The sequence below is a fragment of the Hibiscus syriacus genome, unplaced genomic scaffold, assembly GCF_006381635.1.
Source record: "Hibiscus syriacus cultivar Baekdansim isolate YM2019G1 unplaced genomic scaffold, ASM638163v2 tig00110831_pilon, whole genome shotgun sequence".
In the NCBI taxonomy this organism is placed as follows: Eukaryota; Viridiplantae; Streptophyta; class Magnoliopsida; order Malvales; family Malvaceae; genus Hibiscus; species Hibiscus syriacus.
This window is the reverse complement of record NW_024062882.1, coordinates 443371-515459: the sequence shown is the minus strand read 5'-3', so window position 1 is coordinate 515459 and position 72089 is coordinate 443371. Positions and strand designations below refer to the sequence as shown.

At 32.8% G+C, this 72089-nt stretch overlaps 2 protein-coding genes and 1 pseudogene across 2 annotated transcripts; 2 read left to right on the top strand and 1 right to left on the bottom strand.

Annotated features, from left to right (window-relative positions):
• Positions 1–35184: 35184 nt before the first annotated feature.
• Positions 35185–36345, bottom strand: LOC120142822 (annotated as a pseudogene).
• A 6396-nt stretch (positions 36346–42741) lies between these two features.
• Positions 42742–43056, top strand: LOC120142774. The gene has a single exon (XM_039157282.1). It carries the CDS (start codon positions 42742–42744, stop codon positions 43054–43056), a length of 315 nt encoding a protein of 104 aa, XP_039013213.1.
• Positions 43057–61979: 18923 nt separating this feature from the next.
• On the top strand, positions 61980–63748 carry LOC120142744 (non-specific lipid transfer protein GPI-anchored 1-like). The gene is made up of 2 exons (XM_039157254.1): positions 61980–62382; positions 63394–63748. The coding sequence occupies exons 1-2, from the start codon at positions 61995–61997 to the stop codon at positions 63624–63626; spliced, it is 621 nt and encodes a 206-aa protein (XP_039013185.1). The 5' UTR covers positions 61980–61994; the 3' UTR covers positions 63627–63748.
• The last annotated feature ends 8341 nt before the right edge of the window (positions 63749–72089 follow it).

Here is a 72089-nt window from a genome sequence, read left to right as displayed (position 1 = left end):
CAAATCCATCCTCACTATCATCATCTTTATCGTTCATCTTCATAAGGGAGATCTTTTAATTTCTTGGTTATCATAATTTATTTTCAATTTCTTTATCTTTTCTTTATCTTGTTCTAATCTTATTTCTTACCTTGTTTCCATCACCTAAAAGAAACCCTAAGAACCTTACTTGCTATTGCCACCTTCCCCTAATCAGTCCCCATTATTCTTCATCGAGTATAGAGCTTTCTAGGTTTGATTCTTCAACAACAGCAACGTTCATTAACCCAACACTGCATCCCTATCAAGTACAAATTAAATTTGCACACACATGGAGTCCTTAGCTTGCAAACTTCCCTTAGGATTTCACATTCCATCCTTAATCTTTTTTTTGCTTTGATATTGCTTGATCTTGATTTCAAGCACTCAATCTAAATGGACATCATTACCAAACATACACAATTTCAAACCAAATGTTAGAATCTTACTAACATATGCATACTTTGGAAAATAAATTCCTACCAAATTTTTCGATGATTATTCGATACAATTTTCATCATATAACATAAATTTTGACCTTAATACTTCTAATTGACCACTCAAGTTCCATTTTATCCCAACTTCATAAAATATTTTCACTTAAGCTCCCAACCTTTCCATATTTATGATTTAAAATTCAACTTTTACAAGCTTTCCAAAATAATCCAATTTTACATCCTAACTTCAATTTCAACACTCAAACATTATTGTCCAGCATAGTACATCAATTATAGAACAATTACACAACAACCCATCATTTTTCCACTATTGTCGATTTGATCCTTCAACTTTTCAAAATTACCAAACGGTCCCTAATTCATTTCCAGCCTTTGCATAATTTTTTCCATAATTTTCCTCATCCTTTAAGACCAAGGTCGAATGGTTCAAAGTTCCAAAACTAGTTTTTTCATGATTTTGCTCGATTTTGATTCGATTCAAGCATGAAATCAACTTCCATCCAACCTTTCTCTCAACTCAAATACCTAATCAAATTTCATCAAAACACTAAGTTTCATAACTCAATAATTTAGTTGAATTTTAAAGAACAATTTATAGGAATATTGAACATGTTTTAATCATCAAACATGCTTGAAAATGAATCTACAACCTCAAAAACTTCAAGATTCATCATCAATTTCATGAACCCTAATGTGAGAAAAAGCCCTAAATTTTGGTATCTTTCAAATCAAGCAAGATTATGAATCATAAATGGCACTAAAAGATAGTATTTCCTACATAGAACAATTTTCTAGTTCACGACATAACTCGAAATCCAAAGGAATTTGCTCAAAAATGGAAAATAATTTTTCTTACCTTTAGAATGGTTCACGGTAATGCTGGTGAAGATGAAGAAATTCCCTTGAAAATTCTTCATCTTTTTTATAAAATAATGAATTAAAAAAATCATTAAATGCTAAATTACAAATTTACCCTTAAAATTAAAATATCTTTACTAGTTTACCCTTAATGAAACTTCATATTTACCTTAATACAAAGCATCATAAACCTTATCATCTTCCAAATTCAAAGATGAACAAAATATTTCCCATTTTACCATTTTACCCTTGTAATTTCCCAAAAAATACAATATGCCACTTTAATCCAACGATCCAAATTTAACATGGAATTAAATCATCAAATCAAATGGTTTATATTATTTTCCATCATTTTAAAATGTGGAAATAATATTTTTAAGCCCTAAACTTTTTAAAGTTTATTCTTTTACCCCTTAACTTTAAAAATTTATAATTTGGTCACTAACTAAATCTATTTATGGAATAAAAATTCTTTTTTGGGAAAATTACCAATTTGGTCCTTAAACTTTCCCAATTATCTACTTTAACCATCAATTTTTTAAAAATTAGATTTTGGTCACTAACCAAAATTTTGGGGTATTACAGATCTTTTTCCATGATGATACTTTAAGGAATATTTTAGCACTGACTTGATATTCATTCCCTTTCATCTTAAAATCTGAATAAATTTTTTGTCAGTCACAAGCTATCTTGAGATTTTCTTGTATAATCTTTACCTTGTCCTTTGTTGCTTTAATTAAACATGGACCAATTATATCTCTATATTTCAGCTGATTACAATTTAGTTGTGTCCGACATTTTCTTCCATATAATGCTTCAAAAGGAGCGAACTTGATACTCGACTGATAATTTTTGTTATAAGCGAACTCTGCTAAAGGCTAGCACTTTTCCCATATTCCTTTGATATCAATAACACATGCCATTAGCATATCTTCAAGTATATAGATAGTTTGCTCAAACTATCCATCTTTTTATGGATGAAAAGTTGTGCTGAAATTCAGTCGAGTTTCCAAAGTTTAAGGACTTCCAAAATCTAGAAGTAAACCTTAGGTCTCTGTTAGAAACTACCGAGACTCGTATACCATGAAGTCTCACAATCTCTCTGATGTATAGTTCAACATACTTATCCGTAAAGTAATCGGTTCAAATTGGAATAAAGTGTGTTGTCTTGGTTAACCTATCCACAATCACCCAAATCGAGTCTTTCTTACTGTGAGTCAAAGTTAAACCTATCACGAAATCCATAGTAACTCTTTCTCATTTTCACTGAGGAATGTAAATAGGTTGTAGCAAACCAGATGGTACTTGGTGTTCTGCATTCACTTGCTGGCATGTTAAACATTTGGAAACAAATTCTTTTATCACATTTTTATGCCTGCCTACCAATATCATCTCTTCAGATCTTTATACATTTTATTTCCTCCTAAATGCATTATCAACATAATATAATGAGCTTCAAAAAGAATATCCTTTTTCCTTTCTTCATCATTGGGAGTATAAACCTGTAATACATACATCCATCGGATTTAACTTCAAAGTATATAGTTTCTCCTTTATTCACTTGCTTAATCCTTGTTAAGCACTTTTTATCTTTGTGTTGAAGCACTTTTATCCAATCTAATAATGCAAGTCTTAGCTTTAATTCTTTAACAAGTGTGCCATCTTTCTGCATTGATAATCGAGCATCCAAAGCTCTCAAAGTAGAAAAGCTAAGTGCATCAGCTACTACTACATTAGTCTTTCCATGATGATAATCGATAATCACATCATAATCATTCAGAAGCTTGATTCATCTCCTAAGATTTAATTCTTTTTGAGTTAGCAAATATTTCATACTTTTATGATCTGCGTAGATATAACATCGTTCACCATACAAGTAATGTCACTAAATCTTCAAATCAAATGCCACAACTGCTAATGCTAAATCATGAGTAGGATAATTCCTCTCAAGCGCTTTCATCTGTCTCGAACCATAGGTTACAAATTTGCCTTCTTACATAAGCACACATCCCAAGCCATTATGAGATGCATCACTGTAAATCATATAGACTTTGCCTGATTCTGGTTGCTCTAGAACTGGTTCTTCCTCAAAATTTTCTTAAGCATATCAAAGTTTAATTGACATTTTTTGGTCCATAGAAATGGCATATCCTTCCTTAGCAACTTAGTGAGTGGTGAAGTATTCATCGAGAAATTATTCACGAATCTCCGATAATAACCAATTAATCCTAATAAACTTCGAACTTCAGAGACATTTTTAAAAAATTTCCACTCCACTATTGCTTGTACTTTCTTGGGATCAACTTTAATTCGTTAGTGAAATCACAAGGCCAAGGAAATAAATTTTCGGTAACCATAATTCACACTTTGACAATTTAGCATAAAACTTTTTATCATGCAACGTCTAAAGTAAAATACGAAGATATGCATCATGTTCTTCTTTGGTCTTGGAATAGACCAAAATATCATCAATAAACACGACCATAAATTAATCCAAGTATGGCTAAAGCACCTGATTCATCAAATCCATGAATGTTGCAGGGGCAATATTCAAAGGAAATGGCATCACTATAAACTAATAGCGATCATATCGGGTTCTAAAAGCCATCTTCGAAATATCATCCTCTTTAATCTTTAACTGATGATACCAGATCTAAGATTAATCTTTGAAAATACTAAAATACCTTTAAGATGGTTAAATAGATCATCAATCATTGGGAGAGAATACACTTTATTCAGTTATCAATATTATATGCATAATCATATTGATCCATCTTTTATTTTCACAAATAGCACTAGTGCACACCAAGGAGATACACTCAGTCTGATGAAACCCCAATCTAATAACTCCTACAGTTACAACTTTAGTTCTTTTGTTCATTCGAAACCATTCTATAATGGGCCATCAAAATAGGTGCAATACCAGAAAATATATCAATCAAGAATTTCGCCTCACGGTTTGGAGGTAATTAGGGTAATTCATCAGGAAATACATCTGGAAATTCCTGAACTGTCGAAATATCATTCAATTTGACTTTATATGTTTGTGTGTCTACCAAATTAGCCAGAAAATCTAAACAACATTTTGACATCAATTTTTTAGCGGCCGTTGCTGATATCACATTGGGAAATGATTTCGCTTTTTCTTCGATTACTATAATTTTAGAACCCTTCGTATATTTCAGAAATAATCATTTCAAGCGACAATATACCCAACCATAATATGGAGATAATCATTCTATGTCTAAAATGATATCGAACTCATCAAACAATAATTCCATAAATTTTTGTTGGGAACACAACCCCTTGAATCTTTATCAGACAATTTCTGTTTATCCGATTTACTCTGGCACTATGACCCAATGGATTCATCGTTATCATATCACTATCAATGGTTTTTAAAGTAATACCTTTTTCTTTAACCAATTTCATACTAACATAGGAATACGTAGAACCTGGATCAATTAAAACAAACACATGCTCATCATGGAGATAAAAATACCTACTATAATCTCGGGATCATTATGGTCCTCCCTAGTCTTGATATTGTATGCTTTGGCTGGAGCACATACATCAGACTTGGAAATTGTCTATGAAAAATCCCCTCCCTCTCCCTCTGCCTTGTCCTCTAAGACATTACTACAGACCTTACTGTCTGTACTGATCTCTCTTTTTCCATTGGAAAATCTTTAATGAAATGGCCAGTGTCTCCACATCGGAAACAAGCTCTTGAAGAAACTCTATGTACTCCAAGGTGAGTTTTACCACACAACTGATATGGTAAAAACTGACCATGTGCTTGTGATGATTTGTCAGCCCAATAATTATAGTCTGAGTCTATCAACCTTTTTCTCTAGTATCAATTGCTTTGAAACCAAAAGCACCACCTTCAGACTTATTTTGATATTGAGAACTCAAACCCCATCATCATTTAGACTGATATGATGACGATTCCCCTGATCTCTTCGTTGACTGTTGTCTCTGTTCAATCATAACTCTTTCAGTTTGGTCCATTTCCAAAGCTTTAGCCATATTTACTACTTCTTGAAATGTAGGTAGATTCACTTTCAATAGAAGTTCTTTCAGTATGAATCACCTCTGAAGCAAATTGGATCGGCTTATTAAATTCACATTCATACTCATATATTGTCTTATTGCCCTGAATCAAGTTGAAGAAATTTTTCTTCATTTACTTGATGAACTATTCTCTAATATATTTTCTCTAGAATTCCTTATAGAAACACTGCCAAGCAACTTTCTCTAGAGGGGCACACATAGTCACATTAGTCCACCAGATACGAGCTTGCCCTCGAAGTAAAGAAATTATGTCCTCTAATTTCTCATCGTCAGTAAAATAGAGACTATCTAACATAATCTTTACATCATTTAACCATAAGTCAGCCACTACTGGGCTTTCATCTGCCTCTCCTTTAAATTCAGAAGCTCCCAAACTTTTTAACTATTTCGGAATAGTCACTCTAGGAGCTGAAGAAGAAGGAGGAAGTGGAGGTAGAGAAGTAGGGGAAGGTGTTGTTGCTAGATGATATTTTCCTAGTATAACCCTTAACCCCTTGAGGAAAGTCCCATGATATAGAGTTAGCACTTCTTGATGTAGTGGTGCTACCTGCTAACTAGACTAAGCAGGAGGTGCATGATCTATCTCATTACTCCCATTGGCAATTCCTTTAGGAACCTCTTGCTTAATTGCTCATCTCGAGCCCTAGAAATATATATCTAACACAACACATTTCAAATTTACGCTAGTAAGGAGCAACATCATTAATTAAATCACCTAACCATACCATATCAGTAATATTAACATCCTAATAGCATGTACTCATTTTTTAACATAATATAAACACGATTTAGGTTGAGAATCGTTTAAACCTACAATACTGATACCAATAAATGTAACACTCTTAACCCATATAAGTCCTGAAATAAAAGTTAAATATGTCATATTAATCACTTATAACATTTCTTACACAAAACCCATAAAATTTTGTTCCATTTTCAAATCTCAATTTAACTATTTAAATCGATTAATCAATATCATAAAATCATAATATAATAATTGATCATCTAATTATAACACTATTTTAAGTAGCAACTAGTTTTTTCGATGTTGTTTCATAACATTTATAAAACTGCCTGAATATTGCTTATTTTAAAAACCATTCAGTTAACTTTTAATACATAATATCATATATACTATTCATTTTTAAGCTATTATGCATAATTAATACTAACCAAAATAAAGCAGTTCTAAGTTGACTATTATAGTCCATTTTTGCTAATCTATCAGAGTAACGAAACAGTTATATTATACATGCCATTAAAAAGTGAAAATCGACATCATATATGTCTTACTGATAGTGTATGTCATACTATTTCCAAAAATATGCTCGTGAAGCTCCTCACATCACGTCCTTTTCCTTATATATACCCACGCATGAAAATCATCAAACGGTAAGTATAACTTAGTTAGGCATTATAACAAATTAAGTTGAGATAAAATATAAAAATACCAAAACAATTCAAAACGTTAAAATTTAATTTAAATAAAACAACTGAATTTTGAAACTGACTTAATTAAGCCATTTTTCCACACCAGAAACTTGATAATCAAGATCTCATTAATCAATATCAATCACAATAATCATTGTAGATTCATTTATATTCAATCACATTTCAATAGATTCTTTTCTATTCAATCACATTTCAATACTTTCATATTCATTTTCATAGCCCAATGTATTTTTAAGAGAATACAAGGTATACGTACATGAGTTAGACGAGTGTGCGCAATAAGTAATCCAAGTGCTATCATCAATAAACAATAATATGCACTCATAAGTACCTCAGATAACTTGTACCAAAGGTGCCACAATGATCTACACGAATGTACTATATCAATAAACAATGATCACTCTACCTCATGGCATGCCAATTGTTCCTACGACTCTCAATGTAACATACAATGTTCTTTCCAATAAAATCATATCATTATAAATCCATCATTTCTACTCAGTAGTATTTTTCAAATATCATTAATCAGACAATAGTATATTGGGTTGTTCATTCCCTAATTTAAGTCATAAATCATTTCAATAAACATTATGAAATTGTTCCATAATTTGATTCAAAATATTTTTTTAAAAATCATTAGAGGTTGACTTAACACAAGACGCCCTCAATCAATTATAATTAAATAAATAAAGTACACTCCCCTTTGCCTCACTATCGAGCCTTTATACTGATATCCTTTTATTTATCGTCTTTAAGTATCTAGGATCTCAAGATTTATTAAGGTCTGAATGATATCATATAAATAACACAATATTCCAACTATATGTTAGTATTATACTAACATAATCTAAACTCGTAAATATAAATACTATAAAACATAATCTATATAAAAAATAAAATAACTAATCCATAATAACCTCAACCTTTTCAAAATAACTATTCAATTCAATAAATATTCATTTTCACCCTCAAACCCTAAACTTTCATAAACTTTGCATTTATGTCACCATTTATGAAATCTTTTTAGAATTCACATCAACTTTTCATCCTTAATCATTTTCACTTATCTCAAACGAAAAACTAAACTTTTTAAAATTAACCTTCACACTTACAAACTTGCAACCAAGTACCCAAATTACCAAGCCTATTTGAATTTAACATTTAATAGTCACTAAATTCGCACTTTGGTCCCAAATCAACATTCTAACTAAAATTAAACATTCAATAATTAAATTTCAACATCGAATACTCACAATTGAACAATTATGTAATACCCTAAATTTTGTTTAGTGACAAAAATATAAAATTTGAAAGTTTCATGGCAAAATATAAATTTGGAAACGTTTAGGGACCAAAATGGTAATTTTCCCAAAAAGATTTTTTATTCCATAAATGAATAGTTCACCTCATAATGAGATTTTTGTTGGAATCATATTTTTGATCCAGAATTTGTGTTACAAGCTATAAAATACTAAGGTCTGATAAAAATTCGATAAATCAGATCGAATAAAAATTTAGAGAAAGTTTGATGATGATAAATTAAGCTTAAAATGTTATCTCCATATTTTGAAATGATGGAAAATAATATAGATAATTGGAATTGTGAATTTATTTCCATGTTCAATTTTGACCATTGAATGAAAATGGCAATATTGAAATTTTAGGAAAAGTGCATAGCTAAAGTTATAAAGGGTAAAATAATTTATTAATATTTAACTTTAGGAAGATGATAAGTAACATGTGGCTTGGTATGGATGAAATTATCAAGTTTCATTAAGGGTGAAATTCTCATTTCCCAATTAAATATATTCTAAATTAATTTAAGCTTATATGACAAATTAACATGAAATTCAGTAGAAGTTTCATGAAAACCTATTCAATTTCCTCCTCTTGGACGTGAGTCCCAACCCTAGGTAAGATAAATTTTATTTTTCATTGTTGAGCAATTTCCTTTGGATTTTGGATCGAATCATGAAATAGAAAATTGTTTTATTCGATGAGCTCAATCATTTGGTATGCATGCTAATCTTTCTTGAATGCTTAGTTCCCAAATTTTTAGGGTTTATGTTAATGTTAGGGTTTTATAAATTAATGATGAATTTTGAGGTTATTGAGGCTGTAGAATCATTTCCATGTTTGTTTGATGATCAAAACATCCTAGAAATGCATATATGATTTTTAGCCTAAACCCTAAATTTGAGGAAGTTTATGGTTTGATTAAATTGAGTTAGGTTTTAATTGTAGAGACTTATAAATGATGGTTAGATGTTGATTTCATGCTTGAATCAGTTGAAATCAAGTGAAATCATGGAACCCTAGCCGTAAAGCATTCGTCTTAAGCATTAGAAGGTGAAAAAATTATGGAAAAATAATGTAGGGTTGGAAATGGTGTAGGAAGGATTTTAAAAGCATTATAAAATTTATGACCATTTTGTAAATTTATGAATGTTAAGGGGCCTATTTGGTAATTTGTAAAATTTATAGGGTCAATGTGTAATTGTTCAATAGTTGTTGTACTATGCTGAAAATTTATGTTTGGGTGTTGAAATTGATGTTTGAATGTGAAATTGGATCAAATTGAAAGTTTTGTGACTAAAATGGAAATTTTGGAAAGTTTAGAGGGTTTAAAGATGATTATGCAATAGTAAATGTACTATGTTGGTAATTATTTCAATTCTGGAATTTAGTATTGAAATCTATTAGGTAAAATGGTGAAAGAATATTTTACAAAAATTGAAAAAGTTGGTATGAATTCTAAAAGAATTAATAAATGTTGAAATAATTAGATATCAAATAAGTGTCGAACATATTTTATGGATTGTTATTATTGGAGTTTAATTATGTTAGTACAATACTAACATATGTTTTCAATATGTATTTGTGAGTGTGAATAGATCGTGATTGATTTTGTGATCGATGCAAATCAAGATCAATGATCAAGTTTGAAGCTTAGTGAGACTAATATTTTGATAAATATGTAAAGTGTCTAAGTGAGTGCAATGCATACATGACATTATACATGGATGTTTTATACATCATTAGGAAGACTTGCGATGAGTCTACCTTGTTCATATTGGCATGAAATTTATGTCATTTATCATATGATTGACATGTTCTTAATATGCAAAGGTTGAAAATATAATGCATTGATCACTAATATATATAATGTTATGCCATGAATGTTATTTCGGGTATGAACTACCCAATGTTAAGTTATATTGGTATACATTGCCATAGAATAATTAAATATAGACTATATGCCCAAGTATGTCATTGAGGGTCAGTGGTATAATTGCCATACCTAAAGGATACCTAGTACAACACCAAAGGATACCTAGTGTACATGATGGGCACGACCATATGTGTCATACATGGGTCAATACGAAAGGATACCAAGTAATGATGGTGGGCACAACCTCATGTGTTATATCGGCTTAAAACTTTGGTGCATATTTGACTCGTGTACCCAGGGTTCTCATAGGTTTATAATTTGGGCTATGGTTTTTTGGAAATAAACTCTTTTATATGTGTGTTTTATATTATGGAAACATGATGGATATACATGCATTGTGATCATATTACATGGAATAATAATATTTAATTACAACCATGTGATGTATTGCACTGTTTATTATTTTTAATTACCTCACTAAGTATACACTTAGCATGTGATGATTTTAACACGTAGGTAAAAAGAAAGAGTAGGAGTAAGGACTATTGAGCAACTCCAAGCATCAACGAGTATATTTACAGTATCACTAAGACATCATTCGATGTGATTTTAACTTATTTTATGGCATGTACTTTATAAATGTCCTAGTTGCTCTGTTATACTATGTTTTAGAATTGGTTTGTAATAGTTAAACCAAGACTGCTTTAATATGGTTAGTATTATCTAGTATTAAAAGTATTATTGGAGGTTTTTATATTAAATTATATTTTATTTTTCTATAATTAATTGTTTTATATTAATAGTATTAATATGGAATTTTTTTAAAGAAACATAATTATACCAGTTTGGGTTTAAGAAATGTTTTAGATAATTGATGTGCCATCTTCAACTCGTATTAGTACACGCATACAGGTCAAAGGCATACATTTATTGATATCAGAGATACATGTTTAGTCGATTATGTACATGAGTTGATTATATATTAAGTTGAGAATATATATGTAATACCCCAAAAATTTAGATAATGACCAAAATGAAAATTTTGAAAGTTTGATGGTCAAAGTAGAAAATTGGGAAAAATGTTTAGGGAATTAAGTGATAATTTCCTAAAAAGAATTTTATTCTATAAATAGATGGTTTACTCTTGAGAGTGGAGTTTTATGGAAATCATATTTTTTGAATTTGAATTTTAGTAAAGAAAAACTAGAAAGGGTTAAAGTCCGATAAAGAATCGGTAATTCGATCGAATTATAATTTTACAAATATTTGAAGGATGTTATAAAATGGTTGGAAATATTATTTAATATTTTATATAAGAGAAATTTAATTTGGAATTGTGCAATTTTTCAGATTTAATCGAAACAGTGGAATTTAGTGACTAAAATGCAATTTTTGAAAATGCAATGGGAATTTCAAAAATAAAAGTCAAATTAATTCATATTTGACTTTTTAACATGATATGGATCATGTGGCTTGGTTTTATGTTGAATATGGAGATTCATTTATGGCAAAAATTGAATTTCCTATTGAATTGAATAACAAATTCCATTATTCTATATTAAGACATGTGCTAGATTTATTTAATATTAGAGTTTTAATGATGGTGGAGCATTTTCAACTCATCTTCTTCTCCATGCCGTGGGTGTTCTTCAAAGGTAAAAGAAAACTTCAACTCAATTTTCAAGCAATTTACTTAGGATTTTGAGTAAGCTGTAAAAAGAAATTTGTTATATGTGAAAAACGCTATCTTTTGGTACCAATATTGTATGATAATCTTGTTGGTGTTCAAAGATCCCAAATCTAAGGGTTTGTGTTCATATAAGGGATCATGAAATTAATGATGGATCTTGATGTTTGTGAGGTAGTTGATTCATATTCAAGAATGAAAGATGATTAAAACATGTTTAATCTTTCTAGAATTTGTTCTTTCAATTTTGGCCATGAATGGTTTGATTAAAAAAATATGGAAAAATTATATATGGGTTGGAAATGATGAAGGAAGTATTCTACAAGCCTTAGAAAAATTGGGGACCATTTCGTAAGTTTTGAAAAGTTGGGGATCAATTCGTAAATTCTAGAAAATTGATGGGTTGTTGTGTAAGTGATATATAAGTGATGTACTATGCTAGAAAATGTTGTTTTGGAATTGAAATGAGTGTTAGAATGTGAAATATGACTATTTTAGAAGTTTGAAAATATTAGTGATTTAAGTACAATAATTTCATAGTTGGTGTACTTAAATGTAATTATACTTTTGTAAAAGCATTTGAATGGAAATAATTTCAATTCTGGAATTATTGGTATTAAGAATTTAAGTGGTAAAATGGTGAAGGACCATTTTGTATAAATTGGAAAACTTGGTTCCAATGTTAAAAGAATTATTAAGTATTGAGTATTTTGATAAAAAATGAGTTTCAAGTATAATTATGGAATTTATTTTGGAAATGTATTTATGTTAGTACAATACTAACATATATATGGATATGAATCTATATTTTGTACAGATCGTGATTTATTCGGTGTTCAAAATGATTCGAGTATAAAAAAAATAGTTATTGTGGACAATAGTGAGGAACATATTTTGAAAGATATAAAGTGTCAAGGTAAGTGCAATACATGCATGAAATTATAAATGGATGTTTTATACATCATCAGGAAGACTTGCGATAAGTCGACCTTGTTTATATCAACATAATATTATGTCATTTTTATAAATTGACATGACATTGAGATGTCACTGTATAAAATTATAATGCATTGATTAGGGAAAATGTGATATTTTACCATGAATACTTTTGGGTATGAACTGCCCCATTGTTAAATTATGAAAATATACTTTGCCATGGATGGATCAAATAAAATTTATTATATGCCCAAGTATGTTATTGAGGATCAGTGGTACTAATGGCATGCCATAGAGTCTAGCAGCTGCAATATTAGGTAGTACTAGAGTGTCTATAGAAGACACATAGTGCAAGCCTCAAAGTGTCTAGAGAAGACACGGTACAAGCACTATGGTGCATTATTAGGTGAGCAAAGCTCGACCTCAGCACTTCGGTGCAATATTTGACTCCTATATCGAGTTCCTCATACAGTTATACTATAGGCTATGAGTTATGGTTTATTGGTTAATAAATGGTAAGAATGAAAATAAGCTTACAAGTTTATGAATAATGGCAAGTATATTGATAAAATAAGTTTATGAGCTTATGGAATTTAAATGGTAAGTATTTTGGTAAAATAAGCTTACGAGCTTATGGGATAAATGGTAAGAGATTTTATATTTATTTTGATCATGGTAAAATATTGGATATGCTAGTAAAAATGATTTTATGGAAATTTGATTTTTGACATTGAAAATCATGCATGAATTGTATTGCACTGTTAAATGTTTTAATTGCCTCACTAAGTATATACTTAGCGTGTGATGATTTCCACGCTTAGGTAAAAAGCCAGTAGTAGAATAAAGTGTTCAGAACGACATCAAGCATCAAGAGGTATATTTCAATATCAGTAAGACATCCTACGTTGGATTTTGATTTAGATAGTGGCATGTAATTTGATAATGTTAAATTTGTTTTGTTGAATTAATTTGGAAACAAATTGGTAAATTGATAGTGATGAGAGGTTAATTTTTATAAGTTTTATATGTAATTTTCAAAAGGTACTATAGTAGTTATTGTAGCAGTAAACAGTAACCACGTTTTAAGCAAATTTCTAGAATGTATTTAGGGAACCGATTTCCCCACTGTACACTGTTCACTATTCACGGGTATTGTTCACTATTCATAAAAATAAAAATCTTTTAAATTAAATTGATTAGAACGAAACATGATTTATATGATATGATATTTTTATAATATCATTTACCAATTTAAGAAAATAAATTCTTAAATCAGTTTTTGGATTGAAAATGGTTTTAGAAATATGGATAACATCCATAATCTATATAGGTATAATTATACGGGTTATGGGTGTTACAATATACATGCCACTACGCTATCAAATTTTATTGATTATTTTATATATATACTATGATGCTTATTATTTAGTAAAGTTACTCCTTACTAATATTGGATGATTTTGATTGTGTTTAGATGTCAAATCGTTAGTAATGGAGTAGGGCGACTAAACACATTACTCCTGTGTAAATAGGGAGTAATGAGGTGAATTAAAATCCACTAGTTGCTCAGCAGAATATGGAATCGCCTAATTAGAATTAGAAAGATATACCTATGTAAGATACCTATGCAAGATCGGGGGTTGTTCCTTCAAGAATTGGATAACATCATCAATCATCGAGTACTAGTATCAGTTTCAAAAAAAGTCGAGGAAGATGAGAGAATCCAAATTTTGAGGTGATACTGATGCAGATTCGATGGCTATTTATTACTGGTTGAATGATATTAAGATCATACTTAGCAGGATTCCTAATGATGATCAAGGAAAGCTAAAAAGGGTTGTGTCCTTGTTGATAGAGCAAGCTAGTGTTTGGTGGAATATAATTACTGTACAAGTCCCTCCAGAGTAGATTGCATGGGAGTTATTCATGATGGAATTCAAGGAAAAGCATATTGGGGACATGTTCATCATTGAAATGATATAGCGGTTTCTGAATTTGAAATAGGCTGATAGAACAATCCATGAGTATGAATACGAGTTCAACCTGCTGAGTTGATTTGCATCAAAGTTCCTCCCAACCAAAAAATCATGAATTGATAGTTTCATTATTGGAGTAGATCCTCAATATAAAAGGATCTTGATCTTTCATCATTTTACTACATTTCAAGAAGCGATAAATAAACCAAAAGCTATGGAGAAAGTTTATCGTGAAAAAATAGATGAGAAAAAGGCTCAGTCATGCAAAGGTTTGGAAACCCCTTTACTGCGCCATCTTATAAATGCAATAGAGGATATCCGTAAAACAGTCATGCATCTTCAGGATATTCGAGCAAAAATGGATTTTTTAGAGGAAAGTCCAAGCAGGCTTAGACAGCTTCTACAGGTACTCGAGGTTCGAGATTTCATCCTAAAGCAAAATGTGAGCAATATGGAAGGAACCATTCATGACAGTGCTGGTTAACTGAGGGAAAATGCATTCATTGTAAGCAAGCTGATCATTTTAAAAGGGAGTTCCAGAACTTTATACAGACCAGTCAGTAGCAGTACCTCATAAAGATAAAGGCAACAATGATGGCAATCCAAGAACATTTAAGGATGCATCCAATCAGAAGGCATCACTATAGCTTGATTTTATAATATCAAGACTAATGATGATCGAGATGATCTTGAAATTATAATAGGTACCTTCTAATTCTTTGATGAATCTATTGTTTTATAGTAAATCCTAGTTCTGCGCATTCCTATATTAGTGTAAAAATGGTTACATATAGGGGAATACCATTAGAACCTATTTCTAGTGGTTAGTGAAAACAAATCCTCTGGGAAATAGTGAAAATATTAGCCGAATATGTAAAAATTGCCCAATAAAGATTCAAGGAATAGAACTTCCTACAAATCTGATGGAATTTCCTTTCGAGGAGTTTAGAATAATTGTGGGCATAGATTGGTTATCTTCCTACTATGGTTGGGCAGATTTTCGCATGAAATGGTTATTTTTAAAGGATATGAAAGGTTCAGAGATAATATTTGTTGGAGAAAGGGTAAATCCCTTATCAAATGTCGTTTTAGCTATTTCTGTTAAGAAATTATTGTTGCAAGGATGCCAAGGATTTTTAACAAATATAGTGGATACAGGAGTAACTGAGGTTAAGTTTAAAGATATTCCAACTCTCTAAGAGTATTAAGAGGTATTTCTAGATAAGTTACCTGGGTTACCACTGGATCGAGAAGTGGAGTTTGATATCGATGTTTTCCCAGGAACTACGTCTATTTTGATGGATCCTTATAGAATGGCTCCTACAGAACTAAGAGAATTAAAGGCTCTGTTACGAGAGCTGCTTGATTGAGGATTATTTAGGCCAAGTGCTTCTCATTGGGGAGCATTAGTATTATTTGTGAAAAAGAAAGACGGGTCTATACGATTATGCATAGATTACCAATAGCTAAACAATGTGATAATAAATAACAAGTATCCTCTGCCAAGAATTGATGATTTGTTTGATCAATTAAAAAGAGCAGCAGTTTTCTCTACGAATAATCTTCGATCGTGATATCATATGTTAAAGATTAACGAGGAAGACATTCCGAAGATAGCTTTCAAGACACGGTATGGACACTGTGAGTTTGTAATGATGTCGTTTGGTTTGACCAATGCTCTGGTGGCATTTATGGATTGGATGAACCAAGAAGTCTATCCTCACTTAGACTAGTTTATGGAGGTATTTATTGATGACATTATGGTATTCTCAAAGATAAAGGAAGAGCATGATGGCCATCTTCGTGTTGTCCTTCAGATCTTCAAAGATAAAAAGTTATATACCAAGCTGTCGAAATGTGAATTTTGGCTATTATAAGCTACTTTTCTTGTCCATGTATTTCGAGAGAAGGTATAAGAGTTGATTTCAATAAGGTTTAGGCTATAGTGGAATGGAAAGCCCCAAAGAATGTTGTAAAGGCCTGGAGTTGTTTCTTTTTTTGGACTTGATGGTTACTATCGAATGTTCATGAAGAAATTTTTGATGATTGCTTCTCTGTTTACCAATTTTTTAAGGAAAGATGTTCCATTATTTTTGACAGAGAAGTGCCAAGAGAGCTTTGAAACCACTAAAGAAGATCTTAACGGAAGCACCATTTTAGTACAATCAGAATCTGGTAAAGATTATGTGGTGTATACCGATGCATATTATAATGGTTTAGGTTGTATACTTATGCAAGAGAGTATGGTTGTGACCTATGCTTCAAGACAATTAATCAAACATTAGAGGAATTATCCGGCACATGATCTTAAGTTAGAAGCAGTTGTGTTTACTTTAACGACTTGGCACCACTACTTATACGTTGAACGGTGCTACATTTATACGGATCACAAAATTCCAAAGTAATCGTTCAATAAAAAGAACTGAACTTGAGACATAGAAGATTGATAGAATTCTTAAAGGACTATGATGTGGTCATCAATTATCATTTAGGGAAGGCTAATGTAGTAGCTGATGCCCTTAGCTGAAATACTTTCATGGCTTTACGAGCTTTGGATGTGCGTTTATCCTTAAAGGAAAACAATTAAAGATGATGCTTTTGGATCGAATAAAGAATCTATAAGAGAAATATGAAAAGTTCTTGGAAAGTATCTTGGAAAGTATTGCACAAGTGGAAAAAGGTGAAACTAAAGACTTTTAATTCAAGCCTGATAGATGCATGTATTATCGAGGAAGAATATATATTCCAAATAACGAAGAGTTGAAGAAATATATTCTCTCTGAGACACATTGCAGCCCGCTGACTATTCATTCAGGTGGGAACAAGATGTATCAGGACCTAAAGGTTAATATTGGTGGCATGGATTGAAAAGAGCCATCACTAAGTTTATTACAACATATCTGACTTGTAAACAAGTAAAACCGAATTCCATTCTTGAATTGAAGTGTGAACGAGTTACTATGGATTTTTTACAGGGATACATTTGACACCCAACAAGAAAGACTCAATTTGGATGATAGTTGATAGATTAACCAAGACAATACATTTCATTCTGGTGAAAACAGACTACTCCATGGATAAGTATGTTGAGTTGTATATAAAAAAGACAGTCTAGCTGCATGTCATGTCTGTATCGATAGTATCTGAGAGGGATCCAAGGTTTACTTCGAGATTGAATTTCAGCATGGCTTTTCATTCGTAGACAGATGAACAGCCTAAGCGAACCATTTTGATTTTGGAGGATATGATAAGGGTATGTGTAATTGAATTAAAATGATAAAGGGAAAATTATTTTCCTTTAGGGGAATTTGCCTATGACAATAGCTATCAATCGAGCATCATAATGGCTCCATATGAAGCATTAAACGGGAGAAAGTGATAAGCATCATTAAATTAGTTTAAGTTAAAAGAACGAGATCTAGTTGGCCCTAATCTGTTGAAACAGGTAGAAGATAAAGTGAAAATAATACAAGGTAAGCTCAGGATAGCTTCCGATTGATAGAAGTCTTACTTGGACTTAAAGAGAAAGGAGATTGAATATCAATAGGGTAATAAAGTATTTCTTAAAGTATCACACCGGAAAAAGGTATTACGTTTCGAGCATAAAGGAAAGTTAAGTTCGAGATTCATTGAACCTTATGAGATCTTAAAGAGAGTTGGACCAGTAGCTTATCAACTAGCATTACCTCCGAAGATGGATAAGATTCATAATTTTTTTCATGTGTCGATGCTCATAAAGTATCGATCAGATCCTTCACATGCCATTACATCGAGAAAATTGATATTTGACCAGATCAGACTTATGAAGAAGAACCAGTAAAGATTTTGGCTAAAGGACTCAAAGAACTGTAGAATAAGACGGTCCCTCTAGTCAAAATTTTTTGGCGGAATAAAAAGGTTGAGGAAGCTACCTAGGAAAGAGATGATGACATGAAAAAATAGTATTTGCACCTCTTTACATTAGGTACGTATTAAAAAGGGTGAAATTGTCATTTCCTAATTAAATGAATTTTAAATTCATTTAAGCTTAATAGATAACAAATTAACATGAAATTAATTAGAAATTTCATGAGAACTTGTTCATCATCCTTCTCTTGGCCTTGAGTCCCAACCCTAGGTAAGAGAAATTTTATTTCTCATTTTTTAGCAATTCCCTTTGGATTTTGGATGGAAGCGTGAAATAGAAAATTGTTCTATTTGATGAGCTCTATCATTTGTTACACATTATGCATGCAAATCTTGCTTGAATGCTTAGTTCCCCAATTTATGGTTTATGTTCATATTCACGTTAGGGTTTTATGAATTGATGATGAATTTATTGGATCCTAGAAATGCATATATGATTTATGGCCTAAACCCTAAATTTGGGGAAGTTTTTGATTTGATGAAATTAAGTTAGGGTTTAATTATAGAGACTTAGAAATGATGGTTAGAGGTTGATTTCATACTTGACTGAATTGAAATCAATTGAAATCATGGAACCCTAGCCCTAAAACATTTGACATATTCCATAATTTTTTAAAAATTATGGAAAAATTATGTAGGGGGTGGAAATGATGTAGGAAGGATTTTACAATCTTTAGAAAAATTTTGAAACCATTTTGTAATTTTTTGAAACTTAGGGGACCTATTTGACATTTTTAAAAGTTATTAGGTTAATGTGTAATTATTCAATAGTTGTTGTACTATGCTGGTAATTTATATTAGATTGTTGAAATTGATGTTAGAATGTGAAATTGGGTCAATTTGGAAGCCTAGTAACTAATGTAGAAATTTTGGAAAGTTTAGAGGTTTAATTATGCTTATACAATTGTAAATGTACTATGTTAATTATTTCATTGCCGTAATTTTAGTATTGAAATCTAATTGGGTAAAATGGTGAAGGACCATTTTACAAAAAATTGGGAAAGTTGGTGTGAATTCCAAAAGAATTCATAAATGTTTAAATAAATTGATATCGAATAAGTATAGAATATATTTTATGGTTTGTTATTCTTGGAATTTACTTATGTTAGTACAATACTAAAATATGTTTTCAATATGTATTTGTGACTGTTTATATGTAGTGATTGATTTTGCAATTGAAGAAAATCAAGATCAAGGATTAAATTTGAAGCTTAGTGAGGCTAATATTTTGATAATTATATTAAGTGTCAAGGTGAGTGCAATGCATGCATGATATTATACATGGATGTTTAATACATCAATAGGAAGACTTGTGATGAGTCTACCTTGTTCATGTTGGCATGAAATTTATGTCATATATCATAAGAATGACATATTCTTAATATGTATGTTGAACCTATTTTGATATAACAAATTTAAGGGGAAAATGTTTTTGGACTAATTGAATATATTCAAAGTTATTCAAAAACAATTCAAAGTCCAAATAAATTTGAAAAATATGTTTTAAATGTTTTCCAACTTTGTAAAAGTTTTAAATATTGTTTTAAAGCTCAAAACTTTTGAAATTACCTAAAAACCCTTATTAGGCTTGAGAGCAAATTACCAGTCTTAAAACCATTAATTGTACGTCTCGAGACCAACATGATAGTCTCGAGACTAAAATTCCATAAGGCTTTTTTGGTATCAGTATCATGTGTTGGTATCGATTCTAGAAGGTGAGTATCGATACTCCTTCAAATTGTATCGATACCAAGGGTTCAACGTCTATATTTTTAACTTTTTTATGCTCGATCTTGATATCAACTTCTAGTATCGATACCAGAGTTGCATGTGAGCATTTAATGCTCAAAATTAAGGCTTCTAATTGCTTCAAAACATCCCCACCGGCTAGAAACTACTAGTAACCCATTCTAACATATAAAAACAAGTTGAGGACACTTGAAGAAGGTTACAACACCTATCCAAGCAATCCATGTCAAGAGAAAAGTTATTTCATTCTTATTTTTCATTTTCTCTTGTACATAAGTGTTTTTGTGTGCTTATATTGTAAACTCCTACCTTTTAGAGGTTTATCTTGTTTACATTTTTTTATCTTTTTGTAAAAGGGGTTGTGGTTCTATTTTAACCATTGAAAACTAGGGAGTTGTAAAATGTTTTTCTTGAGCATAGAAAAAGAAAGAACAAATTAGAAAATTTGTTAGAGAATCCTTAGTGTGGAGCTAATGTAGTCGATCTAAACTTAGTTGAAAAGTCGAACCACTATAAATCATTTTGCAAATTTCCTATCCTTTTGTAGACACTAAATTTTTGTCCCGGTTTTATTTATATTATTATTATTATTATATTATTATTTATTATATATTTTTATTATTAATATTATTATTATTACAAACAAGCCCAGATTACACAACCCAATTACTATTACAGACCCAACAGTAACTGGCCCGAACAGATGGCCCAAACCCATCAGAAACCCTAAAACCCAACTAGGGTTTCCATCTAAGCTTCCAGTCGCCTCCATTTGTCAGCCGTTGGATCTAACTTAGATCCAACGGTCCAGATGATCCCAGCAACAAACCCTAGGGTATCATCACCCTAGGGTTACGCGGCCGTCGCCGCCTTCAAGAGCATTCCAGCCGCCCCACGTCTACACCTCTACTGCCATATGCCATGACTCCATGCTGCTACCCTCGTCGAAGGCTCCATAAGACCCAGATGGCCACCCACGTTGCTGCTCTAGGGGTGAGTCACCACATAGTTCGGTGACTCACCGAGAAATCCCTTTGGGACTGGTCCAATGAGAGCCTCATCAAAGCTATAAAGCCTTGGCTCACCTGAAAACAAAGAGGAGGGAGAGGAAGGTAACAGAGATACAGAGAACAGAGAAGCAACGAAAACACAACGAACATCAACAATCGAAAATAAAAACAGAGAAGAGAAGAACTTACCCCCGAGATACCAAACGTCACCGGAAACTTTTGTAAACCGAGGTAAACCTTCGATTTTTGTTTAGATCTACGTCTATTGAAAGAGTTTTAGGAGAAAAATAAACTAGATTTGGGTTTAGGGGAAACAAAGGATCGATCTAGGCTATTTTTCCAAACTCTGGCCACCGTGAATGGTGGACGGTGGCGGGAATCGGAGCCGGAGCATGGTGGCCGTCCGGTGGCCTTATCCCTCCGGTGAGGGAATTTGTAGAACGACATCGTTTTGGGGGAGGGGTCTGTGTGTAATTTGGTAAAGGGTACACCCTTTCCGCTGTCAGTACAATTTGTAATCTAATCATTTTAGTCATTGAAATCAGTTTATGTGCCTTTTAGTTTCGACTTTCAATTATACTTTATTATATTTTAGTCACTGCACCGTAGTTATATATATTTAGGTTAAATATTATGATTAGTCCCTCATAATTTAGTTAATATTTATTTTAATCACCTATTAATAAATAAGGGCTAATTACATTACTAGTAGCTATATTTTTATGATTCAAATTATGTCCCTAAATTTTGATATTTTGCATTTTGTTTCTGTTATTTTTAATTTTATTTATTTTAGTCACTATTTATTTGCAATTTATTTTTTTATTATCTTTTTGATTTCAATAAGTTTAAATTATTACTTTAATTATTATGTTATTATTATTTAGTCATAAATATATAATAAATAATATTTATTTATTTATATTATTTGTTTTCTATTAAAATCCTATTTATGAATTTAAATTTTATAAATCACTTTTAAGAAAAATGTTTATTTATTTTTCAATATTAAGAAGGGGCAGTCTTAAAGCAACTGTATGTCGTTTTCTGGTATTTTTAAATAAACAAATATTTTAAATTATTATTTTTAGATAAATGTTTTATAACTATTTATTTATTTTTTAATATCGAAGGAAAGAGCTGTCTTAAAGCACCTAGAAGCCATTTTCTGATATTTCTAAGTAAATAAATATCTTATTTATAAAATATATATATATTAATATATTTTTAAATTTGAAATAACAGTATTATAAATTAAATATATCTTCAAATTTTTCAATTTCTAAAATAGAGACAATTTATAATTAATAAGTACAAATTTTGGGCGTTGTGGGGGTGCTAATCCTTCCCCAAACGTAATCGACCACGAATCCCTTTTTATTATTAAAAAGAACGAATCTTTGGTTAAAAAGCAGATCAGCTTATCTTTTAACTGATGTTTTCTTAAAAACTCTTTTAAAAGATAATTTTTAGGTATTCGACCTACCTGACCCAAAAGGCCGATGGCGACTCCCAAAATATTTTAAAAATCATTTATTCACATCACTTTTCCCGTCGAGTAAAAAATTCGTGCCCGGGCGAAAACCAGTTACGACAGCTTGGCGACTCCGCTGGGGACTGGTCATGCTTTGAAATTAATTATAAATTGTCTCTATTAATTAGAAAAAAATTCATATATTTAATTTATAATTCTTTCTTTTCAAAATTTTTATATATACTTATTATTTTCATAATAGTTATATGTATATTATTTTAATTTCAAGTATTAAATTTTATTTATTTTTTTGTCAGAGGTTTGAACATTTCTCCTCACACACAACACTTGCATTGCATAACATAAGCTTTCTAATCAAGCTTGTCCCTTTTTAAGTGGGAGTGAAAGCTACGTCTTCGTGAGAATTTATTCTCTGTGTCAGACCTAGCAAGTAGCTTTCGGGGTTTATATGCTCTATGTCTTCGTGAGAATTTATTCTCCGTGTCAGGCATAGAGAAATGTGTCCCCTCGAATTGAAATCGATCCGTTTAAAGTCTATAGTGGACTAGGATTGAGGGTTGGCAGCCCGGGGGGCATCAACAAGGGCAGCTCGAGTACCTTTTGATAGGGAAGCAGTGGCGGGTTAATGAACATTGCTCTTGTTGAAGAATCAAACCTAGAAAGCTCTAGACTCGATTAAGAACAAAGGGGATGAATAGGGGAAGGTGGCAGCAGTAACTAGAATTCTTTAGGGTTTCTTCAAGGCAATAAGATTAGAACAAAATAAACAAAAGATAAAGAAATTGAAAATAAAATAAGATAAGATAATAAATAAATCAAAAGATCTCCCTTACGAAGGTGGACGGTAAAGATGATTGATGGTGCATATGGATTTGTGGAAAAATAGATGGATAAGTGTCCTATCGAACCCTCCTAGTCGCAATGAAAAGGCAAACTCGATAAATGGCTCTAACCAACCCTCCTATTCACGATGAAAAGGCAAATTGGAGTGTGAAGATTAATCTCCCTCACAAGAACTTGAAAGAACTCCAGGAGAAGAAGCTTCGAATGCACAAGGCAATCAGCACTTGCAAAAATGAACTCTCGTTGTATTATTAATCAAAGAAATCTTGCATTACAAAGTGTAATGAAGCCTCCTTTATACAGGGGTTGAGTTCTAAAGGTCCTAAATAACTAATGAATAAAATAATAATAAACTAAACATATCTTAACTCTAATTCCTAATAAAATAATAAATCTAATCCTAAAAGATAATGCATCATCCTATATTAAGTTATATTACAAATAATCAATAAAAATATTGAAAATTCGTAATATTTACAAAATCCCGTATTAATCCCGTATAGGATTTTCTGCATGCACCGTCTTCAGTAAAATAACCATATCTTGAGTTCCCGATATCGGATTGATGCGATTCAAGAACCGTTAGAAAGATAAGAGACAGACGGTCGTATCTCCAGGACATCTTAACTAAATAATATCAGGATCCCATTCAAAAAGTCGTAGTAAGTCTTCTTCTGTTCTGATCTTCTTTTCCAATGCTTGGACGAGTGGATCATTTGGAAGAGTTATTATTTCTTCCTTTGATGTGAGCCTTGTGATGCATGTATCATGCTCCCATTTCTTCAAAAAGATTCGAACATGAATCTAAAACATTAAAGGGAGAAACATTAGAATCGTTTAATGATTCATTCACATTATACTTACCGAATAGATATGCTTTGAATCTTCGAGACTTTGTTCTTCTAATAGGTTCGAGTAGAAACATTTTTCCAAAGAAGCATGTATTATTGACTCTGGTGCATGTATCATTCCCCCACTCCTCAAAAGGATTCGTCCTTGAATCTTTGGACTCCCGTAAATCGTGACTCTTCATTGATATGGCATAGTGATTAGGGCTTTCAGGTGGTAACCCGTCAGGAGGGTCACCTAATATTATTCGACAACTCTTGGCTATGGAAGATGGTGTGGGCCAGTCTCGTGTTGCTTTTACTATTTGATCATTACATGGATTTCCTGTGCACGAACTAAAAAGCCTGTAGAGTTGTTCAAATCATGTTTCTTCATTAAGATGGCATCACGACTAAGGCTTTCCTGGATGTAGCCTTTTTGTAACAAATCCAACTCTTTGGTTTCTTTGAGATTGTATGTTTGAAGAGGTATGATAGAACCTTGAATTAGATTGGTTTGGCATTGTTTTCCTCTTTTCAGTGGTAGTTCGTTAGGTAGATCACCTAACACTTCTCGAAAATCCTGTAAAAGAGATGAAAACACACTAGGCAAATCCTTGTTAATGTTAGAAATCGAAACAATTGATTCCCTAAAGCGAACAAGGATGCAAGGTTGTTTGTAAAGAAGTTTCTCTATCGATTCTTTTGTGCTCATACATAGATTTTGAGTCACTCTTTTCTTCTCACATTTAGGTTCACTCACCTCCCATGGGTCATTATTCTTTTGGCTTTTATAACTAGTGACCTCTTTTGCTTTTGCCTCTTTCTCAACTTTTTCTTTTTTTACTTTCCCTACCTCCTCACAAAATTATTATTTGATCTTTAGGGACTGGAAGTGTGTCATTCTTTCCTGGTCGTTCTTTCTCCTTGTTAGGTTTGTCATCTCTTGGCTTTTTCAGAGAAGATGGAGTAGAAGATGAGGAAGGATTTGAAGGATTACCTTGGTAACAGGATGAAGTACCTTGGCACTGTTCACTGATTCGAGATCTCCTTTGGATTTGTTCTTCGATTGTCATTGCTTTCTTTAGTGTTTCTTCAAGGTTTTCGTACCCTTGTAGATCAAGAAGATCAGTGATGTTTGAGTTTAAGCCGACGACGAATCTTGACACAGTGACTTCTTTTTTTCCGGTTATGTTAGCCCTATTGAGTAAGGAATGCATCTCCTTGTAGTAATCTTCAACTGAACTTCTACCTTGTCGAAGTCGGTGTAGTCGTTGTTTAACTTCTCGTGTATAATGTGTCGGTAGGAATCGGTTCCTCATGGCTTGTTTGAGGTCGGTCCAAGAAGTGATAGTTGGAATTTGGAAGTTCTGGATTTTTTTCCTTGTTTGCATCCACCAAGTTCGAGCATATCCTTCAAATTGTATGGTGATGAGGTGAACTTGTTTAGCTTGGGGGCAGTCATGGTATGCGAACATGAGATCAAATTTTCCTTCCCATTCGATGTACATGTCTGGATCGTTGTCTCCTTTGAAAGACGGGATCGTGAACTTTGGTTTTGTAAAGAGTTTGGGTGCTTGGAAATGTGGTTGTTCTCGCCCAGGTACCAAAAGTTCAGCATTGTTTAGTCTTGGATTCTGGTTTGGTAGATACAGTTATGGTTCTTGTCGTTCTCTTACGATTTCATCAAATCTTTCAAATTGAGTCGTGAGTCGGGCAAGTGTGGCTAAGATAGCCATAAGAAATCATAACACTCAAAAGAAAATTTTAAAGTAAAATAAAAATAAAAGAAAGAAAATTCAACAAAGCAAGAAACCTCACAAGTCACTCCAAGAAAGTAACACAACGAGAGGCAAGTAAGCCAATCTTGTACTCTTTAAAACTCACTTTACCAAGTAGTCTTTCATAGTTTGTATCGGAGTTTGATAATGTGTTAGTCCTACTAACACAAGGAAGATAATGTGTTAGATAATGCAAAAGAACAATAACAGGGAAAAAATAAAAGAACCTAAAGTACTAAGAGTCAAAGAAAAAAGAACCAAACCAGAAAACCTAGAAAATGCTGGATCAACTTGATCAACGTTTTTGAGGGTGTTACCGGTATCCAAATATTCTGGAAAATTTCTTGAATGTCTTTCGATGCGTCAAGAAACCACCTGTAAAATTTCAGAACCAAATATCTTCAGTAGTATCCAGTAGACTCTGTTGAACGGTGAGTCCTCAAACAATCTATTTTTCTTGATCGCTTTGTTCGAAGTTATTCTTGATCTCCTAAAATTCTGATTTTTTGTGTGAATGATCTCCAATATATGGAGTTTTAATATGGAAATTTTCACCACAAAATTCCTTCTGTTGAATTTTCAAGAAATTTGACAATATTCTAGACCGAATCTGTCGATAAAACTTGAATGATGTATTTGAAGGATCTAATGAACTCTGATCGAAGTGAATTTTGGGCTGGAGATTAAAATTAAGACGAATATGATATCTGGAGAAAATCAACCCTAAATACCTTTGTTTGCATTTTTTTTTTGAAATTTTGGTTTTTTTTTACCTTTTTTTTTTTTGAAAAAAAATAGCAAACTAACAAGAAGGATTTGAATCTAAATTTAAATTAAATAAAAAAGAACCTGAAACGATGAATCTTTCTGGACTAGATCCGTTGGGGTACCTTAACGGTTTTGTGTGCAAGAACAAGCAAGTTTGCTTGCTTCTTTCCAAGAATCGACCCAAATCTGATACCAATTGATAGGGAAGCGGTGGCGGGTTAATGAACGTTGCTCTTGTTGAAGAATCAAACCTAGAAAGCTCTAGACTCGATTAAGAACAAAGGGGATGAATAGGGGAAGGTGGCAGCAGTAACTAGGATTCTTTAGGGTTTCTTTAAGGCAATAAGATTAGAACAAAATAAACAAAAGATAAAGAAATTGAAAATAAAATAAGATAAGATAATAAATAAATCAAAAGATCTCCCTTACGAAGGTGGACGGTAAAGATGATTGATGGTGCAGATGGATTTGTGGAAAAATAGATGGATAAGTGTCCTATCGAACCCTCCTAGTCGCAATGAAAAGGCAAACTCGATAAATGGCTCTAACCAACCCTCCTAGTCGCGATGAAAAGGCAAATTGGAGTTTGAAGATTAATCTCCCTCACAAGAACTTGAAAGAACTCCAGGAGAAGAAGCTTCGAAGGCACAAGGCAATCAGCACTTGCAAAAACGAACTCTCGTTGTATTATTAATCAAAGAAATCTTGCATTACAAATTTTAATGAAGCCTCCATTATATAGGGGCTGAGTTCTAAAGGTCCTAAATAACTAATGAATAAAATAATAATAAACTAAACATATCTTAACTCTAATTCCTAATAAAATAATAATAACTAAAGATAATACTTTTAACCCAACCTTAATTCCTAATAAAATAATAAATCTAATCCTAAAAGATAATGCATCATCCTATATTAAGTTATATTACAAATAATCAATAAAAATATTGAAAATTCGTAATATTTACAAAATCCCGTATTAATCCCGTATAGGATTTTCTGCATCCACCGTCTTCAGTAAAATAGCCATATCTTTAGTTCCCGATATAGGATTGATGCAATTCAAGAACCGTTGGAAAGATAAGAGACAGACGGTCGTATCTCCAGAAGACATCTTGACTAAATAATATCAGGATACCATTCAAAAAGTCGTAGTAAGTCTGCTTTTGTTCTGATCTTCTTTTCCAATGCTTGGACGAGTGGATCATTTGGAAGAGTTATTATTTCTTCCTTTGATGTGAGCCTTGTGATGCATGTATCATCCTCCCTTTCATCAAAAAGATTTGACCACGAATCTAAAACATTAAAGGGAGCAACATTAGAATCATTTAATGATTCATTCACATTATACTTACCGAATAGATATGCTTTGAATCTTCGAGACTTTGTTCTTCTAATAGGTTCGAGTAGAAACATTTTTACAAAGAAGCATGTATTATGGACTCTGGTGCATGTATCATTTCCCTCCTCAAAAGGATTCGTCCTCGAATCTTTGGACTCCCGTAAATCATGACTCTTCATTGATATGGCATAGTGATTAGGGCTTTCAGGTGGTAACCCGTCAGGAGGGTCACCTAATATTATTTGACAACTCTTGGCTATGGAAGATGGTGTGGGCCAGTCTCGTGTTGCTTTTACTATTTCATCATTTACATGGATTTCCTGTGCACGAACTATAAAGCCTGTAGAGTTGTTCAAATCATGTTTCCTCATTAAGATGGCATCACGACTAAGGCTTTCCTGGATGTAGCCTTTTTGTAACAAATCCAACTCTTTGGTTTCTTTGAGATTGTATGTTTGACGAGGTATGATAAAACCTTGAATTAGATTGGTTTGGCATTGTTTTCCTCTTTTCAGTGGTAGTTCATTAGGTAGATCACCTAACACTTCTCAAAAATCCTGTAAAAGAGATGAAAACACACTAGGCAAATCCTTGTTAATGTTAGAAATCGAAACAATTGGTTCCCTAAAGAGAACAAGGATGCAAGGTTGTTTGTAAAGAAGGTTCTCTCTCGATTCTTTTGTGCTCACACATAGATTTTGAGTCACTCTTTTCTTCTCACATTTAGGTTCACTCACCTCCCATGGGTCTTTATTCTTTTGGCTTTTATAACTAGTGACCTCTTTTGCTTTTGCCTCTTTCTAAACTTTTTCTTTTTTTTTCTTTCCCTACCTCCTCACAAATTATTATTTGATCTTTAGGGCTGGAAGTGTGTCATTCTTTGCTGGTCGTTCTTTCTCTTTGTCAGGTTTGTCATCTCTTGGCTTTTTCAGAGAAGATGGAGCAGAAGATGAGGAAGGATTTGAATGATTACCTTGGTAAGAGGAAGAAGTACCTTGGTAATGTTCTCGAAATCTCCTCTGGATTTGTGCTTCGATTGTCATTGCTTTCTTTAGTGTATCTTCAAGGTTTTCATACCCATGGAGGTCAAGAAGATCAATGATGTTTGAGTTCAAGCCGACGACGAATCTTGACACGGTGACCTCTTCTTTTTCGGTTATGTTAGCCCTATTGAGTAAGGACTGCAGCTTCTTGTAGTAGTCTTCAACTGAACTTCTACCTTGTCGAAGTCGGTGTAGTCATAGTTTAACTTCTCGTGTATAATGTGTCGGTATAAATCTCTTCCTCATGGTTTGTTTGATGTCGGTCCAAGAAGTGATTGTTGGAATTTGGAAGTTCTGGATCTTTTTTCTTGTTTGCATCCACCAAGTTCGAGCATATCCTTCGAATTGCATGGTGATGAGGGGAACTTGTTTAGCTTGGGGGTAGTCATGGTATGCGAAGATGAGATCAAATTTTTCTTCCCAATCGATGTACCTTTCCGGATCATTGTCTCCTTTGAAAGAATGGATCATAAACTTTGGTTTTGCAAAGAGTTCGGGTTCTTGGAAACGTGGTTGTTCTCGCCTGGGTACCAAAAGTTCAATATTGTTTGGTCTTGGATTATGGTTTGGTAGATCCAGTTATGGTTCTTGTCGTTCTCTCACGGTATTAGTAAGTTCATCAAATCTTTCAGCTTGAGTCGTGAGTCGTGCAAGTGCGGCTAAGATAGCCGTAAGTGTATTGTTGTTATTGTCGCCCATCCTGAAATCATAACACTCGAAAAAAATTTAAAAGTAAAATAAAATAAAATAAAGAAAATTCAACAAAGCAAGAAACCTCACAAGTAACTCCAAGAAAGTAACACAACGAGAGGCAAGTAAGCCAATCTTGTACTCTTTAAAACTCACTTTACCAAATAGTCTTTCACAGTTCATATCGGAGTTTGATTACTAGCAAAGGCGATAAGAAAAACCTAAAAGTTCTAAGAGGCCAAACAATGGTTAGACTCCAAGAGAACGAGAATGCAAAGAAGGAAGAAGTATGCAAACTCTTTAGTCCTACTAAAACAATGAAGATAATGTGTTAGATAATGCAAAAGAACAATAACAAGGAAAAACAAAAGAATCTAAAGCACTAAGGGTCAAAGAAAAAAAAAAAAAACCAACCCAGAAACCTGAAAACGCTGGATCAATTTGAGCAACGTTTTTGAGGAGATTACCGGTGTCAAAAAATTCTGGAAAAATTCTTGAATGTTTTTTGATGCGTCAAGAAACCACCTGTAAAATTTCATAACCAATTACCTTCAGTAGTAACCAGTAGACTCTGTTGAACGGTGAGTCCGCAAACAATCTATTTTTCTTGATCGCTTTGTTCGAAGGTGTTGTTGATTTCCAAAACTTCTGATATTTTGTTTTAATGATCTTCAATATATGAAGTTTCAATATGGAAATTTTCACCACGAAATTCCTCCTGTAAAATTTTCAAGAAATTCGACAAGATTCTAAACTGAATCTGCCGATGAAACTTGAATGATGTATTTGAAGGCTCAATGAACTCCGATTGGGGTGAAATTTGAGCTAGGGATTAATCTTAGAATGAATATGTTATATGGATAAAATCAGCCCTAAATACCTTCATTGCAACTTTTTGAAATTTTGGCTTTTTTTTTGCATTTTTTTTGCAATTTTTTTTTGCATTTTTTTTTTGAAAAACAAATAGCAAACTAACAAGAAGGATTTAAATATAAATTAAATAAAAAGAACCTGAAATGCTGAATCTTTTGTGAACTAGCTCCGTTGGGGTACCTTGACGGTTTTGTGTGCAAGAACAAGCAAGATTGCTTGTTTCTTTCCAAGAATCGGCCCAAATCTGATACCAATTGATAGGGAAGCGGTGGCGGATTGATGAACGTTTCTCTTATTGAAGAATCAAACCTAGAAAGCTCTAGACTCGATGAAGAACAAAGGTGATGAATATGGGAAGGTGGCGGCAGTCGCTAGGATTGTTTAGGGTTTTTTTTATGTGCTGGAATCAAGACAACACGATTAGAATAAAATAAAAAAAAGATAAATAAATGAAAGATGAAATAAGATAATAAAGAAATCAAAAGATCTCCCTTATGAAGGTGAACGGTAAAGATGATTGATGGTGCGGATGGATTTGTGGAAAAATAGATGGATAAGTGTCCTATCGAGCCCTCCTAGTCGCAATAAAAAGGCAAACACGATAAATGGCTCTAACCAACCCTCCTAGTCGCGATGAAAAGGCAAATTGGAGTGTGAAGATTAATCTCCCTCACAAGAACTTGAAAGAACTCCAGGAGAAGAAGCTTCGAAGGCACAAGGTAATCAACACTTGCAAAAAGGAACTCTCGTTGTATTATTAATCAAAGAAATCTTGATTTACAAAGTAGAATGAAGCCTCCTTTATATAGGGACTGAGTTCTAAAGGTCCTAAATAACTAATGAATAAAATAATAATAAACTAAACATGTCTTAACTCTAATTCCTAATAAAATAATAATAACTAAAGATAATATTTTAACCCAACCTTAATTCCTAATAAAATAATAAATCTAATCCTAAAAGATAATGCATCGTCATATATTAAGTTATATTACAAATAATCAATAAAAATATTGAAAATTCGTAATATTTACAAAATCCCGTATTAATCCCGTATAGGATTTTCTGCATGCACCGTCTTCAGTAAAATGGTCATATCTTGAGTTCCCGATATCAGATTGATACGATTCAAGAACTGTTGGAAAGATAAGAGACAGAAGGTTGTATATCCAGAAGATATGTTGACCAAATAAGATCAGGATCCCATTCAAAAAGTCATCTCAAGTCTGCTACTGTTCTGATCTTCTTTTCCAAAGCTTGGACGAGTGGATCATTTGGAAGAGTTATTACTTCTTCCTTTGATGTGAGCCTTGTGATGCATGTATCACCTATTAGAGAGCATGGTAATTCAAGACAGATTCAAGATTTTGGTCTCAAGGGGCAATCTAAGGAGTCTGGTGAACACTACCCCAATTATAGCTGAAATGAGCACCCATAACCCCCTCGATAACATGAGAGCATTCAGTCGTTCAGAACGATAAAAGAAGGTGATAGCCTCACGAGCGAGAAAAACTCTGAAGGCTTTTCAAGAATCTATCTCAGACCTATACCCTCATTTGGTTAAAGGTTAATATATTACACCAAGATTGGTGAAGGTGTCACCAAAGCCTTATGCCCATTGCTATGATCAAAATAGCTTCTGTAATTTTCACTTGGGGGTATCTGGACATTCAACAGGGAATTATTGGTCACTGTTAAAGGAAATAGAGACACTCGTCGACAAGGGAGTCTTGACACAAGAAATGATCAAGAAATGGGGGCAAATAAGGTTAAAAATCCTGGGCCAAGTACACACCCAACATTAGAGGAGTAATGATGCATAAACAAGTGGAAGTGTTATCTACCACTGTAGTACTTTCTATTTTCAGCATCTTGTTTGAACTTGTTTTTTGTTTCTTTTCTCCGCTTTTGTGCAATAAATAAATGTGTGTTGCTTTTATGGTTATGAGCAAGGAATCAATTTTTAATCTTGAGATTATTGAGTATCAAGTAGATTAAATATTCTTTTAATTTTTCAAGAATTATATATCTTTGGAAAGTGATAAAATTATACCTTCCATCCAATGCCAATTACTTGATCCTTACTAAAACCAAATTTTGACCGTATTATCTGAGACTCTGAAGAAATGTCTCTACCTATTTTTGAGACACCAACTCTAGATGTTTACCTTCTCGGATAGAGTTGGCTGGTTTATGATATTACCCCTTCCACCATATATATGACCTCAAAAGTCACACATTTGACCTTCCAAATACATTGCCATCATAAAAAAAAACCTCAAAAGAACCAAACTTTCAGTTATCCATGAATTTTCCTGCAAGAAGAGATGAGATGAGGCATCATGGACCAACTTATCGAAGATGATTTCAAGTGATTGGGACATACTCAAGGAAGAGGTGATTGATTGAAATAAATATATCATGCATTAATTACATTGTTTTCATGTAAATAAAGTTAATCTTGAATATTCATCCCCTGGAGATACCTCTTTTTACAAAGGTTTCTTCCAAATGCAAGAGGAAAAGGAGGTGCTCGAAGCAATTGAAGTCCTATACTCATTAGGTAAAAAAAAGGAAAAAAAGAAAAAAAAAAGAAAAAGGAAAATTGAATCAAGATGGGTGACTTATTGAGCCTCAAGTTACAAGGTTGATCAAGTAAAAACAAAAAGAGTAAGAAATGCTGAAGATATGAGAAAATGGAAATGAATCCAAAATTTGGCGGTCTAGAGGGATCCAGATGATGGAAAAATCCCCAACAAAGCATATCCAAGTTAAGCAAGGCAAGGTGAAGGCATCGGAATGAATTGATCCTTGTTTGATTACCTTTAAACACTTATTTGGGCCTTTTTATCCATTTCTTTCGTAACCATAAGCCATGGCCTACATTACGTACATGAAAAGTCCATTCTAATCATACATGGATTTCTAAGTGAAAGAGAATATCTTTAGGTTTCATTCCGCCTCTCAAGATTGATTCTTATTTGCAAAAATTAGTTTTTAAAATCTTTAATGCATGATATGAAAAATGATAAAGGGTGTTCAAGATGTAAATTTTTAAATAACATCTTGAAACCAAAGGAGGATTCGAGTTGAAAACCTAAAAAGACAGCTCGAATATTGAATGGTGTAACAAACGACATAAGAGATGATCTTAAGCTCTTAAATGAAGCACCACACATCCTAAAAGACGTTCTTGAGATTCTGGAATCAAGAAGTATCCCTACAAGATGACCATAACAACCATTTCTTCAAGTTAGTGGAAGCTCGAAGCGGCATACTGAACCAACTTGAAAGAACCTACTTTACCAAAATCAACCTACACCTCAAATCAGTCAATAATTTTGACACTTGCCATAGGACTATGATTTTTGAATGATTTAAAAGTGTAGTTGATTTATTTGATATTTATTAAATTCATTGTTTATGATTGATTATATTGTGAACTGAAAGGGGTAATACTTTACAAAATTCTTTCATTCTTCAATAAAGAAAGGTGAAAAAACATTTTCAAACAGGACAGTCTCAAATGAGGAAGGTCCTTGAAGAAATTGTTGTTTATTGTACCTCTGTTGTAGAAAAAGAATGAACGAGGCCAGAATAATGAAGCACTTCACATTTTTGAAGGCAAGTAGTCCAAGAAGCCAGAAAGTCTGAAGAATTGAACTTGTGACACTCTCCTATGACATTATTAGCAGCTCATCAAGAAAGATTATCGTTTATTTCATGCTGAGGACGATAAACATCACAAGGCAGATTGTTTTCCCCAACCATCAATTCATGTTCTCTAGAAGATTACATCATAGAGCCATGAACAAGTCACTACCTACACTCTGGTTATACCGAGATGCTGGCTCAAGTCTTGATACATCATTGTTACTTTTTCTATGCCGATCATTTTCTTTGTCAAGATGATATCCATTATGTCCTTCAGAAGATTGCTGAATTTGAATTTGAGGACTTATGGCACAGAATAAGACATTGGAACAGAATCTACCCTTATAGACCTTTTATATAGGGTAACATTGGTTACAAGATTCCAAAAGTTGAAGATGACCAGTTTTACTGTCAACTAAACCATTTCATGATTCGAAAAGAGTGGGATATATTGGAGCATCAGAAGAGACAGTTGTCGTAGCAGTCATTGCAAGAAAATGCACCAACAAAAATCTTCTAGTTCATCTGATGATGTTATTTCTTCCAAGGTTGTTACGCTGGATGCCACCGACAACAAGGTCGAATTCGACAAATCTACTCATCAATTGCTCCAACCGATCATCATTCAGTTATTGCACATCTGTTTTCAAAGATATGCTAAGACAGTAGAAGGCGACCTCTGCATCACTGATCCCAGAAAAAAAAGACAGGACCTTGATATCACTAGAGAACATGTCTCTAACAGCTCCTCATGTATGGTTTTTAGGGAAACCTAGAAGCATTTCCACCTCATCAGGTTCAAGTGGAACAATTTTATTCTTTCCAACCCATACCAAATTCCATTTTCAATATTCATCAAGAACATAATTCTGGACACTCGAAGGTGGCTCATCGTCATAAGCTTCAAGAGCCTTACAGATTCTTTCTGTCAATTTGGAACTTCATGTACATGTTTGTAAACAGTTCAACTTTGTTCTTGGATCCCAGGAAGGTCACCAGTTTGTTGTCAATGGAAAAGCATCATGTATGGTGCAATGAGAAAGCAGAATAAGAGGAAATCTGTTCTCAATTGGCAGATTATGAACATAGCCCCTTTTTAGTGTAGCATCATGAAAATACTTTGAATCTACAAATTCTGGCTCTACATCGTATAAGTACCGTGACATTTCGGTCCAAACACTAACTGGAGCAAGTGACATGTTCTCGTAGTAGAAATAAGGAGGCCCAATAGCATTTTCTGGGAGTGTTCTTTGATTTATCTGATCTGGTTTGATAGGAACCCCAGAACCAATCATTGGAATTAAAAGATGAACTGCATGATCGTCTTTATTAAGAAGCTTCTTTTCAAGCTTCTTCTGCTTATTCCTTTCCCAAAAATCATAGCTCGAGTTTAGCCTTTTCTTGTAATTAGGATCATTGCATAATGGATTCCTATCTTCTATCAGAAGAAGTGCGTCAGCAGCCTTTGATATTTGAACATCACATATAAAATCTGTTAACTCTACAATTGATGAATTCATACCACATCTCTTCATGGCTATTGAAGCCTCAGCTTCTGAGTACCCTATTTTTGTCAAGTATAACAGTTTATTCTCCTCATCAGAATCAGAATTCAGGATTTCCTCGATATCAGAAGAACTATCAATATCTGTGAAATCATCCTGAAAGATCGCTTCATAATCAGATGAGTAGTTATCAGAATTAACATGTTGCATGGGTGTGGATGTTTCAAGAGCCTATACCACTGTATATGTAGTCTTGTTATTGCATCAGATTACTTTCACATAAATTGGTTTTTCTCCCACAAAAAAAGTATATTTTAGAGATAGTCTTCACTAAAAGCTGATAAGTCACTGTGTCAGCCTGTAATGGATTACCAAGCGATTTATACTGCTCTGTCTGACTAGACTCCTTCAGAAAAGACACATATCTCAGACGTTTCTGTCAGAATGATTGAACACTTCTTAAATTTGTGACAACATGAAGAGAATTCTTATTACTTGATAACAATATTGTTTAGTGACACCAGAATGAGAGTATTCAAGATAAACAGATTTGGAGCCCGAATAAAGCCTCAAGTATCCACCACAGTGCATTGTCAAAATTGAACCTTGTAGGGATCATGATATTCAAGTCAAACAGGACGTCGAGAGTAAACCATAAATAGAAAATTGAGGCATCTCGAAAGCCCAATTCAGACAGATCTAGAGGGACATCTTGAGGGCCTATTTAAACTAGAAAATAGAATATTGGGGCATTTTGAAGGCTCACAACAATATGAATATTTGGGCATTCTTGGAGGCTCATCTTAACAAGAAGTAATGTTGAGCACACTTTTAACATCTGTATCAGCAAATGTTGGGGCATTTTAAAGGTTCCTTCAGATAGATCCATGTGGGGCATTTTGAAGGCTCAGATTAACAAGAAGCAAATGTCGGGGCATGCTGAAAGCCCATTTCAATCAGAATTAGGATTGTTGATGCATTTTTGAACGTTCGTATCAGCAATGTTGGGATATGCTGAAGGCCCATATCATCATGTGTTAAAGATCATTGATTTGAGAAAATATTTCCAATGAGATAGAAAGATATGAAGAATGAAAATGAGAAAATAGTGACAGTCGAGCTGACTATACATAATTGCTTCATTCATCAGGAAGTTGCATTAGAATCTTGTTGTTGAACAAATATCTACTCAGCAAGTATGGTTTCAAATACCCAATCTTCTTAAACCATGTGTCACATGACAGTGTGTGCTTTGTTAAACTACATCATGGATAAAGTGGTCCCCAAGCAGACTACTCGATCCAGGGTTCAGTTCCTCAAGATCTCAGCTTTGAATTTTTTATTCTGTGTGTCGGTGATGATTGGAAATATTTCTTTGAGATTCCTGGCAGTTAGTTACAATCATACTGTTGGGATTACGAAGCTGTTTTTCACAATAGTTTTTGTTTAATTGATGACATTGGAAAGGGAGACTCGACTCACTTACATTACTGTTATTCCTGCTATTACTGGGGTTATCATTACCAGCCAGGCTGAACTGAATTTTTATCTATTTTGGGTTTATAATGTACGTTTCATCCCCAGCATCAAGAATTCCACGGATATCTTTCTGTACATGGATCCTATAGGTGAAGTGTGTTTCTACTTTCTACAATGCTCATTATTGAAGAAAACGTGATCAGTATCACACTTGCCTTTGCCCGAAATGATATCAAGATCAATTAGTGTCTCCTATTCAATTCGACACCAACACATTTTGTGAATTTGACCAACTTTTTGGTCATACCAGTATTTCACTTGTATTCCCATTGAGTTTTGTTCTCAAGTGGTCTTGTGACATCATACAAAAACTTTGAACACCATGCAAAGAGCTTCATTGACCAGCAATTCGAGCAGAAGCCACAGGAGATGAAGAATGTGTTGTCAAATGTTTTATGAACCAGTGATTATGGTGTTGAACCAAAGTTGTTATCATATGGTTTTCCTTTATTGATACAAGATGAAGTCTTTCTTCTTCAACCCCAAGATTAGAAATGAGATACGATGAAGATTTCTTACCACAGAAGGAGAACTGAAATTTTAAACAAGAAACTAGTGGTGCCAACTAAGGTTGAACTACAGGTTGTTGTTAAGCATCTCGACATGATATGGTCCAAGTTGCCTTATTCGAGATCTTATTATATGTGGAGACATGAAAGGAATTGGGATAAATCTTCCTTGTGATGTGTTTCAAGATTTAAATTAGAACAGACTCTACTCTCCTAATTAATCCCTGTTGAGTCAGGCATATCTACATCTACACTCTTCAAAGATGATAGATTCTCTTTCAAATATGATAGATTCTCTTTTTAAAGATGATAGATTCTCTTTTCAAAGATGAAAGCTTTATTGGATTTCTACACAAGTCCAGACAAAGAAAACCGATGTTACCAAAGACAAAATGGGGCATCAAAGTCATAGTTCTGACTACGACAAGAGTTTCACAAATGAAACATTTCTTCTGAGACTTTCATGAAGCAAAGAAGACACAAAGATACAAGTTGATTAAATGATTCTGCAGAAATGCAATCTTGATAGCATAAGTTTCTACACTGATATCCAGAATTAACCCTGGCAATAAATGATGAAGTGAAGGAAGACCTAGTTCACCACTTTGAAGTCAAATGAAGATTGCATCAACATTCACACATTCATAAGAATATCATTTACACAATAGACAATGCATTACATTGATACATATGATTGCATTCAAACACAAGGTTTTGTAGATCTTCAAATGAAAAAGAAGATTCATGATGAACAATACCTTACAAGAAGAAGATAGAATTCAAAACCTCGAATACAAGAATCACGCCAACATATGAAGAATAGATGGACGCAATCCACAAGAATGAACATTATCTTGAGATTGGGTCATGTTACCCAATCAACATGTTATTTTGAAACATAATGAGAAAACGATTTACATAGTTTCTCATTCAATCTTTTCTAAAAATAAAATTGTTGAAAAGTAAGAAAACGATTTTCATAGTTTCTTACTTAGTAAACTATTTCCCACATCTGTAAGTCCTACAGTGCATGATGTTTCCAAAAAGCCTTCGGGAGCTTTTTGATGTTTTCAAAGCCTTAGGGTCATCTGTAAGTCCTACAGTGCATGATGTTTCCAAAAAGCCTTCGGGAGCTTTTTGATGTTTTCAAAACCTTAGGGTCATCTGTAAGTCCTACAGTGCATGATGTTTCCAAAAAGCCTTCGGGAGCTTTTTGATGTTTTCAAAGCTTTAGGGTCATCTGTAAGTCCTACAGTGCATGATGTTTCCAAAAAGCCTTTGGGAGCTTTTTGATGTTTTCAAAACCTTCGGGTCATAAGCATTTCCAGAAGAGTTCATAATGAGAATAACTCATCTGAAGAAGGAAGAAGAAGTTCATAATGAGAAGAACTTGTTTAACCTTTTGCTTGAATTCAACATTCGATGGATCAACATTACCAGGTAGAGTTCATAATGAGAAGAACTCATCTGAAGAAGGAAGAAGAAGTTCATAATGAGAGAACTTATTCAACCTTTCGCTTGAATTCATCATTCGATGGATCAGCATTACGAGGTAGAGTTCATAATAAGAAGAACTCATCTGAAGAGAAGAAGAAGTTCATAATGAGAAGAACTTATTCAACCTTTCGCTTGAATTCATCATTCGATGGATCAGCATTACCAGGTAGAGTTCATAATAAGAAGAACTCATCTGAAGAGAAGAAGTTCATAATGAGAAGAATTATTCAACTTTTTGCTCGATTTCATCATTCGATGGATCAGTATTGCCAGGTAGAGTTCATAATAAGAAGAACTCATCTGAAGAGGAGAAGAAGTTCATAATGAGAATAATTTGTTCAGCCTTTTGTATGACTCTATCACGGAAGGAGATAGATCAGCATCAACATTTCCAGAAGTGTTCATAATGAGAAGAACTCATCTGAAGAAGGAGAATAATTTATTCAAACTTTTGCTACACTACATCGCAGAATGAGATGAATTGTCATCCCCAGTGGAAAAATTCATAATAAGAAGAACTAATCCCAGAGGAAAACTTGTTCAACATTACCATCTTAATCAGGAGAAGTCAATTGAACAAAAATTTATTGTCTTTTCGTCTTTGCTATATTCTTGTTAACACAAGAATGAGCAAAGAGGGGCAGCTGTAGACACTAAATTTTTGTCTCGGTTTTATTTATATTATTATTTATATTACATTATTATTTATTATATATCTTTATTATTAATATTATTATTATTACAAACAGGCCCAGATTACACAACCTAAATACTATTACAGACCCAACAGTGACTGGCCCGAACAGATGGCCCAAACCTACCAAAAACCCTAAAACCCAACTAGGGTTTCCATCTAAGCTTTCAGCCGCCTCCCCTTGTCAATTATTGGATCTAACTTAGATCCAACGGTCTAGATGATCCCAGCAACAAACCCTAGGGTATCATCACCCTAGGGCCACGCGGCCGTCGCCACCTCCAAGAGCATTCCAACCGCCCCACGTCTATACCTCCACTGCCATATGCCATGCCTCCACGCTGCTACCCGCGTCGAAGGCTCCAGAAGACCCAGATGGCCACCAACGTTGCTGCTCTAGGGGTGAGTCACCACATAGTTCGGTGACTCACCGAGAAATCCCTTTGGGATCGGTCCAATGAGAGCCTCATCAAAGCTATAAAGCCTTGGCTCACGTGCAAACAAAGAGGAGGGAGAGGAAGATAACCAAGATACAGAGAACAGAGAAGCAATGAGAACACAGCAAACATCAACAATCGAAAATAAAAACAGAGAAGAGAATAACTTACCCCCGAGATACCAAACGTCACCGGAAACTTTTGTAAACCGAGGTAAACCTTCGATTTTTGTTTAGAACTACGTCTATTGAAAGAGTTTTAGGAGAAAAGAAACTAGATTTGGGTTAAGGGGAAACAGAGGATTGATTTAGGCTATTTTTCCAAACTATGGCCACCGTGAATGGTGGCCGGAGGCGGGAATCAGAGCCGGAGCATGGTGGCCGTCCGGTGGCCTTATCCCTCCGGTGAGGGAATTTGTAGAGAGAAGGCAGAGCTTCTCTCTCTTTAGAGAGAGAAGTATAACAAGGAAAAGAGGGAGACCGACCATTTTAGGCCAGTTTTTGGGCTTAAAAACCCCTCCCCGAACGACGTCGTTTTGGGGGAGGGGTCTGTGTGTAATTTGGTAAAGGGTAAACCCTTTCCACAGTCAGTAGAATTTGTAGTCTAATCATTTTAGTCACTGAAATCAGTTTATGTGCCTTTTATTTTCGACTTTCAATTATACTTTATTATATTTTAGTCACTGCACCGTAGTTATATATATTTAGGTTAAATATTATGATTAGTCCCTCATAATTTAGTTAATATTTATTATAATCACCTATTAATAAATAAGGGCTAATTACATTACTAGTAGCTATATTTTTATGATTCGAATTATGTCCCTAAATTTTGATATTTTGCATTTTGTTTCTGTTATTTTTAATTTTATTTATTTTAGTCACTAATTATTTGCAATTTATTTTTTTATTATCTTTTTGATTTCAATAAGTTTAAATTATTACTTTAATTATTGTGTTATTATTATTTAGTCATAAATATATAATAAATAATATTTATTTATTTATTTTATTTGTTTTCTATTAAAATCCTATATATGAATTTAAATTTTATAAATTACTATTAAGAAAAATGTTTATTTATTTTTCAATATTAAGAAGGGGCAGTCTTAAAGCAACTTGATGTCCGTTTTCTGGTATTTTTAAATAAATAAATATTTTAAATTATTATTTTTAGATAAATATTTTATTAATATTTATTTATTTTTTAGTATGCCCTTTTCTGATATTTCTAAGTAAATAAATATCTTATTTATAAAAGATATATATATTAATATATTTTTAAATTTCAAATAACAATATTATAAATTAAATATATCTTTAAATTTTTAAATTTCTAAAATAGAGACAAATTATAATTAATAAGTACCAATTTTAGGCGTTGTGGGGGTGCTAATCCTTCCCCAAACGTTATCGACCACGAATCCCTTTTTATTATTAAAAAGAACGAATCTTTGGTTAAAAAGCAGATCAGTTTATCTTTTAACTGATGTTTTCTTAAAAACTCTTTTAAAAGATAATTTTTAGGTATTCGACCTACCTGACCCAAAAGGCAGATGGCGACTCCCAAAATATTTTAAAAATCATTTATTCACATCACTTTTCCCGCCGAGTAAAGAATTTGTGCCCGGGCGAAAACCGGTTACGACACCTTTCTCTTTATACTCCCAAAATTTTATTTGGCCAATTCCCCCTCTTGTCATTTATTAGTTGATCAATTGAGCTTAATAAATTTCAACAATTAGTATTAGAGCGGGTCACAAATCGATAATTTAACAACCTTGTGAAAAACCTTGAAGCTCTCTATTAATTTCCCGAAGCATCCGAGAACTTCCACTTTTGGTTAATAATACCTTGAGGATTCTCACTCCATCCATAGGCCACCCTACTTTAATGGAGCAAATTATTCCTATTTTAAGAATAGGATGATGTTGTTCATCCAATCGATGAACCATGTGATTTGGGATGCCATTATCGAAGGTTATCTCGTGCCTCCAAGAAATCGAAAGGAGTGGACAAGTGAAGATAGGAAGCTTGCCCAACTCCATGCTAAAGCCATGCACATTCTCTGTTATGCTCTTGGTCCATACGAGTATAGTAGAGTATCTTTAGACTCTAATGCAAAGGAGATTTGGGACAAATTAGAGGTGACCCACGAAGGAACAAGCCAAGTGAAGAAGTCCAAGATTGACATTGTCACCCTCAACTACGAAAACATCAAGATGAAGCTCGATGAAGACATCAAGACTATTTCTGATTAGTTTCCAACGATCATCAATGACTTGAGGAACTTTGAAAAGGTTTATCCCAATGAAGAGATTGTGAGAAAGATGCTTGTCTCATTGCCTTCATCTTGGGAAGTCAAAGCCAATGCCATTGAAAAAGCCAAGGACTTGGAGTTATACATCTTTGATGAGCTCATTGGTTCTTTACTCGCTCATGAGGTGAAACTATAAAGAAATAAAGAAGAATAAAAGAAGAACAATAAGAAGAAAGAGGTGGGAATCGCATTCAATTCCACCAAGGAAAGTAATCAAGACTCAAGTGAAGAGGTGGATGAAGATGAGGATGGCCAAGCTTTTCAAGAAATTCAAATGATTCATGACATCCAAAGAAGATAAGAAGACTGAATCGAGCAAGAAGAAAAGTCCCCCTGTTTGCTTTGAGTGCCAAAGAATAGGACATGTCAAATATTAATGTCCTCTTCTTAAGAAAAATGGGTCAGGTAAAATGAAGGCATTTTTGGTGAATTAGAGTGATGAAGACAACTCTGATGATGAAGTAGCCAATATATGCCTTATAACCATCGAAGAAGATTTAATGGTAACTTATAACTCTTGTGATTTAATTACTTATTCATTTAAAGAGTTACAAGATGCATATGATGAGTTGTATTTTGGAATTTGAGACCATGAATTCAAAATATAAGAAATTAATTTCAAAATTTAAATTTGAAAATGATTTGATTTCGAAAGAAATATTTGATTTTGAAAAACAAAATGAAATTGTGTAAAATGATTTGGAGCTTTCAAAATTTAAAATCAATGATTGGACAATGAAAATTTTGATTTGAAAGTTAAGTCTAAAAGCTTAACAAAAGAAAAAGAATTAATTTCTCAAAACAATTCATCATATTCAAGAATGGAAAAATCCTCACGTTGCCATTTCCATGGTCACATGAAACATACTTGTGCTTTAAAGAAAAGAAAAGAAATTTAAAATTAGACAAGTATGGGTTCCTAAGAGAACAAGGGGCATTGAATATAATGTTCAAGGATTTAAAGAAATTTGGATACCAAAATCCAAATAAATGTCTCTTGTATGTGTGTGTGAGTAACGGTGACAAAATGAAAATAATCAAATGCTCTAGCCACACAAAATGAGGAATGGGTAACCTCTACATTTTTTTAATTTTATATAATTGGTTGCCTATTTGTTTTATGCATGCATGAGTTTTAAACTTAAATGATTATGTGTTATTTTTCTTCTCATGTATGATAAAAAGAATTATGATGAAAATTTTAAAGTTTTAATGATTTTCATAAGTTTTAATGATTTTTCATAAGTTTTAGCTCATCATAATGAATTTTTGGTCAAACTTGGTTTTAATGTCTTTTACAAAATTTAATTTTTGACCTTAATTTAAATGTTTATGCATATGTTTTTATTACAATGATATATCTCTAACAACTGATATCAATTTTTCAAATGCATACCATTTTAGAAAGCTTTATGCATATCAAATTTAAAGTTTTATGTCAATATTCCATAAAGTAGAATAGACTTGGATATATTGAATTTCTTATGTTACTAACATGTTTGTTCATCTTTGTTGAAATTCAATAGTCTTTTAAGTGTCAAGCTTTTAAAGTTAAATTTATATTTGGAATGCATTTGTTGAGAGGAAGCTTTTGATTTTTCAAATGAATTTTATGTTAAAATTACTTCTTACTCTCCATCGTTATTCTTGAACCTTAAAGTCGAATTATTTTTTATATAACAAAAGGAGAAGAACTATGGGTTTGAAAAATTCAATTTCAATAATGGAAGAGGGAGAGCTTTAATATTTTCCAAAATATTTCTCTTTTTCATTAAATGTTTTATTAAAGCGGAGTTTTACCAAAAACCATTTTCAAAGGTTTTTTTATATCAAAAAAGGAGATTGTTGAACCTGTTTTGATATAACAAATTTAAGGGAAAAATATTTTTGGGCTAAATTAAATTTATTCAAAGTTTTTCAAAAATAATTCAAAGTCCAAATAAATTTTAAAAATTTGTTTTAGATGTTTTCTAACTTTGAAAAACTTTTAAATATTGTTTTAAAGCCAAAACTCTTGAAATTAGCCAAAAACCCTGCCATACTTGTGACCATCACCTGTCAGTCTCGAGACAAACATGTCATTCTCGAGATCGAAATTCCAGAACGCTTTTCTTGTATCGGTACCACGTGTTGGTATCGATACTGGAAGGTGAGTATCTATACTCCTTCAAATTGTATCAATACCAAGGGTTCAATGACTATATTTTTTAAATTTTTATGCTTGGTCTCGATACCAACTTACCAGTATCGATACCAAAGTTGTATATAAGTATTTAATGCTTAAAATTAAGGCTTCTAACTGCTCCAAAACATCCTCAATGGCTAGAAATGGCTAGTAATCCATTCCATCATATAAAACCAAGTTGAGAACATTTGAAGAAGGTTACAACACCTATCCAAGCAATCCACATCAAGAGAAAAGCTCTTTCATTCTTATTTTACCTTTTCTCTTGTACATAAGTGTTTTTGTGAGCTTAAATTATAAATTCCTACCTTTTAGAGGTCTTTTTTGTTTACATTTCTTTATCCCTTTGTAAAATGGGTTGTTGTTCTAGTTTAGCCATTGAAAAATAAGGAATTGTAAAAGGTTACTCTTGAGTCTAGAAAAAGAAAGAAGAAATTAGTGAATTTGTTAGAAAATCCTTAGTGTGGAACTAAGGTAATGGATGTAAACCTACTTGAAAAGTTGAACCACTATAAATCGTTGTGCAAATTTCATATTCTTTCTCTCCATACTCCCAAAATATTATTTGGCCAATTCCCCCTCTTGGTACTTTTTCGATTGATCAATTGAGATTCATAAATCCCAACAATGTCAAAGGTTCAATCACTAATATATATGATGTTATTCCATGAATATTATTTCGGGTATTGATTGTCCAATGTTAAGTTATATTGGTATACATTGCCATAGAAGAATTAAATATAGACTATATGCCCAAGTATGTCATTGAGGGTCAGTGGTATAGTTGGTATGCCATAGAGTTTAGTAACAACTGTATATCGGTTTAGCACTAAAGGATACCTAGTGCATATGGTGGGTGCGACCTTATGTTTCATATACGGGTCAGTACTAAAGGATACCTAGTACTAATGGTGGGCACAACCTCATGTGTCATATCGGTTTAGCACTTCGGTGCATATTCGACTCGTGTACCCAGGGTACTCATAGGTTTATATTTTGGGCTATGGTTTATTTGAAATAAACTCTATATATATATATATATATATATATATATATATATATGTTTTATATTATGTAAACATGATGGATAAATAGGTATTGTGATCATATTGCATGGAATAATGATATTTAATTACAAACATGTGATGTATTGCACTGTTTATTATTTTTAGTTGCCTCACTGAGTATATACTAGCGTGTAATGATTTTCACATGTAGGTAAAAAGAAAGCGTAGGATTAAGGAGTATTGAGCAACCCCAAGCATCGAGGAGTATATTCCAGTATCAGTAAGACATTTTTCGAATGTGATATTAACTTAGTTAGTGGCATGTACTTTATAAATGTCCTAGTTGATCTGTTAGACTATGTTTTAGAACTAGTTTGTAATAGTTAAACCAAGACTGTTTTACTATGCAAAGTACCATCTAGTATTAACAGTACGATTATACGTTTTCATATTAAATTATGTTTTAAAATATTATGTTTTGATTTTTCGTGATTAATTATTTTATATTAATAATATTAATCTGGACATGTTTGAAAGAAACAAAACTATACTAGTTTTGGTTTAAGAAATGTTTGAGATAATTGATGTGACATCTTTAACTCATATTACTACATGTATACGGGTTAAGGGTGTTACAAATTACACATCAATGTCTCATAATTATCAAAACTTGCACAATGGTCCTCTTTCTATCTCAAGGTTTTAAATTCATCCAATTCAATCTCCAAAGCATGTAGAATAAATCCAATATCAATTATAGACCATAGGAAATTTCTAAACATTTCCCTTATTATTTTCCCCATGATTGAATCTACTAAAGTAATTAGGGTATACATTTCATTCAATTTAAAGCATGAATTCAAGTTCTTATGATTAAATTCATGTTATTTCACTCATCATAACATCAAATTCAATCAATTCACAATAAACCCTACCTTAGCCAAAAACTTGTATATGTTTCTCTAGATTATTTTAATCATCACTCATGCTTGAAAATTAATCTACAACATCAGTAACATAAAAATAATCCATTAACTCTTCAAAATCCAACATGTTCTTCACCCACCCAATTCATGAAATTCACCATTCAAGTATGATTTCCATGAAATTTTTATACCAAATGATAGAGAATTTAAAGGGGATTAATTTTCTATCTAATACCTTAATAAAAAAATCAACCATGGAAACTTAAAAATCAAATTAAAAATCTCCTTCCCTATATATGGAGGTCACGACACAAGCTTGAAGAAGAGCTGAAAATTTTCTTGATTTTTCTAGCAATTATGGCTAATACACTTAGCTAATTCTAATATAATTGAATTTAAAATTCAACGAATAAGAAATTATCATTTTACCCTTCATGAATCATGATAATGCCAACTTGAAATTGGAATATCTTCTATTTTAATATTCCAAAGTCAAAGATGAACCAATTAAAATTGAATGTTCACCTTTATCCATGTAATTTTTGAAAATTACAATTTAGTTTCCAAATTTCCCAATTTTGACTTAAAATGGAAAATCGACTTTAATTTCACTGATCCATGTTAAATTTCACTTTTATAAAATATGGAAATAAATGTTTCCAACCATTTTCTACCACCCTTCCAATTTTCATAAATTTTCAGTTCGATCCGATTATCTGATTTCTTATCGGATTTTACTACTTTATAGCTTTTAATACAAATCCCACATCAAAAATTCTAATTCCCATGAAAAACTAATTTTGAAATAAACTTTTCATTTATGGGCAAAAATATATAACTTTTAAAAACATATTTTTAGTCCTTAAACTTTTACAAAGTTTATATTTTGCCACTAAACTTTCAAACATACACTTTGGTCACTAACCAAAATTTGGGGTATTACAATTGGTATAGATAATTAAGCACAACAAAAGTTATAATTAGGTTTAGTTTTATAATTATGATAAGACAACAAGTTGAAACAAGGTATGAAATGTCCTTAGGATTTCGGTAATAAATTTTCATACCTTGGTGGAAATGGAAGAGGATTAGTATGACCATTGTTACAAGATCTCCTTGGAAACTCAACAAGAAGGATTCGATCTAAGTAATGGTGGTTGAAGTAAGTAAGTCTACGCACTTTATCTTAGTTTGAGTTGATTATTCTATGGATAAGTATAATAATTGGCATAGTAAGTTATTCGATGATGAATTATTTCTCTTGATAGTATCTGATAAATCCAAGGTTTACTTAAAGAAATTTTGTAAGTCTTTGTATTATGTCTTGAGAATTTTTAAAGTCAGCGTTGTATTTCATTATTGGACGAATGGATAATCTGAAGAAAATAGTCAGATTTCATGGGACATATAAAGGTATTGAAATTGGATTCAAAATAACAAGTGAAAGGTATTTCCCTTTAAGGAAATTTGTATATAAGGATAGTTATTAAACAAAATGTCAAGAAAACTCCCTATGAAATTCATATATATAGAAATGACAGATGTTGTGGAATTTGTATATATATATATATATTCAGGGATTAAGATATAAGAGTTTTGAGATAGAAAGAAGTTGAAAATAAGGTAGGTGTTATTCGGAAGAATTGTAAGATGGCTATCGATCGATAGAAATTTTAAATGGACCTGAAAAATAAAAGAGATTAAATAGTTAAGGATAAAGTATTTTTCAAAGTATTATTGAAGGGAAAGATATCATGATTTAGAGAACAAGGGAAATTAAGATGAGATATTATTAGTTCGTATGAGGTTATTAAAAGAATCGATTTAATAGCTTTGTGATAAATTTTATTTTGGAAAAGAAACGAGAATTTATGAAATATTTATGTATGGACATTTCAAAGGTATGGTTTGGATTTTCCATGTGTTTTCATATTGAAAATTTTGAGATCTAAATTATTTGGCTATGAAGAAGAATTGATAAAGATATTAATGTCAGAAATTAAAGTATTGGGAAAAACAAGTTCTGTTATATGGTAAAGATATTTGAATGAAGCATATTAGTATGAAAGTTAGACAAGAATGTAAAGGACAAAAGAAAGGTGATACTCTTATTTGTTGAATCAAGTACTTTTTAAAAATTTGAGGATGAATTTTCTTAAGGGGAAGAATTGTAACACCCCAAATTTTTTAGTGACCAAAATGTAAAATTTTAAAAGTTCGGTGAAAGTATAAAGTTATAAAAGATTAGGGACCAAAAATATTTTTTTAAAAGTGATATATTTTGGCATGTAAATTAATAGTTTACTCTAAAATTAATGTTTTCATTTGAATCAAAATTAATAGTTTACTCCAAAAGTAATAAAGTCCGATAAGAATTCGAATAATCATATCGAATCAAAATTTCACGAAAATTTGAAGCATGACATAAAAGGTTTAGAAACATAATTTATATAATTTAGAAAAGTGAAATTTAACATGGATCGGTGGAATTAAGACTGATTTTCCATGTTAACCCAAAATTATGAATTTTAGTGACTAAATTGTAATTTTTAAAATTTGCATGAGTAAAGATGGAAAGTCAATTTTGGTTTGTTCATTTTTGAATTTGAATATTAAAATGGAAGAAATTGCATTGGCATGGTTGAAATTATCAAGTTTCATTCATGGCAAAAAATGTAAACTAGTTTTAAATGAATTTTAAATTCATTTAATTATTATAAAGTCATGTTTATTGTGATAATTATTATGGAAAACTCAAGAAAATAGCCATCTTCATCTTCTCCAAACTGTAGACACCATTAGGTAAGGGATGTTTTTCAATTTGATTTTTAAGCTTATTCGATTGATTTTTGGGTTAAGCAATTACATAGAGAATTAATCTCCTTGAAATTCTTTATCATTTGGTATAATTATTTCATGGAAAACACACTTGGATGATGAAATTCATGATTAGGGTTCATGAAGAACATGTTGAATTTTAAAAAATTAAAGGATGTTTTTTATCTTATTAATATTTTAGATTAATTTCCATGCATTGTGATGATTAAAATCATCAAAAATTGCAAATAGCAAATTCGACCATGGTTATGTTTCTTGAAGATTGGTTGAAATTAGTTTAAATTTGATGTGGTGCTGAAAGAATTGCATGAATTTGATCATAGGATCTTGAATTTAGGCTTTAATTGAATGAAATACAAGCTCTAATATAATAGGTAGGTTCGGCCATGAGGTTTGAAGTAAGTAAATTGGTAAAGGATTATTTTCATTTAATTGGAAAAGTTAGTGTTTACATTGTAAAGTTTATGAAAATTGAGTAGTTAGTGATGAATATGGAAATATAAGGGATTGAAGTTGTTATTGAATAGTGAAGTGATTTTTATATCAAACAAGTATCGAATATATTTTATGGATTTTTATTATTGGATGTAGAATATGTTAGTATAATATTTAATATATGATTTGAATATTTGTGTTGTGTAAATGATTTTATCTAGACTATGATAAATCTTGTGATCGAATCAAGTCAAAAGTGAAGGACTGAATACGGGATTAAAAAGGTATATCGGCGTTAAAGGTTCAATAGTGAGGCAAAGTTGAGTGCATTTTATTTATTGAATTATACTGATTGAGGAAGACTTGTGATAAGTTAACCTCACATGAAATTTTAAATAATGGTTTGAATCAAATTATGTAATATTTCCATAATATTTACTAAAAATGTTTTTTAATTTATTTTAGGTTATGCATTACCCAAAGTATTTTATATGAGAATTGATAAATGATTATGAATGATTTCGGGTATGAACTTCCCAATGTTATGATTTTTTATCAAAGATATTGAATATGTTAATATCTTATTTATTGGATATGTTGGGGATATATATATGAAAATAATTTTATCATAAAGCCCATTGTATGTTGCATTGAAAGTCTTAGGTACAATTGGCATGCCATGAGGTACATTATATGTGGCACCGTTAGTGCAAGTTATATGAGGCATCTTTGAGTACATGATAATGTTTACTGATGAGGCACCTATAGAGCATATTGCGCACACTCATTTGAGTCATGTACCTTGAATTCTCTTTAGATATCCAATGGGTTATGAATCCGAAATATGAAGTGTGAATCTAAAATGTGAAATTACATGTTATGAAAATTATATATGTGATTGAATGAAAATGAATATTTTCTCGATTATTGTAATTTGACATTATGTTATCATGATTCTTACGAATATGTGAGTTATTAGCTTTGATAGGTTTCAAAGTAGTGGAAATGAATTATTTAAGTTGGTTTGTGAATTTCAAAAGTTTTATGTGATGAATTATATTGTTTTGATTTTGTTAAGTTGTTTTTATACTTTATATCACCTTAGTTGTTTATAATGCCTCACAAAGTTATACTTAGCGTGCAATTATTTTCACGTGTAGGTAAAGAAAAGAATAAGGATGTGAAGTGAGGAGCACTCCGAGCATCTCTTTTCGAGAAATCATACCGACCCACAGTATCAGTAAGACATCCTTGAAGTTATTTTGGCTTATTAGTAGTATTATGTTACGATGTTATGGTTGTCCTGATAATCTATCTTAAAATGGTTTGTAATAGTAAATTACAACTTCTTTAATATAGTTGGTAATAGATTTAAGTAGTAGTATAAATTAATTATATTTTATACTATTATGTTTTAAAAATTGATTGCATGATTTTTGAATTAGGTAGTTTTTAGATAGTTTTATTTATGATATGAAACAACATTCAATTGCCTAGTTGATGCCTAAAATTGGATCTAAATTGGATGATACAATTGTTTTTTATGATTTTACACGATTAATTAAATTAGTTTTTAATTGTAATATTGAAATTTTAAAATAGAATAAAAGTTTATAGGGTTTTAGGTAGTGAATGTTATAAAAGGTTAGTGTGACATATTTAACTCGTATTTTAGTACATATACAGGTTAAGGGTGTTACAGGTGACATTTCCATTGAGCTACTGAATGATCTCCTGGACTCATATAGCCACCAGGTAAATCAGGGAATGAGAACACAATGTCACATAGCATTGGTATAATTCCTGCTCAACTAAAGCATTGGCTCAGTCTCACATAGACTTCAAGCCAAGATTTGAGAATATCTATTGTATTGGACTGATGCAACATACATGCATATCTAAGGGCCCAAAGGCTACACAACACTGACATCGCTAACCAACTCATCGTGAGTTCTCGGGCCTCGCGCCCTAGTTAGCCACTGAAGTTCCTCGCTCGCTGACGATTCCCCATTGGGGCAACTAAGGTAACCTCGCTACCCCCTCACATAGTTTTTTTAAATACCCTAACATAGTTGGACATATTAAAGTTAGATCATTCTCTCACTATCTTTATACCGCTTGTTCTCACATCTTGAACATTATGTAAATGTTTATTAGTTTGTTACAGTTTTTAGTTATTAAGTTGCTTTATTATGATCGTTCGTTACTTAAGGGCATTTTAGTCATTCTTTGTCTCTAAAGAAGTCTTTATACGTTTCGTGACTTAAAGGCGATTTCGATTTTTGTTGTTCACTGGCTGTAACACTAGCTAGCCCGATACCTGAATCGAGTTCACTACTGGGTAGCAACACTCTAATTGCTCATATCGTACTTATTCCCAATACCCCTTGATTTAGAGGGATGACTTATGCGTTCTCAGTTTACTAATATTCTCAAAGCACACGTTTTTGCTATTATTGAATCTGATTACTCATCGTACAACTTTTCGGTACATCCTCTAAAACAATCTTGTGTTTAATTATTCAAAAATATGCTCGACTGAAGATACTTCGACGTATTATGTTTAGTCTGGTTACGTCAGATCTAACCTACTCCTATGAATATTTTTAGGCTCTCTTAGTCCCTTGTGTCCCTCACAAACTAAATTCCTTTATTTCAGATCATCCTTAGCTATTATGTGTCTTAAAAAGTTCAAAACTAACCATCTGAACTAAGTAGCATCGATACCCTACATGTAGTATCGGTAATCCCTAGTCAAGTATCAATACTTCCTTGAGTATCAATATCAAAACCAGCTTCTGTTTGCTAAAATCCCTTCAAGTATCGATACTTTTACTTTCAATATCGATACTAGGGTAAGTGTATCCATACTTTGGTAAGAGTATCTCCTTAGAGTATCAATATTCATGTCATAAAATGCACAATGCTCAGAGAACATCCAAGTTCATCTAGCATCGATATTGTTCATCCAGTATCGATACTCTAACCCAGAAAACCTAAAAATATGCTCAATAAACACTAAACAATCACTCTAAAGGTCTTGGTCTGATTCATAATCATGTGCTAAAGCTTTAGGGAGTTACTTAGGATCATAAAGTGTCATAAAAACACATACTTTACATCAAATTCGTCATCTTTGCATGAATCAAGTATGAAACCCTAAAATGCTCAAATATCCAAATCTTAACAAATGCTTATGAAAGTCTTATCAGTCTAAAGGATTATAAATACATTACCTTGGTTTAGGAATCCTGAAATAAAGCTTCTTTAGCTAGAAATCACTATCCACCAAGACTTGGATGATGAAACCCCCACTCTTCTTACAAACAGTCCAATGCTTTAAATCATTAAAATGAAGTTGTTGAAGGGATTAGGAATGAAATTGTAGTATGAAAGAGGTTTAATAACTTACCTTTGAGCTATGGTACTTAGGTGGAAAAATGAAGAAGAAAAAGTGGAGAAAAAAAGAAGAATAAATGTAAAAAATGAAGGGAGGAAGATGAAATGAGAGATATAAAAGCTCTTATCCTTTTAAATGGGGTAATTATACTTATGGATCCTTCTCTTATTTATATCATTCTAAAACCTCATTTTTATGGATAGTTAGGCTCAATTGTAATCCAATTAAGCCCAATGACTTAAGTTATGAACTTCATGTCGTCCACAAGAATCTCAGGTAAACCTGAAACTACTAGCCCATAATTTGGGGAGTTGCATAGTTTACGAGATGGCTTTATTGACACTTTAAATAAAACAATAGATACTTACCATAAAGTAGATTGCTTGATATAGAAGGTATATTTATTAGGGATATACTCAACAAAAAGTTTCTTTGAAAAAATTATGTTTGTTGGGAGTGGATAAGGATCATTTTTGAAAATTAATGTGGATGAATCTTTCCCCTCCTAAGATTCGACGTTTGTTTTCAATATCGTTCTCTAAAGAATTCCTATGTTAAAAAACATAGATAACCGAGAATATCTAGTCTCGAATCTTTTTTATGTGTCTTATGTTGTGTTGAACATGATGTGATCCTGTCTAGAACCAACTTTCTGTATGACATACTCACATCATTAAAGATCCATCAAGCTCAATATAACGGAGTTCTACCTTATTTTATATTATATTTACTCATTTATGCACTATATATTATTATGAGCATACATTTCCATATTAGACTATACTTCAATTATCATAACATGTGCATTCATTCATTATGTCCTATGGTTTGCATCATTGATTGATATCCATGCATATAATCTATAGTTATAATAATAATAATAATAATAATAATAATCATTCATTATCATATGATGTATGAGTTATTATTATAACCTATATTACACATCTTTATCTTATACACATTAATATAGTTCATGTACTTAACTTATTCTTTATGTTATGTGTGTAAGTATATTCGGCCACAACTTGGGATCTATCCTGGACCTAAATGGTGGAAGAAACAACAAGGAAACTTACATGGGTACGTTTAGAAGAGCATAAGGATCATTTGGTGAAAAGTTATACGGAGACATGTGAGCTCATAGCTGAATTGAATTGAAGATTTGACCTACAAGATGACTTTAATTCAGCTGCGGAGCTGCACCATCATCATCACCACTTAGGACACTTCAAATATGTCCTAAGTCAATTTTTTGAAATCGTACCTTTTCGTGAATAGTTGCCAACTCAAGAGGTATCTTTCCACAAGGATCTACCATAATGTTCTTCATGTTACAACTCACCTATGGCCAGCTCACCTCCAACTCATTCACCCTAGAACTAATTCAAACATGAAAGGTTATCTTCCAACAATTGTGATCTTTCATGAATGTTGTTGCCCATGAAGATGCCCTTTCATCAAGGTGAACATTGGTGAAGAGTTTACATCCATTGGAGGCCTAAATCATGAAGAGACATGAGACAAGAACCATGCCTATTCGTCCACCATCCACATGAAGAAGTTGGCGCCAAGATGAACCAACACAACATCATTCGACCAAGGAAGATGACTTTGGCGCCAAGATGAACAAGCATATCACCATTCAGCGAAGGGATATACATCTTCATCCTAGCCGAACCAACATGTCTTATTTAAAGGGATAGCCAAACCATCACCATGCAAAGGGATTTCTCATTTCATTTAAACTATTATGTATTTTCAATTAAACGCGTGTACTTGTTGAATCGCTAGGTGACTATTCGGCCAAGCCCTCTCATTTCCTATAAATTGAGAGGCTTGCTTTCATTTATACTTATCTCATTTCATAATATAAACAAACCTTTGTGAGTTAAATCTCTCTTCAAAGTTCTTTGAGAACTTTATCGATTAAGTAAGTATATTTCTTATACTTGTGGCGTCATTCCTTCACCTTAATTCTTAAATTCCTAGATTTTACATATATTGGGTTGAAGACACTATTACCACCCCTCAAACATGTTTGTGATGACCGAGGTTGTGCTCTCTAGCATAGCTTCTTCTTTGGCGAGTTTGAGATACAACATCATCACCATCTTCCATACAACATCAACACCAACAACCATCTTCCATCAAGGCCTCCACAACTTCATTATAATTCTGAAGCCATCTTTTCCATTCCATTACTTATATTATTTATCCATTTCGTATTCCATTACTAATAAAAATTCTTATAATCTTTGTCACAACCATACTTATAACTCAAGGAAATCAGTACTTGTCATTCCTAGATCGGAACACCAATAAGGCTATCTATTCACTTCCATTGAAGAGTGTACATTCAGCCTACATCAAGTGGTATTCAGAGCATAGTTGGATTGACAACAAAAGTGTCATTGGCATGTAACAACAAAAGCAAAAATAAAAGAACTTCAAAAAAGAAATAAAGACTCATACAACAAACAAATGAGTTCAAAAACAAAAAGAAAGTTCAGAAAAAGAAGAAAAAGAATTTCAAACAAAAATAAAGGCAAAGCCAAGGAAAAGTGTTCTACCATTACAAGTCAATTAAGGAGGCATATGCAAACAAGAAGAGAAATAACTTGTCTAATATTGAGTTAGTTCTTCAAAAGACCTAACAAGAGAGATAGAGTGGAAAAGGGCTTATTGAGTAAGTGAGATCAGAAGGGGAATTATTAAAAGCCAAATCATATTCCCAAGAGTAAACACGAGTGTTGAGTGGAGTGATCTTATTTTCTTTGGAGTGAAGCTTGTGAGGCTTTGAGACTGTGCTGGTAAGGTTTACTTTATTTTATTTTTTACTAACCATGTCTCAAGTTGCAGGACAAGTTTTGGTAGTGAAAAGGGCTTTAAATATTCAATCCATAGAGGATAATCAAAGAGAGAATATTTTTCACACTCGTTGTCATGTAAACAACAAAGTTTGTTTTATGATTATCGATAGAGGAAGTTGTACAAACGTTGCAAGTACTTTAATGGTGGCCAAACCTGGACTCAAGATGACTAAATATCCCACAACATACAAGTTACAATGGCTAAATGATGGGGGAGAAGTCAAGGTTACCAAGCAAGTCGCCATTTCATTTTCAACCAAGAAATACCAAGACCAAGTTCTTTGTGATGTTGTTCCAATGAATGTCTGCCATATACTCCTAGGAATGCCTTTGCAATTTGATAAAAGGGTTGTTCATGATGGTTTCACAAACTGATATTCTTTCTTTCACAATGAAAGGAAATTTATCTTGACTCCATTATCTCGTAGCCAAGTGAATAAAGATCAAAAACATTTGAAAATGAGAATTGAAGCAATGAAAGAACAACTTGAAGAAGACGTTGGAGTTAAAAAGGAGAGAGTTGAAAAGGATGAATTAGAGATAAACAGGAGAATAAAGAACATATTTTCACTAACCTTACTCTTTCATCTATTCTTCTTATTGTTCCGCAGGATAATCCAAGAGATGTATCTTTTTAGAGGAAATGATTCAAGAATCATAACTTTTGGAGGATTAAACGATGTGACCTTTGAAGAACCAATATGCATGACTCTTAATGTTTCAAATTTTATACCATTTGAAGTTCCAAAAGAAACATCACTTAAAGTTCCAAGAGTCGTGTTCGTTGATATTCCAAGTGCATTGCTAATCTTGAAAAGAATTTAAAAACCAACTCTTATTAAACATCCACCTTGGTTTGATGTTTCCATTCATCTTGTTAATAATTTCTTATATTTTAACTTTGATTTACTTTGCAAGACTTTGAGTTATGTACACGGTATTATCCTACCAAACGTTAATGACAAGATCCTCTATCATTATAAGCTTGATTGGTGCGTTGAACTCAAGCATTTCAAGAAGTTTGAAATGTTAAGGCTCTCCACAAACCATCATGATGATTTAAAGAGTAGAGATGAAGAGTTACATACTTTTTTAAAGAACATGATGTGTAAGATCAAGTAGTGATGCAAGAAATAAGATCCGTCATCAAAGGACACATTGCAAATGCCCATTCCAACAAAGATATTTTCTTTGAATTTCAGGATATTCCAAATGATGTAATTGGTCAAATAGAGGAACCAAGAGGCGTGATCCATGGAAGCTTAAGAGAATTATCTTTTCAAGTGCCAAAAGCTATAGTTTTTCATGATTTAATGGACATGACTTTAGAACCAAAAAACATGTCTTTTAGGGTACCAAGAGATATGATCATTAAAGGCAATATGTCTTCAAAAGACATAAATTTTGGCTATCCAAAACATGAGAATAGGGGGTACAACTTTCACTTACTCATAATTAATAATTATCTTACTTATGAAAGTTTCTTGTCTTTTCAAGTCATGGTCATTCAAGGAATTTATTCAATGGATATGACTTTTTGATAAGAATCCTTCATAAAGATAACCTATAGAGGCAAACCAGCAACAATTGAATGGGCGTACAATTTGGAGAAGAAACCTTTTGATTTAAGGACAAATTGCCCAAAAGAAGAGGAGGAGGATGTGATCCTATCTAGCACAACTTTCTTCATGACATACTCACATCACTAAGATCCATCAAGCTCAATATAAGGGAGTTATACCTTATTTTATATTATATTTACTCATTTATGCATTATATATTATTATGAGCATATATTTGCATATTATACTATACTTGAATTATCATAACATGTGCATTCATTCATTATGTCCTATGGTTTGCATCTTTGATTGATATTCATGCATATAATTTATAGTTATAATAATAATATTCATTCATTATCATATGATGCATGAGTTATTATTATAACCTATAGTACACATCTTTATCTTATACACATTAATATAGTTCATGTACTTAACTTATTCTTTATGTTATATGTGTAGGTACATTCGACCATAACTTGGGAGCTATCTAGGAGCTAAATCGTGAAAGCAACAACAAGGAAACTTACATGGGGACGTTTAGAAGAGCATAAGGATCATTTCGTGAAAAGTTATCTGGAGACCCGTGAGATCATAGCTGGATTGAGCTGAAGATTTGAGCTACAAGATGACTTCAATTCAACTGTGGAGCTGTACCATCACCACCACCACTTAGGACACTTCAAATATGTCCTAAGTTAATTTTTTTTTGAAATCGTACCTTTTCACGAATAGTTGCCAACTCAAGAGGTACCATTCCACAAGGAGCTGCCATAATGTTCATCATGTTACAACTCACCTATGGCCAGCTCATCTCCAACTCATTCACCCTAGAACTAATTCAAACATGAAAGGTTACCTTCCAACAATTGTGACATTTCATGAATGTTGCTGCCCATGAAGATGCCCTTTTATCAAGGTGCACGTTGGTGAAGAGTTTACATCCATTGGAGGCCTAAATCATGAAGAGACATAAGACATGCACCATGCCTATTTGACCACCATCCACAAGCTTTGCACATGAAGAAACTGGCGCCAAGATGAACCAACACAACACCATTCGGCTAAGGAAGATGACTTTGGTGCCAAGATGAACAAGCATATCACCATTCGACCAAGGGAGATATATCTTCATCCTAGCCGAACCAACGTGTCTTATTTGAAGGGATAGTCGAACCATCACCATGCCAAGGGATTTCTCCTTTCATTTAAAGCATTATGTATTTTCAATTAAAGTCATGTACTTGCCGATTCGCTAGGTGACTATTCGGTCAAGCCCTCTCATTTCCTATAAATTGAGAGGCTTGCTTTCATTTGTACTTATCTCATTTCATAATATAAACAAACCTTTATGAGTTAAATCTCTCTTCCAAGTTCTGTGAGAACTTTATCAATTAAACAAGTATATTTCTTATACTTGTGGCGTCATTCCTTCACCTTGATTCCTAATTTCATAGATTTTATATCTAGTTGGTTGAAGACACTATTACTACCCCTCAAGCAAGTTTGTGAAGACCGGGGTTGTCTCTCTAGCATAGCTACTTCTTTGGCAAGTTTGAGATACAACATCATCACCATCTTCCATTCAACATCAACACCAACAACCATCTTCCATCAAGTCCACCAACAACTTCATATAATTTCGTAGCCATCTCTTTCCATCTCTTTCATTCCATTACTTATATTATTTATCCATTTCGTATTCCATTACTAATACCAATTCTTATAATCTTTGTTGTAGCCATACTAATAAATCAAGGACATCAGTACTTGTAATTCCTAGATCGGGACAACAATAAGGCTATTTATTCACTTCCATTGAAGAGTGTAGATTCAGCCTACATCAGAATAATAATTATCAGAGATTAGTGTGAAGACTTTGGTTAAGATGATGCTTTCTTTAGAATCTCAATCTTGTTTTTCGGGTAATGTGAAAACCTTCTTCTAGTCTGGAATAATCAACGGATCAGAAAATCATCTAAACCTAATTGGAGCATGATCATCTCTTGTATAATTTGATCCATTTGAGTATATTGAAACAATATTTTTTAGTAAAAAAAACTATTACGAAAACCTATTATTTGAACTGGCCATTCTTAGCATAAGACTTTGGGGAAAAAGTAACTGGCCTTCTTCTTTTTCATTTACTATTGATTTTGTTCCATGCCCTAGGTTATTGCATAGTCACTTGTAGTTATGCTAATTGCAAATGTGTATATTATTCGGCTCTAGATTGTGTTAGTGTTGTTTGGTTGGTTGCTTGTAGTGGGTGCTTAGAATGTTTGATTAATTGCAATGTTTTTGTCACTTGATCGATTGTGGGTAAGGATGTTTGTCTAGTGGAAGTTTATGGTTCTGTTTTGGATAATGTAAAGGCCTGAATTATAGTGATATTCGCATGAAGGTTACAATGTTGTCTATTATGGTTTTGGATAAATTTTTTACTTTTGCAGGTGAATTTTTTCTAGTTTTCAATTGTTCCTTCAGGGGTGAGTGGATGTTGTTGTGCTCGCAATTGCTTTGTCGTGATGGTAGTGGTTGGGCATTTTATTTGGTTCGTTGTTTGATTGGATTTAATTTTTTGTTTCATATGTTATAGCGACATTGGTAGTGTGCACAACTTTTTCTCCATTTAGATTTAAGGAGATTTTTTAATGAGATCTCTACTTTTGTTTACTTTTGTATGTGTTTAAGCATCAATACCATACACAATTTCTTATTTAAAAAAAAGAAACTATCAATATAAATTAGTCTATGATAAAATTCGAATTAGTTTTTTGCTTAGTTTATTCAAGTCTCAACCAAACAAAACGGTTTCGGACCTTGCAAATTTAAAGCAAAAGTGAATTCTAATAAATGAAAGGAAATTTAAGGGATGCATATTGATTAATTCCACATATTTGGCTTTAAAAACTAACAAAATTAATTACAGTTAGACGTTCAATTTAAACTTTGATTTCTCTTAATTTGTTCGTCAAGTGACATTTTTAATTCCTCAAATTTAAATTTTAATCAAATGAAACTTTGATCCCTTAAAATTTAAGATTGAATAGTTAATGGACTCTATTTTCTAAAGTTTAACAATTTGGTCCTATTTCTAATTCTTAAGCAAGACATCAATAACACATAAACAGACCAACTCAAGTCCCATCACGTTGAATGTCTCCAGACACTCGTTAGGCCTGCCAACTCATCTTCATTTAATTTTTTTTAGGTCTGAAAACGACAGCTAATATTATTTTGATAAATATATGAATTTGACCATATTTAAAATATAATTAAATAATTTAAAATTTAAATTAAGAAATATATTTTTGACATTAACATTTTATTTATAAAATAATATTTTTATTCAGAAACATTAAATTTTTTATCACTCAATTAAAGACTAATCCGATTATTAATAGTGATTTATTCATACATAATTGCTACCCAACTACCTAAGCTGTCCACATTTATATATCTTCCCTCTACTTTTTTCCCTAAGCATTGTAGCCGTTTATTCTCACAATGGGGACCACAAAAATTCACATCAAACGGCTCAAAACTAATCTCTTGAGTTATCACTCTCCTTATTCACAACTGCAATCTGAACATCATTAAATATTTGCCAGTTTCACATACGTGTTATTATATAAAATATAACGCCCATGCATTCCGAGTTTCAATCCAAAAATCTCAACTCCAAGAAGAAGAAGAAGAAAAAGATTATGGCATTGTCAGTGATCGGAGTTTTGTTTCTTTGTGTGGCGGTGATGGCGGCGGACGAGAGTGAGTTGACGACGGAGTGCAGCAAGGATTTCCAGAGCGTGATGACTTGTCTGGGCTTTGCTCAGGGGAAGGTGGCGACGCCGACGAAGGAATGTTGCAGCTCGGTTTCGGGTATCAAAGAGAATAAGCCGAAGTGTTTGTGTTATATTCTGCAGCAAACTCAGAGTGGTGCTCAGAGTCTCAAGAGCTTAGGGGTGCAAGAAGCTAAGCTTTTTGAGCTTCCTTCTGCTTGCCAGTTGAAGAATGCTAGCGTCACCTACTGCCCAAGTAAAACTTTCTCTCTTTAAGTTATTTTTGATTCATATTCGAAACTTGCATACATATGTCTCATACTTGAGCAGTGGTGGATCTAAAATTACTTTTTAGAGTGAAAACAAATATATATTTACAATATAATATTTTTTGTATAAATGGGTATAAATAAAATTTCAACCATACATAATCAACAAAATAGATATTTATATGAAAAAATTTGAAATTCAGAGTAGACACTTATCCATTCTCATTCCTTAATAGATTATCACTGTACTCAAGTTAGAATAACATATAGAAATCGATTTTTAGTGATAGATTGGGACATAATTATGCATATATAAGTCAAGTCAGTTTTGAGTTTTGGGTTACAAATTTGATCTAACCAGACGTAATATTATAATTATATATTATGTATTTAGAGATAATTGTAATAATAATTTTCATTATATTAGTTATTTCAAACAGGTCCTTATTTTACCTAATGAACATAATTCTTTTCATATATATTTATGTCGAGTCAAATAAGATTGAATCACATTGTGAATAATTTTTTGCTTTAAAAATCAGATCAAATTTTAGATAAATTTAAGCCCTTCTAAACTCGAATTAGATCAAATATAGATAAAAATATTTAATTTTAAAACTAGATTTGAGTGGACCAAAACTATGACCCATAAGTTATGGGCCATAACTATCTATCTATATAACAAAGTAGCTTCTGTTAAATTAGAGAATAATTATATTCTCAAGTGAAATGTTGTCGTAACCTAATCTTTATGTGAAAATTCTATCAATCAAGTAACTAAAATTGAAAAAGATTCCAAATGAGTCATTATTTAAATATTTTACAATAAAATTTTAGAAATATATTTATCATAATTTTTTAATAAAAATTACGCTAATAAAATATTTCATTTAAGAATTTATTTGATTGTTTATACTTTAATAATAATGTTTTTAAATATATATAATTATAAAGGATTATACTAATCATATGTTTTCCATTTGAATGGTAAAAAACAGAGCTTCTTGGTTTATCTCCAAACTCACCAGAAGCCGCCATATTCACCGATTCCTCCTCGAAAGCGACGACGAAACCTAGTACTCCAGCCACATCAACCGGAAATCCTTCATCTGCGGTTGCGAAAAGCGATAGTAAATCCAGCGGAACCAAGATCGGAAGCCACTTCGTCAGTTCGACAGCGGCGCTGCTGGTCGCTACGGCGGCCGTGTTTTTCTTTGCATCCCCGGCGTAATTTGCTTAAGCTTCTGCATGGGACTATGGGACTCGGAAGTTTGTTTATTTATTATTAAGAAGTCTTTAGTGTTCCGATCTTAGCAATGCCAGACCGAGTGACAATTGTGATCATTTTCTTTATGTTTATTGTTTCAATTTAGTAATTAAATTTGATTTTTAAAATATAAAAGGATTAAATACATAATATAAATAAATTTATAAGAAAAATATATTTTATATTATTAACTAACTAAATATTTTATTTTATTTCTTAATGAACTGTAAAACAATAAATATGTTGAGATAAAATAAATTTAGACAAAATTTAAAATATTGGAATCTTATATCAACTAATATGAATGTATGCATTGATATAGGCTGACATGGGATGAAATAGATGATAGTCTAGAACAAAGATTTAAATAGTGATCCGTCATTAGAATAATAGTTGTTATTAATATCGTAATCCAATTCTATTCGAAGATCGAAGGTTTAATGTGTCACACAAGACCACTGAAGTGGCTAGCCTAAAAGTATTTTCTAAAAACATTTGAAAATCATCATTTAAAACAATCCAATGATGTTAGAAAATAAAATCAAAATATCCGTGTTCACAAATATGGGAGGCTCCCAAAATACATCTCAATAATATCATAAGATCTAAAAAAAAATAGTTACTATTGAATAAAAATGGGTCTACAAATAATACATGCCCCCTAAGTATGACTCAATTCGTACTTTGAAGCCTAGTTGGTTTGGGATCAATTGGTGATGATAATTGATAAAAGGTACTTGTACCTTAATTGATTGTTAATCTAGGAAGAAAGCAAAACAACCTGCAATAAGTGAATGCCTCAAATAGAGGACTTCATAGTTGATGCAAAGGTTAAATGGAGGGCTATTTATAGTGAATCAGAGTTGTGGAAGATGTTTAAAGTGTTTGGCTATGGTTAGGCTTATGAAGCAAAAAGGATAGTGAATATAGTATCTTGGAAAGACAAATGAAGAACCAATGCTATATGGAGAAAAGACCCAACCTTATAAATCTCTCTAAGTGGTGGTATTAAAGGACTTGGATCCACTATCTATAAGGAGATAAGAACCACAAGTATCAAGGAAAAGGGGTTGATGCCACAAGTAAAGATATACTTGATAAGTCGATAAAAGTCACCAAGGATTTGCGAAAAGAGAATAATATCACTTTAATTAATATATGAAAGGTGTGTGTTACAATGGACATAGCCTAGCCTATTTACAGGAAATGAAAAGGAAATAGCCAAGAGATAGGTGCTATTCGGCTAGGTATATCCCTTTTAATTAAAAAAACATAATTTAATTAAACAAATATAGATGAATGAACTTAATTGTTCAGCCAAAATGAATGAATATGCCCCTTGGCCGAATGGTTTTCTTGATGGTTCATATTGGCGCCATTTTGAAGAGTTAAGGTGCTTTGGCCGATGGTTATGCAACCATTCACATTGGCTCCTAATTGATCCACATGCATGGAACATGGGTGGGCTGGTCATGAGGCGCTCACATGAGGTCATAGAAGGCTTGTGGCGTGGTCTTGTCCATGGAATGAAGATAGGCAACAACTAGGCAAGCTTACAATGAGTTAGCTAGATAAGTAAGGGATGACGTGTTACAAGCTTGTTAGCCGTGACTTCATAAGCTTCCTAGCATATCCTTTAGCTATGTCCAGCTGCACTTGGCATCACTTATAACAACTTGACTTCAAATGGTTCATCTAGCTAGGTTTAGCAACATGTTATCTCCTCCATCAGAATTGAGCTTTGCATAAGTATCCATGAGCTGACATAACCTTTATGAGTTATTTATGAGCTGTATATGAATTCCAAATACTCCCTCAAGCTGCCCCAATGTGTGCCTTGCTTCCATGTACATATATGTGCAAAGAAAACAAGGTAAATTCAAGGAAATGAGCTGGAATGAATCAAATGTATTGTTGTTGTGCATGTTTATGGCCTTATGAGCTATGAATGCATGTCATGAGCTAAGAACAATATGATATAACATATGTGAGCTAACGTATATAACTAAGGAGCTTATTTGAATGCAAATGTTCTAAGAAATGAATTATTAAACATGTTGCCATTTCATGAATGAATTGAAACATAATTAAATGAATGCAAAACTAATATGAAATAAGAACATGCTTGAAATAACATTATGGAACAACTAATATAAAGATGTGGATATGTTAAGTTACTTTTAGCTATTAAAACATTATACAACTTAACAGTGGATGTTGTTAATTTGTCAAATGAATTGAAAGCTTCAAGACATCTAGTTAAGAGTATTACCTTGAATTGTTTGGCTCTTGATCGAGTAATGGGACCTCGAGGCATCACTTCTGGATATAATGTAGCCATGACCACATCACCCCCTTCTTTTAGATGATTTATCCCCAAATTGTTTCCTTCTTCAAATGGTGACAAATCAGATATATTGAATGAAGCAATTACACCACCAAACTCACCAGGTAACTCTAGTTTGTATGCATTGTCATTTATCTTTTCCGTAACTTGAAACGGTCCGTCTCCTCGAGGTAGGGGTTTGGACTTCCTTTGATTTGGGAACCTTTCTTTTCTAAAGTGGATCCAAACCCAATCACCCACTTCAGAGGTTACATTCTTCTTTCCTTTGTTTGCTTGCTGCTCATATTGTCGAGTCATTCTTTCAATATTGTCCTTGACTTGTTGATGGAGCCTTTTCACGAATTTTGTATTTTCCTTTCCATCTTTGTTTATATTTGACCACAAGGCAAAGGAAGTAAGTCTAAAGGAATTAAAGTGTTAAAATGTACACTTGCTTAAATGGGGAATACTTGGTTGTTGAATGAATGGTTCAGTTGTAGGCAAATTCTACATGTGGTAGACATTCTTCCCAAGTTTTGATGTTCTTCTTGATGATGGATCTGAGTAATATTGACAAAACTCTATTAACCACTTCAGTTTGTCCGTCTGTTTGTGGATGGCATGTAGTAGAAAAGAGTAGTTTTGTGCCAACTTTACTCCATAAATTCCTCCAGAAGTGGCTTAAGAATTTGACATCTCTGTATAACACAAGGGTTCGAGGAAGTCCATGTAACCTTACCACTTATATGATGAACAAATTTGCAACATGGATGAAATCATCGGTCTTGTGACAGGGTATAAAGTAAGCCATTTAGAGAACCTATCTACCACCACGTATATTGAATCTTTTCCACTCTTGGTATTTGAAGGTCCCAAAACAAAATCCATAGAGATATCTACCCATGACATAGTTGGAATTGGAAGAGGCATGTATAATCCATGGGGCATAACTCTTGATTTTGCCCTTTTACATACTAAACACATTTCACATACCCTTTCAATATATTTTTTCATCTTTAGCCAAATGATATGTTTCTTTAAAAATGCTAAGTGTCTTTTCAATGCCAAAGTGTCCCATGAGTCTTTCTTCGTGTGCTTTTTTGATAAGTACTTCTCGTATAGAGCCTTATGGAATGCAAAGTCTCCCTTCTTTGAAAAGATAACCCTCACGCTGGTAGTATTTGTCATGAGCACTGGTTTAACATAATTGATATTTTTCTCCAAATCCCAGGTCAGTAGCATATTGCTCTTTCATGAATGAAAAACCAAGGAGTTTAGAATCCAAAGTACAAAGTAAGACATGCCTGTGTGAAAGAGCATCAATCACGATGTTATATTTTCCTTTCTTATAGTGTATAACATAGGGAAAGACTCAAGGAATTCAACCCATTTGGCGTGCCTCTTGTTAAGTTTGGGTTATCCCTTGATGTCATTTAATGCCTTATGATCAGTATGGATGGCAAATTCCCTTGGTAACAGATAATGTTGCCAAGTCTCCAACGCTTGAATGAGTGCATTCATATCTTTGTCATAAGTTGGATAATTTAGAGTTTCACCATTCAGTTTCTCACTAAAATAAGCAATTGACTTTCATTCTTGACTCAACACAACATCGATTCCAATTCCGGAGGCTTCATATTCAAATTCAAAGGTTTTATTAAAATTTGACAAGGCTAGTAACGGGGCTTTTATCAAACAGTCCTTGAATTCATTGAATTCTATTTTTCGTTATTTTCCCCATGAGATGTTTGAATTCTTCTTAATAATTCCTCTTAAGGGGCGACAATAAAACTAAAGTTTGGTACAAACCTTCGGTATAAACTAGCCGAACCATGGAAACTCCAGACTTGACTGATGTTAGAAGTTTTGGCGACTCTTGAATTGTTTTGATCTTCTCTGGATCAACCACCAAACCTTGTGAACTTACAATGAAGCCTAAGAAAGTAACTTTGTCCTTACAAAAAACACACTTCTTGAGATTAGCATATAAGTTCTCTTCTCTCAAAGTGCCAAGAATAGATCTTAAATGACCAAAATGCTCATTTAGGAAATTATTGTATATCAGAATGTCATCAAAGTAAACAACACAAAACTTGCCAATATAAGGCCTAAAGACATGATTCATCAAACGCATAAAAGTGTTGGGTGCCTTAGTTAGGCCAAAAGGCATGACTAACCATTCATATAAACCTTATTTGCTCTTGAGAACGATTTTCCACTCGTCGCCTTCCTTCATTCTAATATGATGATAGCAACTTTTCAAATCAATTTTGGGGAAGATGCTGGCACCACTGAGTTCATCAAGCATATCATCCAATAGAGGTCTAGGGTGTCTATACTTGATGGTGATTTGATTCAGGGCCCTACAATCCACACATTCTCCATGTCCTATCTTTCTTTGGCACCAAAAAAACTGGTACAGCGCAATAACTTAAACTCTCCCGAATGTATCCTTTATCTAGTAGTTCTTTGACTTGCTTTTGTAATTCCTTAGTTTTTTTTCAGGATTGCTTCTGTACGCTGGTCTATTAGGAATGATGGCTTCGGGAATGAAATCAATTTGATATTCAATTTGCCTAATTGGTGGTAAACCTTCTGGGATTTCTTAAGGGAAAATGTCTTCAAAATCCTGCAAAATAGTGGATATGGAAGAAGGCAAGCCTTTAGAAGGGTTAGTAAGTAGACAATTTTCCTTATACATTAGTATAAGTATAGCTTTCTTTGTGGATAAATGCTTTTGAACATCTCCTATGTTGGCATGTATGTTCATCTTTAGAGTATTGCTTTACTTGGCCTTCTTTGCTTTCTCTCATTCTTCTATACGTGCCTTAATGGTCACTTGGCATTCGTGGCCTTGACTTGGAAGCATAGGTGCCAACATGATTTTCCTTCCTTGATGTTGTAAAGAATACTCATTGGAAAATTCATCTTGAGTAGCCTTCTTGTCAAATTGCCAAGGTCCTTCTAAGATAATGTGGCTTGCACTCATTGGCACCACATTACAAAGAACTTCATCCTTGTATCTTCCAAGTGAGAAAGGAACAACTACTTGCCTAGTAACCTTGGCTTCTCCCACATCATTGAGCCACTGCAGTTTGTAATGGTGAGGATGCTTGGAAGTCTTTAAGCCCAACTTCTCCACCATGTGAGTGCTTGCTACATTTGTACAACTTCCTCCGTATATGATCATTATGCAAAAATTTTCTCCCACATGACATTTAATATGGAAGATGTTCTCTCATTGTTCATCTTCTTAACTTTTAATGTTCAAAGTCTTTTTAACTAAAAAAATGCTGGATAAAAGAGACTTGTTAGCAATTTAAGAAAAAGAAGTGTGTAAGAGACCTTACTGAATATTGCTCTCATAAAGCCTCACGAGTTCACTCCAAGGATAACTTGAATGACACTTAATCCACTCGTCTTTGCACTCTATGACTTCAAGACTTTTACTAGTCATCTTCTAGTCTCCCACACTCAAGCATTTTTCCTCTTAGTCTTTTTATCTCGAGTTGTAAGTAAACTTTACTTAAAACTATACCAAGTAATGCGTACTTGTTGTGTGTCGGCTATAAATGGTTAATAGGCATGGAAAAGCACATATAACGTAATAGGGTGGCTTAGAAATATGAAATAAAAGAAGTTGTGTGGTGATAAGATTTGTTGTTTGTGCTTTCAACTTTCTTTGCGATTTTCTTTTCTTTTCCTTTTGTTTTCTTCTTGAGTGCTTGCAATTTTCTTTGCTGATTTTTTAAACATTCTTTACTTGCACTTCTTTTTTTATTTTGATTTGTTGTAGTTGTTACATGTTGTTTCCTCCACCAAAGGTCTGAATACCACTTGATGTAAGCTACTTGTACCTTAATTGATTGTGGATCTAGGAAGGAAGCAAAACAACCTGTGTGAATTGCTCAAATAGAGGGCTTGGTAGTTTATGCAAAGGTGAAATGGAGGGCTATTTAAAGTGAATAAGAGTTATCGAAGATGTTTAAAGTGCTTGGCTATGGTTAGGCTTATGAAACAAAAAGGATAGTAAAGATAATATCTTAGAAAGACCAATGAAGAACCAGTGCTATATGGATGAAAGACCCAACCTTATAAATCTCTCTAAGGGGTGGTATTAAAGAACTTGGACCCATTATCTATAATGAGATAGAAACCACAAGTATAAAGGAAAAAAGGGGTTGACGCCACAAGTAAAGATATACTTGATAAGTCGATAAAAGTCACCAAGGACTTGAGAAAAGAGAATATTCTCACTTTAATTAATATCTTAAAGGTGTGTTACAATGGACATAGCCTAGCCTATTTATAGGAAATGAAAAGGAAATAGCCAAGATATTTATAGATATTCGACTAGGTACATCCCTTTTAATTAAAAGACATAATTTAATTAAACAAATGTAGATGAATGGACTTAATTATTTGGACAAAATGAATGAATATACCCCTTGGCCGAATGGACTTCTTGATTGTTCAACTTGGCGCCATTTTGAAGAGTTAAGGTGCTTTGGCCGAATGGTTATACAACCATTCACATTGGCGCCTAATTGATCCACACGCATGGAACATGGGTGGGATGGTCATGAGGTGCTCACATGGGGGAGGCTTGTGGTGTGGTATCGTTCATTTAATGAAGATAGACAACAACTAGGCAAGCTTACAATGAGTTAGCTAGGCAAGTAAGGGATGACGTGTTACAAGCTTGTTAGCCGTGACTTCATAAGCTTCCTAGCATATCCTTTAGCTATGTCCAGCTGCACTTGGCATCACTTATAACAACTTGACTTCAAATGGTTCATCTAGCTAGGTTTAGCAATATGTTAGCTCCTCTATCAGAATTGAGCTTTGCATAAGTATCCATGAGCTGACATAACCTTTATGAGTTATTTGTGAGCTGTATATGAATTCCAAATACTCCCTCAAGATGCCCCAATGTGTGCCTTGCATCCATGTACCTATATGTGCAAAGAAAACAAGGTAAATTAAAGGAAATGAGTTGGAATGAATTAAATATCTTGTTGACATGCTGTTTATGGTATTATGAGCTATGAATGCATATCATAAGCTAAGAACAATATGATATAACATATGTGAGCTAATGTATATGACTAAGGATCTTATTTGAATGAAAATATGCTACGAAATGAATGATTAAGCATGCTGCTATTTCATGAATGAATTGAAACATAATTAAATTAATGTAAAACTAATATGAAATAAGAACATGCTTGAAATAACATTATACAACAACTAATATAAAGATGTGGGTATGTTAAGTTACTTTTTAGGTATGAAAACATTTTACAACTTAACATTGGATGTTATTAACTTGTCAAATAAATTGAAAGCTTCAACACACTTAGTAAAATGTACTTCCCTGAATTATTTGGCTCTTGATCAAGTAATGGGACCTTGAGGCATCACTTTTGGATCCAATGTATGCGTGACCACATCAATAATGTTCCTCAATCTTCTCCTACGAACTTGCACATGGAAACACATTTTGAACATTGACATTACGAGCTCAGTGGCACACTAATAATTGTACTTATTACATGCATTTGTTACATGTGCATGATAGTGCATAGGTATGAATAATAAGGATTCTAACATACAAGTTAAGGTAGGCATCATGGTGTGAGTAATGGTTCTATATCTTTGAGTGCATACCCTTCTGCCTATACAAGATACTCTTGGGTATCTAAGGTGAGATCTAAAACTGCATCGAAAATGTACACCCAATTAACTTACTTCGTCGAGTCTTAGAGCATCTACACCTAGTTGGTGACTAAAATACCTCAGCACAAGCCGAGATAAATCCAAATATTCTAATATGTAAGACGATCATCAACTACCAAAGTAACTTAGGTGTCTTGGCTATTTCCCAGCATCATACAAAGGCTAGTTTTATGTTATCCAAGATGATATTATTTCCAGTTGGGACTATCGATACGCCCCATGGCATAGAAAAAAATAATTCTGATAGTCTCACCAATGATCCAAGTACGAAAATCAGAATCGGGAGGAAGAGATACAAATATTTCATCTTGGGTTCCTCGAATAAACAACAAATTGAAAAAAGTCACGAACGATTAGAATCT

Excerpts from the sequence above, each read along its gene's own strand:
- LOC120142774 (XM_039157282.1), top strand. The coding sequence starts at position 42,742 with ATGAACCATGTGATTTGGGATGCCATTATCGAAGGTTATCTCGTGCCT.
- LOC120142744 (XM_039157254.1), top strand. The coding sequence starts at position 61,995 with ATGCATTCCGAGTTTCAATCCAAAAATCTCAACTCCAAGAAGAAGAAG. Across the intron at positions 62,383-63,393 it reads TAGCGTCACCTACTGCCCAA|AGCTTCTTGGTTTATCTCCA; the intron begins GTAAAACTTTCT and ends GGTAAAAAACAG.